Here is a 71,474-nt window from a genome sequence, read left to right as displayed (position 1 = left end):
ATCCTTATACTGTAGTCAACTGACTGTTTATAAGGACCATCAAAAGAAAGTGTAACCTCTTCTATTAACATTTGTGTCTGACCTTAATATGTTTTCTTTGTCTTATAATGGGTGGATATCAGCATTTGTAAGATTGGTGAATGGTGACAACTCTTGTTCTGGACGAGTGGAGGTTCTTCATGATGGAAGATGGGGAACAGTTTGTGATGATTTCTGGGATCTGTCAGATGCTGCAGTGGTGTGTAGAGAACTGGACTGTGGAGATGTTAAAGAGGTGAAGAGTTATGCTTATTTTGGACAAGGTTCAGGACAAATATGGATGGACAACATGAACTGCAATGGAACGGAGTCTACTCTAAAGAATTGTAGATCAAATGGATGGGGAGTACATGACTGTTCACATTATGAAGATGCTGGAGTCATCTGCCAATGTGAGTCAAAAAAACATTAAACACACATATTAATAAGTAAATATACAGTCAGGGCTTTTTCTGATGCGTTGAAATTTCTTTGTATTTTTGATTTTTTCTATCTATCTATCTATCTATCTATCTATCTATCTATCTATCTATCTATCTATCTATCTATCTATCTATCTATCTATCTATCTATATATATTTGGGTATAAATAGCTGTCAAGTTGGTGAATGGCGACAACTCTTGCTCTGGACGAGTGGAGGTTCTTCATGATGGAAGATGGGGAACAGTTTGTGATGATGGCTGGGATCTGTCAGATGGTGCAGTGGTGTGTAGAGAACTGGGCTGTGGTGATGTTTTAGAGGCGAAGAGTTATGCTTATTTTGGACAAGGTTCAGGACAAATATGGATGGACAATGTCAACTGTACTGGGAGTGAATCTACACTGAAAAACTGTTCAGCAAGTGAAAGGGGAGTACACGACTGTGGACATCATGAAGATGCAGGTGCCCTCTGCCAAAGTGAGTCAAAAAACATTCATAAAATTAAACATTTAAATGGTAATTTAAATTCATAAAAATTATTTTACATAATTTACATTTCATTATATACCTTCACAATTTTTATTATAAATTAGCTGTCAAGTTGGTGAATGGTGACAACTCTTGTTCTGGACGAGTGGAGGTTCTTCATGATGGAAGATGGGGAACAGTTTGTGATGATGGCTGGGATCTGTCAGATGCTGCAGTGGTGTGTAGAGAACTGGGCTGTGAAGATGGTTTAGAGGTCAAGAATTTTGCTTATTTTGGACAAGGTTTAGGAAAAATATGGATGGATAATGTTAACTGCACTGGAGCGGAGTCTACTCTAAAGAGCTGTAGATCAAATGGATGGGGAGTACATGATTGTGGACATCACAAAGATGCTGGAGTCATCTGCCAACGTGAGTCAAACACATTTAAAGTATTCAGAGATTTCCCTAATGTATTTTTCCCTGCTCAGGAATGCTAAAGTGTTTGAGGGCTACATAGAACACAGAAGATAAGGGATAATGTACAGCTGTTATTGTAACATATATACCGTGATCAGGACCCTGACACAAAAACATGTTAATCCGAAATATTTTATTATCTTAATTATCTCTCATTTAACCATTATAGTGGTTGTTTTGATGGATAATATACCTCAACATGTCACAACTGATTAATAAAAATCCAATCACTTATCACCTGGTCTGGGTTTATTATGCAATAACAGCTGGCTGGCTATACATTTTTATTAAGTGGCTACTTACCACATGAGTAAATATAACAGTCACATATCATATAAATAAACTAAATATACCATGTACAAAACTTTGACCTCATGTGTGAAATTTGTCATTCATATTTTACTGTTTTAAACTGTAAAGTTATTTAAATGCTTTCTGTATTTGAACAACAGTTTTCTGTCAAAAACTGCTGTCATTTTTGACTGTTGAATAACATTTAATTAATTTACAGTCATTTCAATATTTTATACTATATGATTTTAATTAAATCTGGTTACATTTTACACACAGGTTCTATTTATTAACATTAGTTAGTGCGGTAAAATAACATGAAATGTATGACAAATATTTTCATTAATAATGGACAGTATGTATAATCCATTATAAACAAAAATTAACAATGGACGAGAATGTATTTGTGTGTGTATTAATTGATGTATTCTGCATGTATGTCTGAACTTCATATATTTCAAATATTTCATTGTCTTATGATGGATGGATATCAGACTATCTAAGATTGGTAAATGGCAGTAACTCCTGCTCTGGACGAGTGGAGGTTCTTCATGATGGAAGATGGGGAACAGTTTGTGATGATGGCTGGGATCTGTCAGATGCTGCAGTGGTGTGTAGAGAACTGGGCTGTGGTGATGTTATAGAAGCAAAGGGTGATGCTTATTTTGGAAAAGGTTCAGGACAAATATGGATGGACAATGTAAACTGTACTGGGAGTGAATCTACACTGAAAAACTGTTCAGCAAATGGTTTGGGAGTACACAACTGTGGACATGATAAAGATGCAGGAGCCATCTGCCAATGTGAGTCAAAAACACTCAAATATTTCATAATAATTTAAAAGGCTTATTCATATAATTTTATATAGTTGGTTTTTCTTTACACAATTATATATTTTTGGGTCTATAGCTGTCAAGCTGGTGAATGGTGACAACTCTTGCTCTGGACGAGTGGAGGTTCTTCATGATGGAAGATGGGGAACAGTTTGTGATGATGGCTGGGATCTGTCAGATGCTGCAGTGGTGTGTAGAGAACTGGGCTGTGGAGATGTTATAGAGGCAAAGGGTGATGCTTATTTTGGAAAAGGTTCAGGACAAATATGGATGGACAATGTAAACTGTACTGGGAGTGAATCTACACTGAAAAACTGTTCAGCAAATGGTTTGGGAGTACACAACTGTGGACATGATAAAGATGCAGGAGCCATCTGCCAATGTGAGTCAAAAACACTCAAATATTTCATAATAATTTAAAAGGCTTATTCATATAATTTTATATAGTTGGTTTTTCTTTACACAATTATATATTTTTGGGTCTATAGCTGTCAAGCTGGTGAATGGTGACAACTCTTGCTCTGGACGAGTGGAGGTTCTTCATGATGGAAGATGGGGAACAGTTTGTGATGATGGCTGGGATCTGTCAGATGCTGCAGTGGTGTGTAGAGAACTGGGCTGTGGAAATGTTATAGAGGTGAAGAGTAATGCTTATTTTGGACAAGGTTCAGGACAAATATGGATGGACAATGTCAACTGCAATGGAACGGAGTCTACTCTAAAGAGATGTAGATCAAATGGATGGGGAGTACATGACTGTGGACATCATAGAGATACTGGAGTCATCTGCCAATGTGAGAAAAAAATCATATAAGATATAATTGACATTAATTTACAAATTTTCTATAAACCTTAGTTTATTTTTTATTATATATAAATTATATAATTTTGGATGTATAATAGCTGTCAGGTTGGTGAATGGCAGTAACTCCTGCTCTGGACGAGTGGAGGTTCTTCATAATGGAAGATGGGGAACAATTTGTGATGATTTCTGGGATCTATCAGATGCTGCAGTGGTGTGTAGAGAACTGGGCTGTGGAGATGATATAGAGGCGAAGAGCTTTGCTCATTTTGGACAAGGTTCAGGACAAATATGGATGGATAATGTAATCTGTGATGGAACAGAGTCTACTCTAAAGAGATGTAGGTCAAATGGATGGGGAGTACATGAATGTGGACATCATAAAGATGCTGGAGTCATCTGCCAATGTGAGTCAAAAACATTTAAAGAGTTAATGTTTTTATGATATATTTTGCTTGACGGCTATTAGATGGTCAGCAGATGATTATTTCTTAAGTAAACCCTGACAGGAACCTACTAGGATTGTGACAAAGCAAAAGCATAATAAAGCTGCAATTTGTAACCTCTCATTGGTTAAAAATAAACTAAAATAATTTTCTGAGTGAGTACATTAACAGTAAGACACTCGCAAATATTTTAAAATATATCAGAGGCATTGTTTTGTCTCAAGATGCACATCCGTAATGTTTAATTCTAAGGCACATTTATAAAAGTTACCTAAATGTCCTAAATTATACATGTCAAGTAATTTTATTACAGTATTAGTGTACTGTCTGCTCAATATCTGCCAGCACTTTATTTTGATGCTTCTTCAACAGCACATTGCAAGTACATGTCAACTTTCTACCAACCCTAACCTTAATTTACCAGTCTAATAATACTATATCAAAAGTTAGTTGATATGTAGGTGCAACGATCCTTATACTGTAGTCAACTGACTGTTTATAAGGACCATCAAAAGAAAGTGTAACCTCTTCTATTAACATTTGTGTCTGACCTTAATATGTTTTCTTTGTCTTATAATGGGTGGATATCAGCATTTGTAAGATTGGTGAATGGTGACAACTCTTGTTCTGGACGAGTGGAGGTTCTTCATGATGGAAGATGGGGAACAGTTTGTGATGATTTCTGGGATCTGTCAGATGCTGCAGTGGTGTGTAGAGAACTGGGCTGTGGAGATGTTAAAGAGGTGAAGAGTTATGCTTATTTTGGACAAGGTTCAGGACAAATATGGATGGACAACATGAACTGCAATGGAACGGAGTCTACTCTAAAGAATTGTAGATCAAATGGATGGGGAGTACATGACTGTTCACATTATGAAGATGCTGGAGTCATCTGCCAATGTGAGTCAAAAAAACATTAAACACACATATTAATAAGTAAATATACAGTCAGGGCTTTTTCTGATGCGTTGAAATTTCTTTGTATTTTTGATTTTTTCTATCTATCTATCTATCTATCTATCTATCTATCTATCTATCTATCTATCTATCTATCTATCTATCTATCTATCTATCTATCTATATATATTTGGGTATAAATAGCTGTCAAGTTGGTGAATGGCGACAACTCTTGCTCTGGACGAGTGGAGGTTCTTCATGATGGAAGATGGGGAACAGTTTGTGATGATGGCTGGGATCTGTCAGATGGTGCAGTGGTGTGTAGAGAACTGGGCTGTGGTGATGTTTTAGAGGCGAAGAGTTATGCTTATTTTGGACAAGGTTCAGGACAAATATGGATGGACAATGTCAACTGTACTGGGAGTGAATCTACACTGAAAAACTGTTCAGCAAGTGAAAGGGGAGTACACGACTGTGGACATCATGAAGATGCAGGTGCCCTCTGCCAAAGTGAGTCAAAAAACATTCATAAAATTAAACATTTAAATGGTAATTTAAATTCATAAAAATTATTTTACATAATTTACATTTCATTATATACCTTCACAATTTTTATTATAAATTAGCTGTCAAGTTGGTGAATGGTGACAACTCTTGTTCTGGACGAGTGGAGGTTCTTCATGATGGAAGATGGGGAACAGTTTGTGATGATGGCTGGGATCTGTCAGATGCTGCAGTGGTGTGTAGAGAACTGGGCTGTGGAGATGCAATAGAAGCAAAAGGTGGTGCTTATTTTGGACAAGGTTCAGGACAAATATGGATGGATAACGTAAACTGCAACTGGAGTGAATCTACACTGCTAAACTGTTCAGCAAATGGATGGGGAGTACATGACTGTGGTCATCACAAAGATGCTGGAGTCATCTGCCGACGTAAGTCAAAAATACACATAAAATTAAAGATATAATCTAAATTCTTATTCTAAGACATTAGTTTGTAATACATTTAATTTTAACTTTATATAATTATACCAATGTGGGTGTAACTTAGCTCTGAGGTTGGTGAACGGTGACAACTCTTGTTCTGGACGAGTGGAGGTTCTTCATAATGGCAGATGGGGAACAGTTTGTGATGATGGCTGGGATCTGTCAGATGCTGCAGTGGTGTGTAGACAACTGGGCTGTGGTGATGCTATAGAGGCGAAGAACCTTGCTTATTTTGGGCAAGGTTCAGGACAAATATGGATGGATAATGTTATCTGAAATGGAACTGAGTCTACTCTAAAGAGCTGTAGGTCAAATGGATGGGGAGTAAATGACTGTGGACATTATGAAGATGCTGGAGTCATCTGCCAATGTGAGTCATATACACAAAGTTGTGATGTATTTTTTCTCAGCTCTGGAAGGCTAAAGTGTTCAAGTTCAGATATCTCATGTAGTACACTCTTAAAAAAAGGTGCTTCTTAAAGGTTCTTTGATGCCGTAACAGAACCTTTTGGTTCAATAAAGAACCTTTAACATCTGAAGAACCTTTCAGTTAAAAAAAAAAAGGTTCTTTGTGAGGAAAAAAGGTTCTTCAGTTTATAAAAGTAAGAAAGAGGTGGCTCTTCAAAGAAACTTGGACTGAATGGTTCTTTGTGGAACCAAAAATGGTTCTTCTATGGCATCGCTGTGAAGAACCTTTTGAGCACCTTTATTTTTAAGAGTGTAAATCAAACATAGTGTTTGTGTCTCTGACTCATTTCTCCTTGTCTTATAATGGGTGGATATCAGCATATGTAAGATTGATGAATGGTGAGAACTCTTGTTCTGGACGACTGGAGGTTCTTCATAATGGAAGATGGGGAACAGTTTGTGATGATTTCTGGGATCTATCAGATGCTGCAGTGGTGTGTAGAGAACTGGGCTGTGGAAAGGTGATAGAGGCAAAGAGTTATGCTTATTTTGGACAAGGTTCAGGACAAATATGGATGGATAATGTTATCTGCGATGGAACCGAGTCTACTTTAAAGAGATGTAGATCAAATGGATGGGGTGTACATAACTGTGGACATTATGAAGATGCTGGAGTCATCTGCCAATGTGAGTCAAAAATAAAAATATTTAAAATAATTTTTAAAATAAAAAACAAAATAAAAAATATAATTTCAAGACTTATTCTAATAATGTACATCAACATTTTTCTGTTTATTTATTTAATTTTGGGTATAAATAGCTGTCAAGTTGGTGAATGGCAATAACTCTTGTTCTGGTCGAGTGGAGGTTCTTCATGATGGAAGATGGGGAACAGTTTGTGATGATGGCTGGGATCTATCAGATGCTGCAGTGGTGTGTAGAGAACTGGGCTGTGAAGATGGTATAGAGGTCAAGAATTTTGCTTATTTTGGACAAGGTTTAGGAAAAATATGGATGGATAATGTTAACTGCACTGGAGCGGAGTCTACTCTAAAGAGCTGTAGATCAAATGGATGGGGAGTACATGATTGTGGACATCACAAAGATGCTGGAGTCATCTGCCAACGTGAGTCAAACACATTTAAAGTATTCAGAGATTTCCCTAATGTATTTTTCCCTGCTCAGGAATGCTAAAGTGTTTGAGGGCTACATAGAACACAGAAGATAAGGGATAATGTACAGCTGTTATTGTAACATATATACCGTGATCAGGACCCTGACACAAAAACATGTTAATCCGAAATATTTTATTATCTTAATTATCTCTCATTTAACCATTATAGTGGTTGTTTTGATGGATAATATACCTCAACATGTCACAACTGATTAATAAAAATCCAATCACTTATCACCTGGTCTGGGTTTATTATGCAATAACAGCTGGCTGGCTATACATTTTTATTAAGTGGCTACTTACCACAGAGTAAATACAACAGTCACGATAGTCATATAATAAACTAAATATAAATTCCTGTACAAAACTTGACCTCATGTGTGATTCATTATTGCTGTTTTAAGTACTGAAGTATTTAGATGATTTATGTAACTTTTGATACAGTATTTCTAGTCTGAGTAACTGTTCTTTATCCATTTACATTAGCACCTGGCATTGGAATATAACATTTAATTAATTTACAGTCATTTCAATATTTTATACTATATGATTTTAATTAAATCTGGTTACATTTTACACACAGGTTCTATTTATTAACATTAGTTAGTGCGGTAAAATAACATGAAATGTATGACAAATATTTTCATTAATAATGGACAGTATGTATAATCCATTATAAACAAAAATTAACAATGGACGAGAATGTATTTGTGTGTGTATTAATTGATGTATTCTGCATGTATGTCTGAACTTCATATATTTCAAATATTTCATTGTCTTATGATGGATGGATATCAGACTATCTAAGATTGGTAAATGGCAGTAACTCCTGCTCTGGACGAGTGGAGGTTCTTCATGATGGAAGATGGGGAACAGTTTGTGATGATGGCTGGGATCTGTCAGATGCTGCAGTGGTGTGTAGAGAACTGGGCTGTGGTGATGTTATAGAAGCAAAGGGTGATGCTTATTTTGGAAAAGGTTCAGGACAAATATGGATGGACAATGTAAACTGTACTGGGAGTGAATCTACACTGAAAAACTGTTCAGCAAATGGTTTGGGAGTACACAACTGTGGACATGATAAAGATGCAGGAGCCATCTGCCAATGTGAGTCAAAAACACTCAAATATTTCATAATAATTTAAAAGGCTTATTCATATAATTTTATATAGTTGGTTTTTCTTTACACAATTATATATTTTTGGGTCTATAGCTGTCAAGCTGGTGAATGGTGACAACTCTTGCTCTGGACGAGTGGAGGTTCTTCATATGGAAGATGGGGAACAGTTTGTGATGATGGCTGGGATCTGTCAGATGCTGCAGTGGTGTGTAGAGAACTGGGCTGTGGAGATGCTATAGAGGCGAAGAGTTATGCTTATTTTGGACAAGGTTCAGGTTCAATATGGATGGATAACGTGATCTGTGATGGAAGCGAGTCTACTCTAAAGAGCTGTAGATCAAATGGATGGGGAGTACATGACTGTGTTCATTATGAAGATGCTGGAGTCATCTGCCAATGTGAGTCAAAAAACATTTAAAACAATTTAAGATATAATTTAAAGGCTTATTCTGACATAAGTTATTCATTTTAGTTAATTTAGTTATATTTTCTGTATATAATTATTTTTGGGTGTACTGTGTAGCTGTCAGGTTGGTGAATGGCATTAACTCTTGTTCTGGACGAGTGGAGGTTCTTCATGGTGGAAGATGGGGAACAGTTTGTGATGATGGCTGGGATCTGTCAGATGCTGCAGTGGTGTGTAGAGAACTGGGCTGTGGAGATGCTATAGAGGTGAAGAGTTATGCTTATTTTGGACAAGGTTCAGGACAAATATGGATGGACAATGTAAACTGCAATGGAACCGAGTCTACTCTAAAGAGATGTAGATCAAATGGATGGGGAGTACATGACTGTGGACATCACAAAGATGCTGGAGTCATCTGCCAATGTGAGTCAAAATATTACTGTAATGTATTTTTCTCTGCTCAGGAATACTAAAGTGTTTGATTGCTAAACAGAACGCAGTAGGTAAGAGATAATAGACTGTCATTTATTTTCTTATTAACTCCACTTTACACATTACTTAACAAATTATAAATAAGGACATAGACTATTGACTTGAACATCATTTGTTTCATTATTTTGATACTATTTTTATCGACTTGTAAATCAATGGGTAAAACTTTACAGTGACTTTCTATTTGTTAACATTAGTTAATGCAGTGAAGTAACATGAAAGTACAATTAACAATATTTTCATTGATCTTGGTTAATATGAATTTCTGCTTATTCTAACACACATAACATTTCATCCATTTGTATAGTTTATAACAAACAACAAAAATGAAGAATGGATAATTGTATATTTATAAAAAGGCATTCATCTCGATTAAAACTGTCCTTCATTGTGGTTCGAGATAACTTGTGCATTAACCAACATTAACATTGCTTATTGTAAAGAATGATCACTTTGAGTACAGATATCTCCTGTAGTAAATCAAACATAGTTTGTGTGTCAGTTTGTGTCTGACTCAGATATTTTTCTTTGTCTCATAATGGGTGGATATCAGCATTTGTAAGATTGGTGAATGGTGACAACTCTTGTTCTGGACGAGTGGAGGTTCTTCATGATGGAAGATGGGGAACAGTTTGTGATGACGGCTGGGATCTATCAGATGCTGCAGTGGTGTGTAGAGAACTGGGCTGTGGAGATGCTATAGAGGCGAAGAGTGATGCTTATTTTGGACAAGGTTCAGGTTCAATATGGATGGACAATGTCAACTGCGATGGAACCCAGTCTACTCTAAAGAGATGTAGATCAAATGGATGGGGAGTACATGACTGTTCACATTATGAAGATGCTGGAGTCATCTGCCAATGTGAGTCAGTGCTTATTTTAATACATTAAACATTTTTTATATTAGTTGAGTTTTTCTTTACATAATTATGGTGTAAATTAGCTGTCAGGTTGGTGAATGGCATTAACTCTTGCTCTGGACGAGTGGAGGTTCTTCATGATGGAAGATGGGGAACGGTGTGTGATGATTTCTGGGATCTATCGGATGCTGCAGTGGTGTGTAGAGAACTGGGCTGTAAATATGTTTTAGAAGCAAAGGGTGGTGCTCACTTCGGACAGGGCTCAGGACAAATATGGATGGACAATGTAAATTGTACTGGAAGTGAATCTACACTGAAAAACTGTTCAGCAAATGGTTTGGGAGTACACGACTGTGGACATGATAAAGATGCAGGAGTCATTTGCCAATGTGAGTCAAAATATTACTGTAATGTATTTTTCTCTGCTCAGGAATACTAAAGTGTTTGATTGCTAAACAGAACGCAGTAGGTAAGAGATAATAGACTGTCATTTATTTTCTTATTAACTCCACTTTACACATTACTTAACAAATTATAAATAAGGACATAGACTATTGACTTGAACATCATTTGTTTCATTATTTTGATACTATTTTTATCGACTTGTAAATCAATGGGTAAAACTTTACAGTGACTTTCTATTTGTTAACATTAGTTAATGCAGTGAAGTAACATGAAAGTACAATTAACAATATTTTCATTGATCTTGGTTAATATGAATTTCTGCTTATTCTAACACACATAACATTTCATCCATTTGTATAGTTTATAACAAACAACAAAAATGAAGAATGGATAATTGTATATTTATAAAAAGGCATTCATCTCGATTAAAACTGTCCTTCATTGTGGTTCGAGATAACTTGTGCATTAACCAACATTAACATTGCTTATTGTAAAGAATGATCACTTTGAGTACAGATATCTCCTGTAGTAAATCAAACATAGTTTGTGTGTCAGTTTGTGTCTGACTCAGATATTTTTCTTTGTCTCATAATGGGTGGATATCAGCATTTGTAAGATTGGTGAATGGTGACAACTCTTGTTCTGGACGAGTGGAGGTTCTTCATGATGGAAGATGGGGAACAGTTTGTGATGACGGCTGGGATCTATCAGATGCTGCAGTGGTGTGTAGAGAACTGGGCTGTGGAGATGCTATAGAGGCGAAGAGTGATGCTTATTTTGGACAAGGTTCAGGTTCAATATGGATGGACAATGTCAACTGCGATGGAACCCAGTCTACTCTAAAGAGATGTAGATCAAATGGATGGGGAGTACATGACTGTTCACATTATGAAGATGCTGGAGTCATCTGCCAATGTGAGTCAGTGCTTATTTTAATACATTAAACATTTTTTATATTAGTTGAGTTTTTCTTTACATAATTATGGTGTAAATTAGCTGTCAGGTTGGTGAATGGCATTAACTCTTGCTCTGGACGAGTGGAGGTTCTTCATGATGGAAGATGGGGAACGGTGTGTGATGATTTCTGGGATCTATCGGATGCTGCAGTGGTGTGTAGAGAACTGGGCTGTAAACATGTTTTAGAAGCAAAGGGTGGTGCTCACTTCGGACAGGGCTCAGGACAAATATGGATGAACAATGTAAATTGTACTGGAAGTGAATCTACACTGAAAAACTGTTCAGCAAATGGTTTGGGAGTACACGACTGTGGACATGATAAAGATGCAGGAGTCATTTGCCAATGTAAGTAATTCTGTGTATGATTTCATAAAAAATGGAGAAATGAACGTTGCAAAGATATTATTATCAAAAAATGATATTTGAATATTCAATATTGGTAAATAACACTCATATGCATGTTTATCTTCGTGTAATCTTGACAGATAACTTCATCTACATCAACGAATCAAAAAGCTGGATTGATGCACTGCATTACTGCAGAAGTCACCATCAGACTCTGGTTCACGTTTTGAATGACACAGCACAGATGTACATCACACGCATGCTTCGGGGTAAACAGGTCACCAATGGCGTGTGGATAGGACTTGAAAGAAATATGCTATTCCATTCATCCCCTTGGTTGTGGACCGGTGGGCCTTATGTGGACTATGCCATGTGGCACCCCAATTTTCCAGTCGATCCAATGAGCAACTATTGTGGAAAAATCCTTACACGAAATAACACATTTGGATGGATGGATGCTTGCTGCTTTGAGCGCCTCCCTTTCATCTGTCAGGTCAGTATTTACTTTTGCTTCCTGTTTAATATTCTGCATATGCTGTTTTTGATTGTAAACACTAGTGTATAGAGTGTTCACTTTTTACCAGGTATTTTAATTGGATGCTTAACACAGTTTACATTCATTAAAGCCTTCAGAATCTGTGTTTTAGAGCTTGGCTTTGTAATGCTGTCTTTTGTCATGTTTTAACAGGGATGAAACACTTGGTGGAGCTACTTCCCACTTTGGAGTCTGTGACTAATGCTGACAATAATTCAAACAAGGCTGACACTGCAAAACTTTTTTCTTTTTTTGTCCAAATAAGTTACACTAACTAAGTTACAGCAATATGCTTTGGGTGGTGGAATATAACTAACAGCATTGTGAAATACATAATAATTATTAAGGGTTGTGAAATTCTTTGTTTTAAAATCTTTGTATTATGAAGATCTGTGTAAGTTTATATTTAGAACTATATCACCAATAAATCGTTAAAAAATGTTGTGCAGTTTGATTCATTTAATGGTAAAAAAAATTATATTCTTTTATTCTATTTAGTTTTTTTAATGGTGTAATGATATAATTTTGCCAGTATTTTTTCTCATAATATTATTCATATTTTAATGCTTAGTATAATAATGGGCCTATATAATTATAATAATTCTATTTTATAACATTGATTTCATTGCCCGTCACATCCATCATTTATAACAATATATAATAATAATTTAATAATAATTATTATTATAATAATTGTATATATATATATATATATATATATAACATTATATAATATACAATAAAATATTTTTGTTGGTTTCAATAACATAAATTGATTTCACTGCCTGCCCCCATCCCCCATGACTCTCACACGCACACGAATCACAGACAGTTCCTCCCATTTCTGGCAAATAGGAGAAGAGGGACCAAAGCCGACTGCCTCTACACACAGGACTTTCCCTTCGGCGTATGCGTTAAAAATTGTGATTTTTTTCTATTAAAGAACGTCTTTCAAGGGAAAATATGTCTACAAGACCGGGATTCTACCGGCAAGAGCTGAACAAGACAGTCTGGGAGGTGCCCGAACGATACCAGAACCTCACACCGGTTGGATCGGGAGCTTACGGCTCAGTATGGTGAGTCCAGCAGGCGAAATTACAAATCCTACTATGGCGAAGGCGTGACTCGTGCATATTAATTACGTAACGAGACGTATGGTCCGTACACAGAAGGACGACGCTGAAGTGAGTGGCAGCTGCTAGCGAATCATGCACGGTTGTGGGCGTGGCTTATGAATATTTCTTAGATAACGCTGCCTGAGGTTTCAGGAAGGTAACTAGGCAACGTGTGTATGACCAAATTAATATTCAATAGCTTACTCTTCGTCGTAGTAGGATTTGTAATTTAAAGTCAAAGAGTAGAAGAGGGTGAGGCGAGAATATTCCATAAAAAACAACATCCGGATATTTTGGATAAAAATAAACAAATAAACAGCCATCTTCACCAACATTGCTAATAAACATCTGTCAAGAAATGTATTATTAAACAAAATTACAACAACACTATAAAATTGCATGTATAATAGTCTTTAATATATTAAGAATAATATTGTTAGTATCTGTTATAGTTTGTGTGGTCTTTATTGTACTGAAGACCACTTCTTTTTTGTTTATTGACAATGATGAGATGTGTCAATCATTGCTGTAATAATGATAATGTCTATATAAAGTCATGTTGCCTGACTGTAGTGTAGATGAGGATAAAATCACTCTTTGCTGTGCTCAAGTTGGTATTTTTTTATGTTGCTGACAGTCCATCTAAAAGGCAAAGGAAGTCTTTCACAACATTAAAAACTGCATATTGTACATGTTGAAATCAGATGTCGTCCTTTCTATACACAAAGGCCTCAGATTGCGCAAGAGTCTTTGTTATGCTGTATAAACATAATGGATCAACATACCCATCCGGTAGGATAATATTCCTGTATCGGCCATCATGCTAGACCTATTCAGTTCTGATCTTAAAGTAAGACTGTTTCCACGTTTAGTTGTGCCACAGCCTCATCAGCAATCTGATCTGATCCATCTGTATGGGAATCAGTCCAGCTTTATCTTCCTGCCACGGTTTTACATGTCATGCTGAAACAAAGATTTGCATGGCACTGCACACTATAGCATCTCGGCATTAGAGCCTCCCTCACGCTGTGACTGAAATGGTTGCCATAGTAACACAGTTTCTCTCTTGGCCTGAGCATCTTCAAGTTCTAAATATGTCAATATATTACTTTTTTCTATTTCTTAATATTCAGGTTAGTCGTGACATCATCGTTTGACACAAAATAATCAGCTACTGACAGTAGTTTGCTCAATCATCCGGGTCATTTAATCATTTTAATATGTTTCTCTTCCCCTTCCTCAAACGTTTACGAAGTTTCGCAATTGCTGTGTAAGCAATAACAGATTCATCAAGCTAGTTGCTCAAACATCTGCCTCATGTGATCCCTCTGAAGAAATTACCTGTCAGGAAATTGCAGCATCAGCATGTCCTGTAGTGTATAGTAAATAAAATATGAATAATATAACGATATGAATAATATAATAAAACATTACCAGTTTTTTGTTGACTTTTGCTTAGTTTGGCAGATTGCCATCTCTGACAAATGATGCGATGCAGCTCATTTCACTGTCAGGGACACAGAAGCCCCACATCGCACCGAGACCACCTGAGACCTAATTACTTCATTAGCCACATGAAAAGATACACAACATTAACGACAGAATTTCACAAAGGATTTAATTGTTGCTGATCTGATCCCACGTTGAGTTGAGTGGGTTCGTTTAATTTTGACAACCAAGTGATGTGTTTATAGAGACATTTCAGTGAATATCATCCTACTAGAGACATGATATTAAGCTTTTGTTATGTGCTTGAATAGATGCCGTCTAAACGATCTACCGCTTTTAAAATTAAATGTCAAAGTTATTCACTGAAATCCACTCAAATTTGCTGTCGCTTTTGTAAAACCTTAAATGCAACAAGGTTTTACTTCCATAAAGCGAAACTTCAATTTTATGTCATATGAGGCTTAATTAAAATGAACATATTTGAGACCCTAATCTTCATTTCAATTAAGATCGAGAATTCAGAAACGAACTAAATTCTTATTCAAATACCTTTAATGTCATTTTATTCTTAGTCACCCCCACCCGAGAATCTCACACACACCCACACGCACTTTATTACTCAAATGAGCTGTGAATTTGCATTGTTCATGTTAAGCCCCTTTCTATTGTGTGATCGTTTGACTTCTTTACGGCAGAGCTGGTTTGGGGGCTGGGAAGACCCAGGGTGTGGAGGGCCGAATCGGGGAACGAGAAGGTCCCAAATGGGGGATGGTAGCTGTGCTCGGAGACCTTTTTAGTATAGCCCTACTAAAATTTGAAATAATATTTGTATATAATATAATATATATATGTGGTACGTAGGATATGGCAGAGCTTGTGAGGCCACATAAAATGCAAGGTTAAGGCTTCAGATAAACTAAACATAGCAATCTTTATTACGACCACATGATCCAATATAACGCTTTTCTTTCTTTAGCTCGGCGTATGAAGTGCGCCTCCGCCAGAAAGTGGCTGTTAAGAAGCTCTCTCGACCGTTCCAGTCCCTCATCCACAGCAGAAGGACGTACAGAGAACTGAGACTTCTCAAACACATGAAGCACGAGAACGTGAGTCCCAAAAATGCACGTACACAAGAACACTCACCAGCACCGATGCCTGCGCCACAAGATCATACAACTGCTAGTTCGCCTCGTATTCAAAATCTATTATGTTATTTTCATCTAGGTGATTGGACTCCTAGACGTTTTCACCCCAGCAGCTTCTCTTGAAGACTTTCATGAGGTGTGAGTGTCTCACCTGTATCAACATATCTACATTTGAGAGTCAACTAAAGACCCTTTTAACATTGCAATTTTGGACCAATCTGATGGCTTTTGCAAGTTTGATAGACAGACGTAAACCCTTGTGTACTTTCCTAAAACAAAACCGCCTCTTTGTCCTCAGCTACCTTGTCACCAATCTGATGGGAGCGGATCTCAACAACATAGTCAAGTTTCAAAGACTTTCAGACGAACATGTACAATTCCTCATCTATCAGCTTCTCCGGGGCCTTAAGGCGAGTACATGACATGTTGCTTTTGTTATTTCATACAAGGATAAAATCAGATCTCAGTTGTGCTACCCAAGTCTCTTTATTTCCGCCTCGCTTTACGGTCTCATCTAACAGCTCGGTTTCTTCTCTCACAAACAGTACATTCATTCAGCTGGACTGATCCACAGAGTAAGTGCTAGACCTCTCCTTTTTCCTTTTTATCCGTATTTACATCAGAATAAACAGTTATGTTGGCTAAAGTGCTATCATCCTTTCTGATTTTGTCTAATTGCACACGATCATTTGAATTATTAAAGGAAATTTATGTTTCAGGATTTAAAGCCGAGCAATGTAGCAGTGAACGAAGATTGTGAACTCAGGGTAGGAAAAAGGAGCGTTTTAATGACTTTGCCTGTTTGCACTACTCACTGGAGATCCAATAAAAACTATAGTCTATAATCGCAAACTCTCTGGATATTTTTAACAGAAATTATTTTGATCTGTTGTCAGATCCTGGATTTTGGTTTAGCCAGGCAGACGGATGATGAGATGACCGGTTATGTGGCCACTCGCTGGTACAGAGCACCTGAAATAATGCTTAACTGGATGCACTACAACCAGACAGGTAAACTTAAAATAAAAAAATAAAACTTAAAACTATATATATATATATATATATTGTATGAGATGTATAAATAAATATCCTCAAGCATATATTCACTTTGCAATTGAATCATTTTACAGTGGACATCTGGTCGGTCGGATGCATCATGGGTGAACTTCTGAAGGGCAAAGTTTTGTTTCCGGGCAACGACTGTATCCTTGATACAAAGGCACTCAAACCTCCTCTTAGTGCTGTTTTTGAGTGACTCTTACTTCCTGTGAGGCATGTGAAGAAAGCACATCGTAAGTGGTCCAAAATGTAATTATGGAGGATGACTGCAAACAGAGGCCTGGTATCTCGCAGTCAGACCGAAACTTTAGCTGGATAAGGTTCAATCAATCTACACACGTTCCTAAAAATACATTTGTTTTTGGTTACGCTGTATCTTTAACACAATGAATGCAGATATAGATCAGCTGAAGAGAATTATGGAGGTGGTAGGCACTCCCACCGCTGAAGTCCTGAAGAAAATATCCTCTGAACATGTGAGATGACGTCAGCCAAATGGTCTAATAATAGTTTCAGTTATAAATCTTAACAAACGGATTCATGTTTGGAATGGACGGAGAGATTAGTTAAAGTTATAGATACTAACAACCTAGTGCATAAAATCATATTTGAGACAGCTGTTTTAATTATATGGCCTAAAATTAATTGATTTTCTATGTCCAGGCTCAGAAGTACATCCAGTCCCTTCCGTACATGCCCCAGCAGGACCTTGAACATATATTCAGGGGGGCAAATCCATTAGGTGAAAATCACACAGTATTTTAAGATGGACTCACTTTAAATTGCATTACAATTCTACACTATTTCTTTCACTCCAGCGGTTGACTTATTGAAGAAAATGTTAGTATTGGATTGTGATGGGAGAATCTCTGCCAGTGAAGCTCTGTGCCATTCGTACTTTTCTCAATACCATGATCCCGACGATGAACCGGAAGCCCCTCCGTATGACCAGACCCCTGAGAGCAAGGACCGAACGCTGGAGGAATGGAAGGGTGAGAGACGCTCATGCTATAAGCCGCCATAACACTACATGTTGTCTCACAATCTGATGAACCAACGCCACACTAAAGCTTTTTGTTCATTCAAAAAAATCAATGCAAACATGATCTCTAGTTATATCATATATTGAAGCATCAACCCCCACTACCTTCCAAAAAAGCATGCCATTACAGATTCTGCTCATAAACTACTTTATAAAGAATATACTGACAGTGATGTGTTATCTTAAGATATGCAATAAAAAGATCTCTCTTTCTACAGAGCTGGTGTATGAGGAAGTAAACAATTTCAAAGCCCTGGCCAATAAACCAGAAACACTTCAAGTTGAACAGTAATATGCAAGCGTGAATACAATCCAGGAAGACCGTCACCGGCCCTTTACTATCTGTCAATCACTCTGACACAGGACTTGGACTGGTGGACACATACGAACAGACTGCTGCCATCCAAAGACAATGCAAAAGTATTTCCAAGGCATGATGCCCTTCCTGTAGGCCGGGGTGTCCAGTGTCGGTCCTGGAGGGCCACTGTCCTGCAGAGTTTAGCTCCAACTTGGCTCAACACACAAGTTTATAGTCTGCTTTGTGAGACCTTGATTAGAGTTGAAGCTAAACTTTGCAGGACACCGGCCCTCCAGAACTGACTTTGGACACCCCTGCTGTAGGCTATATGCGTGTGTGGGTTTGTACACACATTTAATTATGAGCAAATGACGAGTGGTATTGTTGTAACAATGACACAATGTATTAATATTTTTAAGGTGCATGTTGTGTGCGTGCGTGTATGCGTGTAAATCGTGTGTTTTGCATCTTTTTTATATCGGATGAGAGGTAGGTGTCAGGCAAAGCAGGGTATTGTGTCCTTCAAAACAAGACCAAAACAAGCAAGGCATGCAGAAGAGAAGACGGCCATGAGAGAGAAAATATGTTTACATTGTTGAAAGGAGTGCTTAATGTCTCTACAGAATGTGTCATTGTCTACATTTTACATCTGAAAGGCTAAGGTTGAATTTTGCATACCTCAAATATGTTTTTGATTGTATTACTTTAAGATTGTATTACATTAAGATGTTCTTCCGCTGATCATAGGAACGGATGTTTTAAAAATGTTCCTGAGCACACAGCAAAATCCAGTGCTAACCCCTCCCTCACCCTAAAACCATCTTATAATGGAATACTTCAACTTTGACTGCTTGTGTAAAGTGTTTATGCTGCATTACATCAGGGAGACATACTTTAAAATCCTATACAGCATAAACCATGTTAAACAGCAACATGAACAAAACAACATTCAGATGCATTATTGCGTTGAAAATGTGCTTAGTAATTATAAAACTAATGACTCGATGCAAAAAAAGTCCTCCAATAGAATGTCCTGATGTCAGTCTTCTGAATGCTTAGGTAATGTAATGTGTTTTAAACAATACTTGAAAAGGATTTGGGGAATAACAGTATAGATGTTTACAGAATTAACGTGTTTTAGTGAGGAAACTGCGATTCAGGAGGTGAAGTTAGATTTCTTTCACAATACGTGTCTAAATAATGGTAAGTGTTGAAACATCCTAAATGACTAATGCAACTTTGAAGTCATATAGGTGTGGTTTCTACCGTTTACACTTTATGTAAATGACAGAAACTGACTGGCCTGCCTTCATTAATACATTCCTATAGTATACAATCCAGAAAAAATTACACCAGTGAAAAAAGATTTAAGTTGTTAATGTTGTATTTAACCAAACAAACAAACATTTTTAAATGTCATACAAATGTGGTGAAGTTCTGCCTATGTGGCCTTAGCACTTTGCCCTCCGTGTTACTGTGTATCTCTACCCTGCATGCCTTTTTACAAAAACCAACTTCAACAGGACTGGACGGATCTTTCTCCCCTTGTTTGTGACTCATTTGTCTCAACAGCATGAAGCCACATCCCCTCATCCTCTACTTTCTTAATAAAATGTAAACACCTTTCCTCCAACCCGTGTCTGTGTTATTTTAAACTAGAGTGAATGTCCAATGTTTACAAGAAAGGACTGCATGCTGTGTGCGTAATAATGTGAATTTGCGCAACTATTTGAATGTGGGTTTCATGACACTTTATTAAGAGTTATTCAATTTTAGGTACTAAATGAAACTGGATTGAACTACACACTTTAGGAATTTTAGGCACATGTTGTGCGTCTTGTTAAACATGTGAACTGCTGCGCGTCTCCCGTGCGTACTGTGGAAACTGTGAAACTCCCCCAAACTCGCCAGCCGCTCTCCAACTTGGGCTCGCCTTGCGCTCCCTCTCGGAGTTCTTTTTACCAAAATACCATCAAATCATGAGCACGTAAAAAATTGAAGCGCTTTAAAACGTGAAATACATTCTTTGAAACTTTAAAAATGTCGCTCCGAATCAGGGCTGGATTTTGTCGCCAGGAGATAAACAGGACCGTTTGGGACGTACCGGAGAGACACAGAGATCTCATCCAAATAGGAACCGGAGCATACGGGACGGTTTGGTAAATACATTCTCAATATTTAAAAGTTTACATTTCTATTTGAAGAAAACGTTTTTATTTAGGTCCAAATGGCTAAAACGTTGTCGTTATGTTTGGGCTATTTGGTTAAGCAGAACGCAATGCTTTATTGAGAAAAGAAAATATTTCTAATGGATGTTGCGCAAAACAAACGCAAAATTGCATTATTTTTTAGTCCTTCAGCCATGTTTTCAACACTTTCTTCTTAAATTAAATCCCCGTGGCATATCCATTTCAACAACGGCGAATTCTCTTGCAAACGTTTCTCCCATTGCAAGACAAGGGCTCACATAACAAAGCCTCCCGCTGGAGTCATTGTCTGTGCTTAACAAGCAGAAGTTGACGAAATAAAGACATTCAACTGGTCTTCAGTCTGTGTTTTAAAAGACTTCTCCAATGTCCACTAAGTTTTTTAAGTTACAACTGTTTCGCTTGGTGCGCATTACGCACTATCGAAATATCTCGTTCGGACCATATGTTGGTGTCCTTAGATTCATACATCAAACATGGAGATGTTTCATGCGATTCTTACAAATGACCTTGTAATGTTTTTTTTGTGGACAGTGTCCATACTATTTACTACCGGGGAGTGGTTTTGTATAGGAAAGTGTGAGAGGTGTTTTAGGAAAATGTGTGAAGTATTGACATCTTACTCTTCTCAATATGTTCAAAGTTCAGCCATTGATCGCAAGACGGGAGTGCGTGTGGCCATCAAGAAGCTCCACCGACCGTTTCAGTCCAGACTGTTTGCCAAACGTGCTTACAGAGAACTGCGACTCCTCAAACATATGAAACATGAGAATGTATGTAAACAACACCTACCTTTTACTAATGGTTTTCCTAAGATGCCACTTTTGCTAAATTAACACACTTTCTAACATTTAACTTCAATTTTCAAACTTTCTGTTGCACAGGTTATTGGGCTACTGGATGTTTTTACATCAGAAATCTTGTTGGACAGATTTCAGGACTTGTGAGTAAATTTTTCCTCAATGTTAAGGCAAATTTCAATTTCAGAAAATGTTTTTTTCCAAGCAATGAAACAGCAGTTGATGTTGTTTAATCTTTCTCAGTTACCTTGTGATGCCGTATATGGGCACGGATCTGGGGAAACTGATGAAGATGGAGAGACTGTCAGAGGACAGGATCCAGTTTTTGGTCTATCAAATATTGAGGGGACTGAAGGTTCGACACAGACACACAGATTTGTGAAGCCCAGTGCACTTGTTTATAGCTTTATGGTGTCTATAAATCTCTCTTTTGCTCTCTCTATCTGCCTTTCCACAGTACATTCATTCAGCCGGGATCATTCACAGGGTATGTGACCTCTAGAGTTTAATAAGATGCACAGAGGGGGTTGGGTGACCACTTCATTCAAGCCCGACATTCAATCATCCTCTGTCCATCTCTTCTTTTTTCTGTTCTTTCAACATGTCTGAGAATTGATGGAGGCATGTTTCTCTTAGAACCTTTCCAAAGTCTTTGAGTTTATAAAATAAAAAGATCAACTGTTTGCTTCTTATCACTCTATAAATGTTTGTGTTTATGGTCATTTTCCATTTTGGGTTGTCCTTCCTCAGGATCTAAAACCAGGAAATTTGGCAGTGAACCAGGATTGTGAGCTAAAGGTATTTTATACTGTAATGTTTATAAAGAGTGTCTCCTTGTTGCGTTACATCCTGAAGTTTCACATATTTCATACATGTATATATAATATACAATTCTATGTTTTTGATGCAGATCCTTGACTTTGGACTTGCACGACAGGCAGATTCAGAAATGACGGGTTATGTTGTGACTCGCTGGTACAGAGCACCTGAGGTTATCCTGAACTGGATGCACTACTCACAAACAGGTGAGAGACACTTTTGTGTAAAAAGTCAAGACACATTCCTACACAGATACAAATGTTGTTATTTAGAGGCTTAACCACTAGATGTCACTGGTGATACATCACAATTACATTTTTATTAATTTATAGATATATAATGAATAGATTTTTTTTCCATTTTTAGTTGACATCTGGTCAGTCGGCTGCATCATGGCAGAGATGTTACATGGGAGGCCACTTTTCAAAGGAAATGATCGTATCTTTTTCAGCAACATTGTTTCTGCTATAGGGCCAATATTCTTCTGATGTTCAATTTAAATAAGTCTTATGAAAAAGCACAAGTTTACATATATCATGGTACCATACTATTTCCTTGTTTGCTGGTGAATACCTGAACGTCTTTTATGCATTCGCCAGATGCTTTTATCCATACATGTAGTGCATTCAAACTATACCTTTTATCAATACGTAGGCCTAAATTCCCGCTAGGAAATTAACCCCTAACTTTGGCATCGTAAGCACTATGCTCACTTTCTTTCGAAAGTTTTAACTGCACAACAGGCTCTGTACTGTATCCACTTTTCCACTAAATCCTTGACCAAGACTTAAGATCTGGACCAGCTGAGAGAAATCATGAAAATCACAGGCACGCCAGCACAGGATTTCGTTATGAAACTACAAAGCCAAGACGTGAGTGTATAACTGACCCCGAGAGAGCCCAGAAAGACCAATCCATCACATACATGTGCACACAACTGCATACATGTACAATTAATGCACATGCTTTTTCTTCTTCCGTTAACCCAGGCCAAAAACTACATTAGAGGTTTACCTAAAGTACCAAAGAAAGACTTAAACACAATTTTCTTTAAGGCTAGCTCAGAAGGTAAGCCGTTTCTCTCCTTTGCTATATTATAACAGAAAAACGACAATCTCAGAATACTCTTGCATACTCGGAAATGTTTTGTGTCTTGTCAGCGGTGGGTGCTCTAGAACGAATGCTGGTTCTAGATCCAGAAAAACGCGTCAGTGCCGCAGAAGCTCTTGAGCTCCCCCTGTTCACCGAGTTCAGAGAACCCGAGGAAGAGACGGAGGCGTTACCGTACGACCACTCCATGGATAACATGGAACTGCCCTTGGACCAATGGAAACGTACGAAAGGGGTCATGGGAGGGGTTTTAACCACTCAATTTTCTAGCTATTAATGCTTTCCAACAATACGTAGCCGGTTTCCACAAGGGGGCGCTTAAAAGGCAAATCTATATCCCCCAATTAGTCAGTTGATGTTTCATTCTGGCAGCTTTAATATACTGTGATCTCTGTTTCTCCTGTGCAGGTCACACGTTTACAGAGATCCTGTCATTTCAACCACCCATCACAGAGATCAGAGACTCCAGAGAAACATGTCTTTGAGTGGACACACATACAAGACTGAGAGATTAATAATCCAGCACTATCTGTGCGTGTGTGAGAGAGAGAAAGAGAACAGAAATGGAAGGAATATGAGCTTTAAGACGTTTTGATACAATGTTGCTCAGTAACAATATTGTTACAAAGTCAAATAACTCTTAAGAGATTTAAAAAGGCAAATGTGTGCCGGTATTATTCTTTTATTTACTGCACAGTTCATTAATGCAACACAGCAAAATCGCCAGTGTTAAAAAAATGTCAAATTAACATTTACAGTGTATACACTGTGAGAGTGGATGTGACCTATTTTGCTGTGAATAGATTGTAAATAATGTCTAGCACATTTTTTATTAATAAAAATAATCTTGTGTTTGTTTTTTGTTTAATTGACTTTTTTCCTATTTAGCTACTATGGCCAATTTGTATTTAAGCAAAAGTTCTTTACAAACATCACCAGCAGTGCCAACATATGGCCAAGTACAAATAGACATAGATGTTGACAGCTATACAAAACAAAATTCCCTTTACTATCAGGTGAAAAATTAACAAAGAATCATGGCCACCCGCCAGGCATGTCACCGGCTAAACTCTGCCCAATGTTAACAATGACAAAATGCTTTAAAACCATAAGGAACGTAGTAATGTAAAGGTAACACTTTACAATAAACTTAATCAAAGTAATATTGAATGAGCAGCATTTATAGTTAAAACAATACCTAAAACCTACAAATTTTAAAATCAATTTTCAAAATGAACTGATGCGAGTAATCAATGAACAGTAGGATTTGTGTTTAGTAAGATTAGCAAAGATTAATAAATGTTGTGAAATCAATTGTTTATTGTTAGTTCACTGCATTAACACATAATACTAAATAAACTAACCAGTGCATCACCTTGAAATAATCAGCCCCACCTGTTCAAACAAAACCAGAACCCACAACCTGTTACATATGACCTTGAGTTTCAGGGGTCTTTATATAAGCTGCACATTTTTCTTCTCAAATGTTTTATGAGCTCCTGAAACACCGAAAACGCCATGAGAACAGCTGCTCTATTTCTGCTGTTTGCTGGAGTCTTGGTCAACGGACAAGGTGAGCACAATAATAACTGGCAGCAAATTGATTGAGGTGATATTTACAGCTTGATTCACTGTAAACGTTCTATTTTCTACATTTAAACTACACAGAGCCACATTGGGAAAATGGCTATGATGAGAATCTAAGTTTTGCCTGCCCCCCAGGACAGTCAATATCCTACATAAAAAGGTGAATAAAGGGTCAATCAGCAAATGAAACTGTAAGGCTTGTTTGACTATATAAACATTATGATAATGTGGTCAAAGCTGAGCAAAAAACATCTTTATAATTGTCTGTTTCAATGTTCCTATGAAACCAAAGCCAACATCACAACGATTATGAGGACAGAATGTGGGAGTTTGGCTGTAAGCACACTTTTGATGCCGGCACAGAATGTTTCTGGACGCCTTACGTGAACGACTTTGACGAGAAATTCACCTACGAGTGCCCATCAAACCACGTCGTTTCAGGAATGAGCAGCTACCATAGCAACAAACACGAGGACAGGCGGTAAGCTTATATATCTGCTCTAAAATCAAACTTCAATTCACTCGAGCTGATCCCAATACCATGTTTTCACACAGGTGGCAGTTTTACTGCTGTAGAAGCAGCGGTTACTGTAATACAGACTGTCAGTGGACGACATATGTGAACTGGTTTGAAGAGGCTTTCCATTGGACCGTACCTAACCATAACTACCTGGTGGGCGCTGAAAGCTACCATGAAAATAAACATGAGTGAGTATCGCAATATCTGCACATAAACATCATCTAATTCTTTATGAATGACGATTATCAGAAATTTTATGACACCAGATTTCCCTGCTTTTTCTTGTCTTTAACAAGACTGTAAATGAGATGTTTTGCTTTTCACAGGCAGTGAAAACATCATAAAAAATGCAAAAATAATTCAAATTTCAACATTTACTCTTGTGATGCCTATTCTGTTTACAGAGATCGGCGCTGGATGTACAAGTTCTGTTCCCAAATGCAATGCTGAGATCCTCACACATTACTACTCACATTTAAAAGGAACAATAAAGATGAAAAAATGGGATGCGATTAATGTTTTTATTAAATCCGATCTGAGACATTATAGATGTACCTGTAATAAGTGTAGATGTCAACAGATGTGCCTACATGAAAATGGATTTTTAAAAATATTGTCCAAATCACAAATCATTTAAACCCCACAAAACTGAAATCTGAACAGTTTTATTGATATTGTCGTCGTAGAGCAAAAAACTAGAACATCGCCTGTAATGTTTAATGTTTAATATGCACCTATACTATTTTCTCGATATCTGAGTGTACAAATCAAAACATTTCTTATTACTAAGACCAATAGCAAAAAGGCTACAGTGCCGGATACAAAAAGTTTACATTTACATACAGTATATCACTGCTGTCCTGCTGAAACATCATATCTCCATGTTTCGTGATTTTATTTTTTGCCATAAATCATTATTAGTCACTGGGTTTTTCGAATATCTAACCCATAAAAACTGCTAAACCAACTGAGCTATAGAAACAGGAAACATTCCTATAGATCAATAAGTGACATCAACATCCACCTATTCTGTACACTGCTTATCCCTACTGGGCTTTGGGAAGGACGGGACCCTATCTCAGCTATCTCGGGCCAAGGTTTTTGATTCCACAGTAAATAAATATGATAAGAAATTATTGATCTGTTCATGTATTATGGCTACCTAATTATTAATTAATGTGGGTCAATCTTCGTCAAACACTTCACCAGCAGTTCTCAGCATAACACCCAATACAAATAGATTATGTTGACAGCTACAAGAGAAAATTCTGTTACTATCAGAGTTAAAAATTAACAATGAAAAGTGTTTTTTTTAGCAAGGATGAGCAATACCCTTGAAATCAGCTCCACATTGTGACCCTGAGGACTTTATAAAAGTTGCACACTTGTCTTCTTAGGCAGCATATTTTGTGAGCTCTTGAAACCACTTCACACCACGAGAAGAGCTGCTCTCTTTCTGATTTTGGCTGAACTGTTGGTCAATGGACAAGGTAACTTCTATGCTTGCACTGTGAAATAAAGTGTTTGGCAGCACTGTGAGAATGTCTGCTAAAGAAAAGTATTCAAGTATTTTCTACAATAAATTCCACAGAGCTACGCTGGGAAAATGGCTATGATCAGGATTAAAATTTTGCCTGCCCTCCAGGAGGGTCCATTTCATACATCAAAAGGTAAATCATGAGATTACATTTTATGTCTTGTTGTTTGATCATTAAAACATTATGGATTATGAGAGTTGTAGAACCAACTGATTTGTTTTTTTTAAATATATTTTTCATCAAGCCAACATAATAACCATCACGAGGACAGAATGTGGGAGTTTGGCTGTAAGCGCACATTTATGCCACCGCAGAATGTTTCTGGACCACTTACGTGAACAATTTTGATCAGAAACTCAACTATGAGTGCCCATCAGACCACGTCGTTTCAGGAATGAGCAGCTACCATAGCAACAAACACGAGGACAGGCGGTGAGCTTATATATCTGCTCTAAAATCAAACTTCAATTCACTCGAGCTGATCCCAATACCATGTTTTCACACAGGTGGCAGTTTTACTGCTGTAGAAGCAGCGGTTACTGTAATACAGACTGTCAGTGGACGACATATGTGAACTGGTTCGACAAGGCTTTCCATTGGACCGTACCTAACCATAACTACCTGGTGGGCGCTGAAAGCTACCATGAAAATAAACATGAGTGAGTATCGCAATATTTCAACATTTCATAATCTAATTCTGAATGGATGGTGATTATCACATTTTCATGAATTCCTCTGGTTTGTCTTGAACAAGATAACTGTAAATGAGAGGTTTCGATACACAGTGAAAACATTACACAAAAATAATCAATTCACATTTCAATATTTACCCATGTGATGCCTGTTTTCTTGTTTTCAGAGACCAACGCTGGAAGTATAAATTCTGTTCCCAAGTGCAGTACTGAGATTTTCACATATTAGTATTTGCATTCAAAAGTGAAATAAACATAGAAACATGTAACGTGATTAATGCTAAATCTGAGACTGCATATGTACCTGTAAGTTTTCCCGGTGGGCCGCTATAGCTTGGGGCTGGAACGGACACTTTGGCCGCTCAGACGGATGTATTATAAATGCGAATGCACGCAACGCTAATGCAAAAAGACACGTATGCATGCCGCCACTCAGTTTCACTCAGTACAACATTCAGCTTCACTTCACCCAACAACACTCAGTCAATATCTTGCATAAAGAGGTAAGCAGAAAGTCCAGTGAAAAGAAATCTCCTCTTCTAAAAGAAATCATCAGGTAGTTTCAGGCAGAAAATAAGGTTTCACTTCTGATGAAAGCAAAAAGCAAACATCATAATCATTATGAAGACAGACTGTGGGACATTGGCTGTGAAGAGACCTTCTTCGCTAGCTCAGAATGCTTCTGGTCCCCTTACGTAAACTGTTTTGATGAACAATTCACCTTTACGTGCCCGACAAACATTATTCTTATGGGAATGGGGAGTTCCATAGCAACAAACAGGAAGACAGACTTATAAAATTCACCTGAGCTCGTTATGAGTAAGTACAGCTGTCCACAGTTTGAGAAAGTTACCTTATATATTTTTTATATATAAAATATATTCTTTAATTCAGATTCCTCTAGAAAGTGAAATAACAATAGTTTACTTTGATACTCACTAATATTATGCCTGTTACCTAGAGATCGATGTTGGAAATACATGTACTGCGCAAAATAAATTTGTTGACACATGGGTTCTCTCATAACTGACATTTGAAAAAAATTGTATTAACAGTGATTGTTGTTGTAGATGACAATCACATGCCCCCTTATAGCTCGTCTTCATACAAAATAGTTTTGTTTTATGTATACAGTATCTTAGTAAAAAAAATGTTCTGACACTTTGTGTAAACCCATCTGCACAATAAAAGCTGTTTTGTGTTCAAGTGCCCAACATTTTTCATTCTGTCCATGCATTAATTTTAAATTGCAAATTTGATGAGTTCTTCCTTCTTTTTTAATTTACTATAGCCTACCTTATGAGATCAGTCTTCTCCGGTTCCTCCAGATATCACTTATGACAGAGCAGAGATGGGGTGATTGGAGACGGCATAAACTGCTGAAACAGACAAAACAAAAATTAAAAGAATACCGTGAAATATTTTTAATGCCTTGAAGCTGCTATAGCCTACAGTGCATGCCAGGGCACATCTGACACTACAGCTATACTTTCGAGGTAGCCTACACGTTTCCTCAGGAAATACATTTTTATTTAAATGATTTTGAATTGTAGTTCAATGATTAATGATTAAAACTCGTGGTTGACCAATTGAAAATAAGAACTACAACTACCACAAGGCTTTGCGTCCTTACATAGTTGTAGTTGACACGATAGTTAACTTGGGTTTAATGTTATTTATGATATACAGCACGGTGTTTAAATGTCTTCGAGTGATTTAACAGTTACGGCAGACATTGTTTTACTTAAATAACTTTAGACAAAGCGATCTTTTAGAGGAAATTCCCCTGGCGCAATCTAAGTTATCCGCAAAGTGACATCATCACATAACGGCTCTGCTGTTTAACGTTACATTTTTCCGTTTAGGATTGACATAATTGCAAATGCTCATTTAATTTATAACCCGCTCTGTGCATTTTAAATGTGTATTAAATGTGACATTAACGTTACACACATAGGCCTACAGTATATGTTGGCTAACCTACCCAGCACGGCTTTAGAAACACCTGCGCGTGTTTGGGGAGTGACGGCTGATCGGTGAGCAAAAGTCATGTGGTCATGAAATGTATAATTTTTTTAGCTTAATTAAACGTCAGGTGTGTTCAGGTGTATCCGACTTCGTGTAGCCGTGTGCAAACCGATCGTCGTATGGTAACAAAGTATCGCGAGAGAGCAGCTCTTGACAGTACAGCTCTCGCGATACTGATGTCATACGTCGATCAGTCTGCGCAGCGCTGCATGAACTTCGTTTAGAAAGGGAACCCACTATCCCTGTGCCAGACTATGTAGCCTAAAGTAGCCTACATAAAAAAATATATATATTAATGTAGTAGAATAAACATGTTTATTGTTTGTCTTTTAAGGCATCTGATATTTTCTAAATAACCAACAAAAAAAAACGCCATTCGGTCAGCAGGTGAATAAGTTTATTCCCCTGGGGTAAAATCGCCCAATGATACTTCACAATATGTTTTATTTGTTTATTTATTTGTTTATTACGAATAAAATACACAATCAATTAAAAACGATTACATTATTAATTACATTAAAGAATGAAATAAGTTTACTTCCCTGGGGTTATGATCAACTGATTATAGTAGGCTACTCTACAATAAATACTCATGCAAATTTGCCTAATAATACATTTCACAATAATTTTATTTTATTTATTACAAATAAACTAATATCAACTAAAAAATGATTGAAAGTATGCAACGTGTCTAAATTTGAAGAGCTCATTTCAAACACTGACCACAAGGGGGCAGTACAGATTTAGTTTGGATTGGTAATGCACAGTCACGTTTAAAACCAGTGCATATAAACTACTACAGCAGCCCCTTGAATCATTAACTCTTTTCAGCGGCATTGTTTTATTTCAGAAAGCCCTCTTTGCCCCGTCCCTGGCTTTACAATCGCATTCATCGACGCTTTCTTTTTATCTCTATCTCTATTTTCTGTTTTCCCTCCCTCTGCTCGGAGTCTTTTAAACTGACCTTGAATAGAACTTAATATTTAGCAAGACACATGTGCTGAGAAACAAACTAGCAAAGAGACAGATTGTGTTTTTGTGCATTTTGAAGGAAGCAGGTTGCAGAATGCTGCAGATGGTCGTGCTGGTGTATGTCTAGCAGGTGGAACGTGGAACAGAGGAGTCTGGTTCACGGCCAGTGTGTATCCGGCTGAACGAGAGCTGATATCCACACACTGCTCACTAAGACAACACGTCTGTCAGTGTGACTGGGCCCATTATAAACAGGAACATCAGCAGACAGCGACACACATGAAAAAGCAGCCCAATAATATAACGGATAACTGTCCTATATCACAGTTCTCTTTCAGAAATCTTTTAACAGAAGTCATTGTGTCTCTATATACAGCACGTTCTTGTAAAAGTCATTTTTGGGCCTATAAAGTAGATTTCTTTGCAAGTACGTCTGCATCTGCGCTTGGAAGCTGGTTCCCATGCCTCTCAGTGCCTTTTCACAAGTCTCGGATATCGCGCTTAAAGTGAAACATCTCTCATTGTCAAGGTCTCATGGGAGTTTAGGGGGGTGCGACACTGAATGAGGCGAGAAACTGAAAAAATAATGGGGAGAATAAAGGAACTGATGCCAGGGAGTGAAGGGGAGGAAGGAGAGAGAGCGAGAGAGTGAATGAGAAAGAGCGAGAGTGTGTCCCTGCCAGGACTCACGTAGACCCACAGCTGCAGAGCCTGTCTGATCTCAGTACCTCCCTCTACCCCTCCATCACACTCCCCATTCTGAAAATGTGTGTGTGCGCTTGAGAAAGAGAAAGCGCCCTTCTATTTGTAGGCCTATTTGTAGGCCACGCTGTTTAAATAACCTGATTGTCTGGGTGGCACCACACAAACTTTGCAGCCAACAAATGCAAGCGTGCGTGTGTGTGTGTGTGTGTGGTCGACCTATGTGCGTCTCACACTACAGTATATACGTATACACATCAGCTGAGATATGGCATCCGGTACACACACACACATACAGAGTATGACATCATCAGCCTTTGTCTCCAGGAGGGCTTCTGCATGCTGAGTTGATTATTTTATTATCACCTCATTCTGATTGGTTGCTTTAAAGACACATTGAAGTGCATTGAAGTGTGCAGCTTTGTTTAGAGTGTTGAGGTAATTTCCATTAAACGGCGTTAGCTAACAAACTAAATTAAAACATATAAAACATGAACCAACACATTCCCAACTGTGAAAATTTATCCCATTTGTTACCAAACTTAAATGTTGGCGGTTTTCACAGAAAAAAGCTGCACCACGTGGCATCTTGGAAAACTCGTTGATTTTTTTTACTGTGATTGATGATAGCAACTTAAATGTTGACTGTTCCAAGATGGCGATGTGTCTGGAGCGGTCGAGCGTGGAATCTAGTATTCATATTTATGCAGAATGATGTCATAAAAAGCATATAAAAAATCAGTATTGACGACAGTGAGAGAAAAAAACTTTTACAAATTTTGTAAGGAGTGACTTGCTCTGATAGCTTTAATGCTGTCAAACGATGAATTGTGATAAATCGCATCCAGAATAAATGTTTACATAATGTGTGTCTCTGTACTGTGCATATTAATTTTGTATTTTTAAAAACATACACATACATGCATATATTTAAGAAAAATATAAAAATGAATAAACATTTATTTAAATAATATGAATTATTGGTAAACAAATAAATACATATCATTTTTCCTAAATATATATATATATATATATATACATGTGCATGTTTTTAAACACAAAATGAATATGCACAGTACACAGACAAATATTATGTAACATAAACTTTTATTCTGGATGCTATTGCGATTAATCATTTGACAGCCCTCCCACTTTAAATAGATCATTTAATCATTTATATATAGTAAAAATAATGAAAAGTAGGCCTAATTTAAATAGATTGAGATAAGTTTGGTGTCATTACAATGAAACTTATTTTAAACATGAAAAGGAGTTGCACATCCTCTGCCATTCTAATACAATTCAACTGTATTATCATTTTTATTTGTGATTTACGAACACACCTGTCTCAAACATTTTCCTGTGCGTATTCGCGATTTATAGCTTATCAGACTCCACAACTAAATTATCGAGCACATTATTTGTTTGCATTAAACAACCCCGCTCTCCATCTTGGGTGAACATGTCCGGTGTGATAGCTTTGAGATGAAGCAGAACCCGTCTGCTAATGATTCTGGATCATTACCAGGTGGCTGAGTAAGTTCAGACTCTCGTGTGCACGAACGCATTATAAGACAGTCACTAGCAGTTTTTTCGTGCTTTGGATGAAGGAGTGTGTTAAGTCTATAAGTGAAGATGTAAACAAAAGACACTTCGGCTTTGGTTTCAACTTATGATATTTGAAAGCATGTACTGACTCAGAGGGGAGACCATTTTTAGCCCGGGTCATAATTTCAAGGTTTCCCAAGGGGAACTCAAGTTGGCAGACTGTGAAGTGAGTTGGCTTCTGCCGGTGATTCTGACACGAGTACACTCTTGCAACAGAGGTGCATCTGATTACACATGTCTTGAAAGTAAAGAAATAAAATATGAGAATTCTCACACCTTATTGATTCAGATTCAATTGTGATCTGACTGTAACTAAAATTCTTTTTTGTTGTTGTTCTTTAGTTGACATAAAACACCTAAATGTTCTCTAAGAACACAGCTTGTGTGTGCTAAGATGTTTTCAACATCTCAAAATAATTCTTTGTAGCCTCTAATTTACAGGCAGAACTTGAGTTTTGGATCACAAGTAAAAGGAAACTCTTTTTTAAATGATACAAAAGAATCGAAAAACAAATAATGTCTTGCTTTTTAATATTCAAGACAAATGTATGTGCCACTTACCCATGTGTGTATCGGTTGTTTCTCCTAAATTTGTTTAGAAGAAAGAAAAACAGAAACAAATGAGACAATTGTTTGTATACACAAGCAGTATGGAGGTGTTAAATGAATGTAGATAATATTGAGTAATTTTGATGAGAACTGTTTGAGTTCATATTGAGATCTTCAATAATATTGAATTGCAGACTTGTCAAATCTAAGCTCACTTTGAGACATTGTTAAAATCTTACATTTCTGAGATTTCATTAAGAAGGCCTTGAGACGCATGCAGGGGATTAAATCAAAAGTTTCCATTTGCTCTCCATTTAATCTCTCTAAGAAGTAATACACACGTTAAAGAGACCTCGTCTGTGTTTTTCTTTCTTATGGGTTACCTTCAAAGTTAATAATTCATCATTAATATTTGTTTGAAATGTAACATTTAATGCTTCTCAGAATCTCAGAAGTTTCATCGTACTGCTGTACAGTGAGTATTATGAGAAACTGGAGGAGGGGAAAAATCGAGGCTCTGTTTACAGTAAACCTCACAGCGTCTATACTGTATTTGGACATTTTTCATAGAAGGTTCCTGAATGAATTTGCGTGAGGCCACGTTGACCCAGCTTCGCTGTGTTTCTCTGCAGCTGGTTCCCGTGGCGACAGGAGGACATGGCAAACTGCACGTTGCCACGGCGCTCGGCTAAATCTGCCGGCGAGGCGGAGTGCCAGACAGTCAGATGACTGGAGAGAGAGAGAGGCCTATGAAAGAACAGTTCTAAAGTCTAAAGGGGCATAGTGTGAATAAAGAGTGAAGGCAGGACTTTGTAAGGACGTGTTGTGTAGTTTGAGGCCAAAAAGCAGAAATGGGGTTGAATTAAAAGAAAGAAAGAAAGAAAGAAAGAAAGAAAGAAAGAAAGAAAGAAAGAAAGAAAGAAAGAAAGAAAGAAAGAAAGAAAGAAAGAAAGAAAGAGAGAGGGTGTGGAAAAGGAGTTTCACATAGTCCCATAATGGCAGGATTTCTTTCCAACATTTACCAAACGCAGTGTGAACAAATCATAGCTCAATCTTTATGATAATCTACAGTATATGGCTTCTGGATTATATTTTTTAAAACAGTCTCAACTCTGCAGACATCCCAAAAGGTGAAAATCTAAAACCCTTCTAAGATACACAAAAGCATCGTGCAGAGAAACACGCACGTGTACGTACAGTAAACAGTATCGTATCTGCGTATGACTCAAGCAGTTGTCTTTTGATTTACGGCCAGATTATTCCAAAGCGCTGTATTAGGGCGAACAATGTACATCTACCGCTCCTCTCTTTATGTATGTTTAGAGGTTTATAAGTTTAAGAAATCGGAAACACAAACGTCTTTGTCTTTTCCAAACACTCATATGTCAACACCCACGCTGGGCTGACACTTTGTCTTGTTTGCTGTATAATACAAATGTTTATGTTGGAATATTAAGGGAATCTGCTCGGCAACTCCGAGCGCCAGAAGGGAGTGGCGGAGGCATTTATCTTATAAATGTTGACGCTGAACACATTCAGGCCCCGTCTTGCAAAAACGACATACTGTAAATATTAATTATTTGCCCTATTGTTGGCCATCATCGCTAAGAGAGAAGCATTTGTTTTGATGCTAAGCCAGAACGGTCTGGGAGATGATCCGAGGATCCGAGTTTTTAATGCCATGGCAGTCTGCGCTCATTCTTATCCCGTACAATATGTGTGTGGTAAAGGTGAACGGATGCTTCATAAAGGCCTGCTGACTGAACCGCCCGCTCTTTAAATAGTGCGGACACAATTATGTCTCCTCTCTCACTGTCCCTGTGACCTCACCAGATGACACGCACCTGTCAAACTCCATCAGCGGAGGCTTTATCTGAGAGATCCTGTGCTCGAATCGCTCGGGGACACGCGGGTCAAGGTTATCGCTGGTGCCGTGAGGCCGAGCAGGTGAAATGCAACCAGAACAAAATGAGGTGCTGCACAATTTATGAATCTGTGCTACAATCTATACAATTTCTGAAAGTTTTCACATTAAGGGAGGAAAGCTGAAGATGCTCTTTTCCATGCAATAAGAGTCGATTTAAAATTGTCGAATTTCAACAAGAACAAAACCTATAGAAGGTATAATCAGTGTTGGGTGTAAATAAGTAATTAGTTACTGTAATTTAATTACATTTCCCTTGAAAAATTAAGTAAGGGATAACTTATTTTTTCTGTAATTTAATTACAGTTACTTTTGATGTAATTAAACTAAATACTTTGTGTATTATATGTGTGTGCAATAGTGGAATTGACATCAAAATTCAAAGTCTAACTTTAAAATCTGTGCTTTAACGTATAATGCTCACATTTGTAATACTTTGGTCAGTTAATAAGAGTACTTTATGTAGTTTAATATTATTTATTTGAATGAATTAAAAGAGCCCTTTCATGTCTATCCTTCAATCGCTTAACTAATCAAGGTGGATATAGGATATAGAAAGTAATTAGTAATAAGTAACTACATACTTTTTGGAGAGAGTAATTTGTACAGTAATCTAATTACACTATCGAATATGTAATTAGTAACTAGTAATTAATTACTTTTGAGAGTAAATTACCCAACACTGGTTATAATGCACCACATTCAAGATGACAACAAACTAAAATTATAAAAAAAGTTTGCCCTCTAGTGCAGCTCTCCAATCTCATTCCTATAAAATATCAGACGCAAATATGCTCCATCTAGACATGTTGCGCCATGTTTGACATCAATAACACCAAACAGCATTTTGCTAAAGCACAGTTGACAGAATTGACATCCCTACAATGTAATTAATCTCAAAAATCTCTTTCCAGTTTGCCAGCGCTTCTCCTTGACCCACTTTTCAGCACGCTGCTCGAATAAGGACGATGACTTTGAGCCAAACTGAGATGGCGGGAGATCAAAGAGCATCAACCTTCAGCCTCTGAGGGACAACAACAGTGGCATAACACACTAAATATTAACCAGAAGCAGAAAGAGTCGTTACATAAGAGATTACATGCACCGTGAGGTAAATGCAATACCTGCTTTTCCGCACATCCCACCTCACCTCTGTTCAACACACTCCCCGTCTGGTTTTTGTCTCTGTTGGTGAGAGAGACATGGTTAGACATCTCATTTAACTTAAAAATGTGCAGAGAGTTAGTGTGATAAAGTCACACAGATGTATTTTTGGAACGTTAAATCATTTGCAGGTGGTGGTAGATGCATGTCCTCAACAGATTAGGGCAAAGCATAATTCTGCTGACGGTTTGGGTCCCCTGAGTCCAGCATCCTTCCTGATTTGTAGAGGACATCTGCAGAGGGGACGGGTTTTCTGACTGGCTTGGTTGGTGCACCTGGGACCAGACAGCCCGAGGAATGCAAAATTAGCAATGCACAAAGCAGTTTTTGAGAAGTTGAGTTTCAGTGGAAAATATTGCACTTTCACTGATGTGTGGACCAATTCTTATAAAAAGATGTGTATTGAAGTATACTTCTTTTAAATTTAAATATTTAAAAACGTATACTTTCAGTCTACTTTGTCATTTACAGGATATTTAAAATAAAATGTTCAAATGCTAAAAAGTGGGCCAATTTATCGTTTAAAATAATTACAACTATTTAAAATTTTCTCTTGAAATCAAATAAAATGTCATTTTCATCACAATATGACATATTATTATAATATATAAATAAATATGATTTAAATATTATATATATTATAAATATTATTTAAAAACATAAACTAAACAAAAATTATCGCCTATGCAATAAACTGAAGTACGTAGTAGTAAGCTGGGTCACTAATATTATTAACTGAAAACTAAATAAAAACTAAACTAAAACTGTAATAAAAGATCAATTAAACTTTGTCTTCTAGCAAAATAGAAAACAAACAAATATATAATGAAATGACAAAGGCACATAACAAAATTGCTAGAAGTTATACTAAAAGGAACATGAAAACTTAAATATAAAAGCTTAAAACTATAACTCTGGTGCTTAGTAGGAATGAAATAGTACACTTTCAAGAATACTGGTACATACTACATAAAGTACACTTAAAAATGTACTTGATCAATTTAAAGTATACATTATAAATTCGAAGAATAATTTTTTTAAAGGTAAGGGTAAATCCAATATCATTTGGCATTTCCATTTATCTTAACAGAAGTTTATTGGCTGCTGCAGCCCCATCTTATGCTTTAAACATCAGGCATAATAATATAATAAAATATTTTCAATTAAAATATTGCTTTCAAAAATGGTATTTCATCACACATCTACTTCTGCAGTCAACAGAATATTTGTTGTGCCATCACAAGCTAAAAGGTGCGTGTTAACAGTCAAACCCTGAACATTGATGTGCAAAAGTGCCAAGTTGAGTTTTTTCAAGTAGAAAAGGAGGGTTTTTGGCATGTTGCCACTGGAGGGCGATCTTACTTTATCACTGGCACGTCCCAGTGCGTTCTGAAATCCCTGATGTGCATTTCTTAGTTATTGTGTCAGGGGATTGGCATGAGATCAACCATGTGCAAGCACATGAGTCAGCTTTACAGATTATAACTGAACAAGCCACAGCGGTTTCAACGGTTTAACTGCCCCTAACCCATCACAGCTCTGTGGGGAAGTCGGGCTGCAGAGCCAAGTTGCATTGATATTTCAGTTGAATTTTCAGCCGGTGATGCTTTAGAGCACGATCACATTAAAGTATTGATTTTAAGACAGTAACAGACGTTTCCTAGAAGCTTCAGACGAGCTTCTGTCCTTGCTGTGTTTAGGTCATCATGCGTGGGGGTAAGGTTTGTTTATATGGGATATTTGTATACGTGAAAATCTATTTGAGAGTGCATTGTTATAAATAAATGAACTGAAGAATTCATTTAAACTCTGCAGATGACAAAATAAGATATTTTGAAGAATGGTGGTAACCAAACAACATCAGCCTCCATTGACTTCCATTGCACGGACACAAAACCACAGAGACATTTCTCAAAATATCTTCTTTTGTGTTCCACAGAAGAAAGTCGGATACATGTTTTGAACCACGGGAATGTGAATCAATTATGATAGAATTTATTTGGGGGGTGAACTATATCTCTTTAATAAAGCAATGTAATTTCATCAATGATCCCAAAGGCTTTCATTGAAAAATGACCTACACGTGGACGTTGGCTCTAAAAACATTGTGTGCCAAACATTTGTTTGCCAAAACATTATTAATAAACAAAAAAACAAACAAAAGGTGTCGTTTTGTTTTGTTTTGTTTTGTTTTGTTTTGTTTTGTTTTGTTTTGTTTTGTTTTGTTTTGTTTTGTTTTGTTTTGTTTTGTTTTGTTTTGTTTTGAGGATCGGGAAATGACCTTGAATTCGCCACCACCTCCTTCTCCATAGATGTGCCAACTCCAAGCTCTGCCTCCTGTTTATTTACTTGTCATTTCATTCAACACCTTTGACACTGATGTGATGTACAGGACCACATATAAAGCGTATAACAGCAGTGGGGGATTCGAGTTTCTGCACTGTGGAATATGTTAGCGTAAAAAAACAAATACCAGATAAGAGTTCAGCTTTGGGTTGTGTAGCCTAATGTTTGTTCAGTTGTGCAATAATGGTCATTTAAACTCAACGCCGGGTCCATTATCAAATATCACTGTAAGCACTCGTGTCGAGGTGATGTTAATCGCTCAAGGTTTAGATGTGACCTTTAGATTTAGGAGGTAAGTGTTTGGCTTTTCTTCGGGGCTTTCTGGAGTGTTTGACTTGGAGTAACTACAGGCAAACAGGTGCGCGTGATGCGCTGCTCTCGAGTTATCGTGACGTATGGAAAAAGCGAGTGCCATAAAACCAATCACATGATTTCCTCCGTCCATGGCCAAATATTTGCCGTGCTCTAATGGCCTTGTGCTGTTCTAACAGACGGGGGGAAATGCTGTGTTTGAGATCCATTATCAAAGCGGCATGCTCGGATCACACAGATGCGGCGTGTGCTCGTCCATCTGTATCTTTACATGACCACACATCCTCTGGTTGACCAGGGGACGTCCTGACACATATTCGGTTTCTTCTTAGTTTCCTAAGACCATAAACTGGAAGTCTATAATAAACAATCGTCTCTGATTCTGCTTAATCAATATTTGAATCACGATAAAAATTGGCTCAGAAAACAAACTCATTTATCTTTTCTGTTCTGGAAGCCTTCTCGCTCACCTGACACAGTTCTTTATCATGATTTTTATACGTAGCCCAAGAAAAACAAAACATGATTTCAAACACCTTGCATCCAACATCTTACAACATCTTTTAAAGCTAAATGGCTCAGTGGGGGTCACGCTCTCATCTATCAAAACTTTTAAACATATCAGCATTTGTGCAATTAGTTAATAGTTAGAAGAACAGTTACGAAAAACCAAAACTAAAAAAAATTATATGGTGTGTGGCATGTATTATTGTAAGTCACATGACCTCTCCAAGAACCTCAGGGTCAGTAAAAAAACTTGGGTGAAAACCAAATATGATGGGTCACGGCAGTATTACTGATGTAGAGTACCTCATCCATCTTCTGTTGTAAAGCATGCATGTGAAACGCTGAAACACTTGAGATTGAGAAATTCTCTCTTTTCTGGGAGAGGAGACTTTTTTTGATAGTTCCAAGCACTTATACTTTCATGTAAGTACAGCAGAGAATATTGGGTGCACAGAGAAGCTTTTCCACAGGAAGAAAACACACACACGCACACGCACCCCTCTCAAATCCATACCAGACAGGACAGATTCAAACCACACTGACTCAGTGATTTTTTCTTTCATTTGGTCTTTTCCATTCTGTCCTGTCAGTGTGCAAAGTGCTGATGTTGGTCAACATGAACCCCCCACACACACACGCACTCGCACACGCACACATGTATATGCACACGTGGCATAATGATGCCAAATACCAAAGCCATAGATGGTGTAAGACCACAGAGGAACATTTTTCAGAGGGAAGTTCACAGATTCAAAGTCTTCTGCAACTCAGTAACTGAAATTTCATCTTGAGTTGAACATTGTAAGTCTGCGAACAAATGTGCGAACATCGTAAGTCTAAGAGAAGTGATCGTTTAGCTCGTCTCAACACGCCATGTAATTTGAGGTATTAGGACAAGTTACTTATCAAAGCACTGAACATATGATCAGGATGATTCAAATCCCTAAGAGAGAGAGAGAGAGAATGTGCTTTGGCCTGTGGTTGGGGAAAAATATCAGAGCCATTTTTGCCCGAGTGTAACGTGGGCACACCAGTCTGGCACTACGTGGAGATGCCACAGCTATAAATGGAAAATCAAATGTGTAAAGCAGAGGAACCATGAGACAGAAAGAGAGGATAAGAGAGAGGGAGGAGAGAGAAAATGAGTGATGGAGACTATGCAGAAGTAACAGACACCTTAAACAAACTTCAGAATTCTGCAGTTCTGCAGAACAGGTAAAGTTTTGCAAGATTTTATTTATTTATTTATTTAGCACACTGAAATTTGTATTCAGCACTAGTCCTTGATTTTTTCTATCCTGAAAGACATTGACTCTAATACTGTATCTATAATTGACAGCAATGCATAACCTACGAAGCATGCGGCTCATGTCATATGTCAGTGATGCAGCTATTTCAACAGCATTACATTGATGCGGCACATTTCGACCAAACATGCCCTGAAAACTTACTTGTGACTCCTGAAATTTAAGGTATTGTAGTTACTAGAATGCAGTGTTCATTCACATTATTGTGACTGTATATATATTTTATGAGCCAAATTGGAGTGAAACTGAATTCTGCTTATGTGTGAACGCGATCACACTCTCTCTCCCTTACTCTATTTCTGTCCCTCTCTGTAACTCTTTCACCCTCTTCCTTTTGCTCTCTTGACATATGAGATCAGACCACTTTTACTCAACGCGCACACACACGCGCATGCACACACACTTTGATGGTCTTCCAGAGGTTATAACTCACCTCTATTTGTTGGACCCCACATCTCCCCAGCTTGTGGTTCCTAAGGACTTCCAAATCTCCGGCAGTGGTGGTCGGGTCACTCGGGCCATGGCGGGGGGGGGCTGGTGGGCGGGACGGGTGGACAAGACCCACACTAAGGCCTCTCATAGCAGGCATGGTTGGAGAGTCTGCAAGGTCACGTTACAGCCCGTACTGTCCACTGCATAGCGCTGTCATCTTTCCATTTCTGAGGCCCACGGTGATGACATCGTCCCTAAGTGCAGCACAAAAAAAGGGTCACAGGTCTGTAGGTGAGAGGGAAGGACAGTAATTAAGGGTTATGGGGGATAAAAGGGAAAGTAAGAAGTGTGCGCGTCTTTTGTTTGTGTGTCAGAGCAACAGCAGGTTAAAGAAACAAACGCAAGCACACACACGCACACAAACATACTAAGTCACAGTGTCCACGGCTTTGTGTATTATAAAGGAAGAGATTCAGTTGTGTTGTGTTGCTTGCCATGTGTACATGCACAAACCCAGCAAGCACTAAACATTTTCACAATGTTGCATTTTTGTTGCAGTTGGGTTACCAAGTGTTGCGACGTTTTTAAATGAAATGACATGCGCTTGATAAAATATCTGAGCAAACTTTGAAATAAGTTTTGTTTTAGTCGCAAATGCATCTTCATTTTTAGACAACCAGAGTAAAAATATATCTGCCCAGGATGTTTTCACAAAGTCTCAAAATACTGATGCGCAAAAGCATTTTTGTTTGACGAAAACAAAATCCTTGCAATGTTTGTATAATATTTTGTATACTAACTAGGTTTGTAGAAACCTTTTGAAGGTCAATATGAGACGCAAAAGGTTCTTATGCACATCCAGGTGTTTACGTCACATCCAATTTTTGTTCAATCCAGTACTCAATTTTAAAAAAATGTATATCTTATTACCACTTTTACGTACATTAAAAACAAACTAAAAACTCCAAAACATGGTCAGTGGTAAAACTACCAAGTTGCTTGCAAAATTGCAAAAAATCTTTTGCATTCTTGATGGTGTAGTTTTGACATTGACCAGCAGGGGCAACGATGTCATGACAACCAGACAAACCCCGTTCCCGTTGGCAACGCCCGGAAAATAACATGTGTTCATAAAACATTGCAACAGCGTTGTCTGCAACGTTACGGAAGTACAGATGCTGTGTCCTGTGTCAATCTCATCTGTCATGTGAAGGAGGGTACTTATCTTTTATAACATAAAGAAAAAATGTTTTTACAACATGATTGTGCTGGCTGGGAAATGTGTGATATAGAGAAACAGAGATTAAAGTGTGTTGTGAGGTGGTGAGATCATAGGCTACAGGTATAAGGGTCACATATTTGCTTATTTATGTCATTGCTGTATCTCCGCTTTATCTGCATATTGAACACCTTGTGTGTCTGTTTGTCTTTTATATTAGACTACTATGACTAACAATAAAGTGTCAAAAATGACAATCTTTCATTCTAATGCCATGGTATTTTGAACATCTACCATGTTGTTGTTCATACATTTGAGTGTGTTTTTATTGCAAAGCAACAAAGCAAAAGCTAATGAGATCTGTGTTCAGTCTGTGACTCCACTTGGAAGAAATCAGATACTTTTCACCCTCAGCACAGCTGATCTCATACCAGCCGGTATCAAAGCGTTTGGATTCAACCTGAACCCTGGCCGCCACTCAACCCCCATAAAATGCCTTATAACCTTTATAAACACACATGGACTCACACACGCATCAATTAAAGCCTGTCATTCAAGAGCAAAGTCATCAAGGTCACAAACGCTACATCAGATGTTTAACTCCAAAACCACAGACAGCGCTGTTTCATTTGATAGTTAAAGCTGCCACAAACCAGAAGTTTATAAATATTTTGGAGAAAGACCATTCATGTTGCTCCGAACACAAATGTACAATAAAAGTAGAAGGTGACTGTGGCAGTCGAGCTTCGTGAAGGAGAAAAAGCCCTGTAAAAGCAATAAAAAGAGAGAGTAAGAGAACCTGCGCTCAAACTTTATTGCTTCTCATGCGTATCAGGTTTCCACCGACATAAGGTGAAGTAATAGACAACAGAAGTTTCATTTTTGGGTGAAGGAATTAAAGTTTTCCTTTGTGCACTAAAATCATCTATCCTGAAATCATTAGTCCATTAAAATATAGCAGCATAAGCATTATGGTTATGAAACAAATACAAAACAGTACTTTTGGTACACACTCTTCAAAAAAGGTGCTTCAAAAGGTTCTTCGATGCCATAGAAGAAACTTTTGGTTCCATAAAGAACCTTTAACTGAAGAATCTGAAGAACTTTTCTGTTTCTTTGTGGCGAAAGAGGTTCTTCAGATTATAAAACAGTAAGAAAGAGATGGTTCTTCAAAGAACCTTTGGCTGAATGGTTCTTTGTGGAACAAAAAATGGTTCTTCTACGGCATTTTTCAGTTATTTGTGTTCTTAATATGCTAAGAAAATACAGGCTGCTAAAGCCATCAAATCAGTGTGTGTGTTATATTGAATTTTGTGTCCATGAGAGGTCAGAGTGAACAACCTTAGATGAAACACACGCACACACACACACACACACACACACACACGCACACACACACACACACACACACACACACACACTCTGAAGCTGTGTGATTTCAGTATGCACATCAACATTCAACACACGTTTCAGCCGGTCGTCACTAAACACATCAATATTTTCCTCTGCGTGTGGTTGAACAACGTATAAATCAAAACAATGTAAAAATCCAATATCATTTTTCCGGCCTCATGTAACTTAAAACGTGGAACACAAAAGAAGATATTTCGAGAAATGTGTGTTTGTGTTTATACACTGGAAGTCAATGGGGTCCAATGTTGTTTGGTTACCAATGTTCTTCAAAATATCTTCTTTTGTGTTCTGCAACAGGAAGAAAGTCTTACAGGTTTGGAATGACACGACGATGCGTAAATGATGAAAGAATGTCCATTTTCCATTCGGTCCCTTTAACAGAGCGTTAAACCTGTAAAAGGTCACTAAAACAACTCACCTAACTGAACACAGCTGAACGTGATGAAGTAGTTCCATGTGACTTCTGGTAAAATAGTTGGCTGGGTAGATAAAACTGTTTCGTCTTGGATCCATTTGATGAGAATTAAAGAGTTTCCCAACAGCAAAATGTCATGCAAACTCATGCATGCATAAATGCTGGAATGTCACTCACGAAAAATCAATTTAAATCCAAAGCCACTTACAATGCATTCAATCTACATACATACAATACCTGCATCACATCACTTTTAGTCACTTTAACCACACAAATCCTCTCTGAGAAGAGACACTAATCACACGTCAATGATCTGAACGGCCTGGAATGAAGCTGAATATGTGAGGAATGCCTTAAACTGGTCTCCTAGCAACCGTACCGATTAATGACTCACACGAGAGCAAATACAAACCAGACAACATGTGCGAGTGTCATCAAACACACAATATTACACACTGTGTCATTTAATAAGCTCATCTCCAAAATATGCTATTGCATAGGAGCCTCAAAAGGCATAACGCAGGGGTTCTCACTTGGGGGTCCGGGCTCTTTATAGGGCCTCAGTAAACTTTGCTAAACGTCTTAAACTAATTCAAAATAAACTGTCATGTTAAAAGAATGAAAGTATATGCACATTAGGAAAACAGCTGTTTATTTTGTTTGTCAAGTATAAACTCGCAGTGTAATTATTTTGATGTTCGTTTACCGACAGTACTGCTTTAATTTGAATGCAAGCAGATTTGTTTTCTTTAGAGAAGAAGAGGAAAAATCACAGCCTGTGCATATTGATTTTGACAACAGGGGCCAGTGCGTAACGCACATGAAACCCCTCACTGCTGATCCTTTGTGCCTGGCTCTTAACCTTTGTAATGTCAAAGGTTAAGAGTCAGGCACAAAGGATCAGCAGTGAGGGGTTTCATGTGCGTTACGCACTGGCCTGTACCCTTGTTTCATTCACCTTTTCCTTCATCAACCATCTTACTGTATTTCTCTCCTGATGTTTTTCCCTGGTGATATTTAGACAACAATTTAACACGATGAGTCACACGAGCCTAGAGAATAAAGAGGGACTCGAATGACCCATAAAAAAGCACAATGTTTATTTCAATTGGAATGATTTGTCTTTGACAATTTGTCAACGCGTGTTTGTGTGTGCGAAAAACTGTGTATTTAGTCTCGCACGAGTGTGCGAAGGTTGTTTACGAAGTTTCGAAACGTGTGATTGCGTGTTTATCTTTGGTGCAAGAAAGATGGAGAAGGAGAAAGATGTTCGGAGAAAGTGGCGCACTAACACGCACACGGCCTTCTCTCCACAGAAAGAACAATTTAAAGATATATTCCACCAACACGTTACTTCTGCTTCATGCATAATAATAATAATCCTCTTAAACAAAACAGAAAGCTAAGACAGAAAACTACAATATTATGGCACTGAAAGAAAATCATACTAATGACCTGTAATGACAGAGCTGGCAATGTTACCCTTAACAAATAAGTATAAAGTCCTAAGTGTATTTAGGATGGTGGAAATTCACTGGGAGGAAATTTCTAAGAAGTGTCTAAAAAGTGGATTGAAAGTACACTACTTTCGATTTAAAGACGTATACTACTAGCATACACTTCTTTCTTGTACGAGTACTTGTAAATGTAACGTAGTGTTGTGTTACTCATTATGAAAATCATTTGCCTTAAACACACACTCCTTTGTTTATTTTAAAACTATAGTTTTGGGTTGACACTTGATTATGACAAAACTTAAACCTACAAAACTTAACATGTAACTTTTATAAAAATAAAAAGAACCCTGAAATTATACAGTATATATGAATTTCTATCTAATATCTCCCTCTCTCAAGACGTTGGTTTCTTTCTCTGATGCCACGGAAGAGCTGGTAAATATAGATTTGGGTGCCAGTGCCGCTGGCGTGTGGAAATGCACGATGTGAAAGTGAGCACGCACCTAATCTCACACTCACATGTACACACACAGGTGTAAAACCAGATGATTGTGGCGTTCCTGTCACACAGCACGTCTCTACTGCAGGGTGTGGACTGACTTTGATTTTTAAAGACGAAGACCTTGGTCACGGCACTCTGTTGGAAATGAGGGTAAATTCCAGTTTATTTTCAGCAACATGACAATTTATTACCGCTCACCAAACAATAAAATCATAATGAAGGCATGCACTGTGCATCTCTGATACATGTAACCAAATCAACCAAAACTGAAACCTGTTTCTATGCTCAGTACACACACTATGCCTGTCAAAATGTTTTTTTTTTTATTTCAAGTTATGATAATTATGAACTTTCAATATTTAACTTGGCCAGCAATACTATATTAATTGAATGCTTTGGCCTTGAGAATTGTTCTTTATATAAAATCTACTATAATGTAATAGTGAAGAATGAGGACACGCAAATGGTCTGATATTCTTATAAAAAACACACATTGTAATATATTGTAGGCAAATATACTTCAATATGGTTAAATCAGTAGCATGTCACGGGTACAATAATGGCACCATTTCTTCCATCTTGCACAGCTGTCAAGGTCTAAATGGGCTTTAACCCTGCAACCTTCCGGTTCATGGCTTGTAACTCTTTAGTTAAACTGATGGGGTAAAGTCCACAGGATTCAACACTATGATGGTTTAATCGGGAGACGGGGAGCTGCCTTTCCAAAATTCCTCCGCTAATCGCAGCTTCAGTGCACTTACAACATTCTTGGGGTATTTAAGCAGCCGAGGGCCCTGTGCTTGTGGAGAGAGGCTGGCAACAGGCTTATCCTACATTTCATAGGTAGTTAAAATTGCTGCTAAGCGTTTCACATGGTCATATTGTGTTAAATATAGCGGTTAATCTAAAGCAAGTGGCGTGTCGCTCAGAGTAAAATCAGCCGTTTCAAAACAATCACTGCACTCTTAAACAACTCTTAAGCCTCATTAACTACGATCGACTGACGGCTTCCGGATCACATGGACCTGTCAGATGGGGTTTAGAGGTGGGAAACCTCTGGAATGGTTATAGCTGGTTGAACATTTGCACGCTTTAAACCAAAACATTCAAATAATGTTGTCCAAGGCTGAAGTTGAGGACACAGTAAGAATATTTTGAAATGGAATCTGTATTGGTGCAACCAATCAAACTGTAGGCAACATTGCACATCCAAAACAACAAATACAAACCGCAACACATTTCTGTTAGTCTCGGCACTCATTTGATTTGGCATTTATGCTATGGACACATACAGTCTTATCAAATTGTCTCGTCTTGTTCCTGTCACTATGGAATGAATTTTAATAGACGTCAGGGATTTCTCAGGCTATAGCACTCATTAAAATACAGTGGTGATTTTCCATTGAATATAGCTTGAAGGCTGAAACTTAAGCTGACAATAAAAGCAAACAGTCGAAGTCCCAGGACGGGGACTTGCGGAACCCCTGCAGCTCAGTATGAACTCTGATTCAGTGACTTTGAACAGTGCCATTGAAACGTCCTGACGTTCAGCCCAGAAACATTCATCAGAATGCTGGCAAACTGGACGAAGCCCATACAATGCTGTACAATAAATGCTGATACAACCACGTTACTCAAAGATTATTGTCCAATTTATCATATAATACAAAATCCATTATAAATAGCTTACTGATAACGTTAACGTTTCCACACAGCAATCTAAACATTATGTTGTGAATAATAAATACCTCTGCCATTGGCACCTACAAAAATATACTCATAGCTTTTTGCAAAAGTTGTCGTCACCTAATCGTATCGACACATCAAAAGTATAATTCAAACAAGGTTTTATAGAAAAAGGGCAATATAATTTGAAAATAAATATGTTTTACTACATTACATAGACACAAAAAAATGTTGTTAATAATAAACATATTTACAGGGAGTAAATAAATAATGTTTAAAATGTAAATCTGCACATCAGACTGCTGGGCATACTGTTAGATCTTATTGTAGTAAAAGATGGCATGGGATCGGTCTGTATGTGCATTTGGCTGTTATATTAATATATGATGCGTATGACACACTTGCCCACGCACAAACGTCAACCTCTTAAGCACACACGATCACATTTACACAAATGTCTAGGATGGATGGCACACGCACACACACACACACTTTTGCAGCACGTTGGCAAATTCAAGGCAGTTGGCAGAGGAACTTGCTCATCAGTTTCTAGGAATGTTTTTCTGTTCTACTAATATTGAAACAGCACGAAAAGATTTGCAGACGGAAAACGGGCGAGAAGATCCATTTCAACACTGAACATAAATAGGTCAAATTAAATACAAAGAAAGAATACTGAGAAAAACAAATCATAAATTACTGAACTGTTTGAGGGAACAAAAAAACACTCATCCTCTCAGATCCCTAGTAGTGTGATTGCATGAATCTGCACGAAGTGGTTTCCCAACATATGAAGAATGAATATCCCTTTAAAGTGTGAATGTGACCAAAATCTTCTTGGGTTCGTCTGTTCAAGGTCAGAGCTTCGTGCAAACATTTACCACAGTCGCAGGTTTCCATGGCATCACCGTCTGACATTCCAATGCCGGAGTCAAATCAGTCTCTCTTACGGTCTTTGCGTCCATCTCGAAAAACGTGAATATTGCGCTCGCTGTTCTCAAACAAACAGGAATGATTCCACATCGACACTCGCTCATGTGTTGCAATCTTCCACACAATTATTCATTCGTTTTCGTGTAAGTTCACGCACAGTTACCCCAAATCCAGTGATGCGTTCCGTCAAATGCTTTTGTTTACGGGTTGGTGCAAGCCAGCCGCGATCAGAAACGTTTTTGCAGGTCATTTCTAGACACCCTTTAGCAGCAAATCAAATCCTGCGCTTTGAGTCTCTAATGGTAAAAATATACAGACACAACATTTTGTCGACCCCCCTTCCCCTGCAATTCATTCTCACTGCGATGGCTCAAAAAAAGGGGATGCTGAAAATTGAAAGTGCCGTGAGTTATTGGTGAAATATTCCATCGTGCCAAAGTCTGACCTCCGCACGGTTCACCTCCTCGGTTTGTCACATCTGAGGAGAAAGAGAGAAAATATTTGTGAGAAGGCGCCTGTACACGAAATCTGACTTGGAGACAAGTGAGAATCTTTTGGATTTCTCGACTGTTTGTCCAAGATTATCAATATGAAACATTCGCTCACGTTACATTCCTTAAAAATGTCTCTATACGAGTTTTAGACATCTCGTAAGAGGCAGTAAATATCAGTGTATCAAAAACACTGAACAAAAATGACATTTGGAGGTACAGTAGTCAGAATCACTCATGTGACCATAGCGTACAGTCGGCTGGAGGTTATCGCAAAATAAACACCCTGTTTGGGTTTATTTTATGATAACATACAAATGTTAGGGTAATAAAATCAACCATTATAAAAAAAACATTGAAGGCATACAAATCCACAAACACACACTTGCAAGTTCTTTCGTTGAGTTCCAGATTTCGAGACCTGCAGTCAGCTTCTGAGTTTTTACAGGAGCACAGACACGTCTCTGGGTCTTGAACGAAAAACCTTCTCCTCCTTTCCGAGCATGTGCTACAGCAGGGCTCACACTGAGTGCTGAGGAGAGAGAGAGCGAGAGAATGGGAGGCGATGGGGGAGATTACTGCTAAAACATAACCATTACGATGACATTAAACACGAAGCATTTTCACCCACGCACACACACTTCCACGATGCCAACACAGGCACTTGGCAAGCGGCACGTTTATCCACCCGGGTGCGGTCCCGTGATCGCCCCGTTCTGAGGGTCCGTTTGTAGAAAGGCTGAAGTTAAGCGGGATGCGGCCATGCAGCTGCAAGCTCAAATGATGCAAGAAAACACGAGCAAACATTCATGTAGCCTATCACATTCTCTCAAACTCATGAGAAGCAAACTGGAATAAAAGTCAGAGAGAGCAGGAGAATACGTGTGTCTGTTTATTGCCTCTTGCAGGGTTGGGTCATCAGTACATACGGACAGTACAAAAAATCATGAAAGTTCACAGAGGTTTGTGTCAACAGAAGTGATTTCAACCCATATAATATCTCAGGTCTGTTCACACCTAAACCTTTGACACAAAAAAAAAATGTACGTACAGTACTGTGCAATAGTCTTAAGGCCTGTCCACACCGGGACGATAATCGCACGCGCTTATCGCCAGCGTTTTTCGGTGTCATACCCAAACGGTTTTCACTGGCGATGAGCCGAGTGAACGTGCAAATTCACTCCCTGACATAGAAGCCGCTAAATGAAAAAAAGAAATACCCCGGTACACAAGGTGGTGCTGCGCAACTTATGCTTCTTACACTCGCTTGTCACACAAAAGAAGAATTCATCTTGCTTCCTCTTCGTCAATGTGTGCTTGAGCGCCACCAAGTCGTGTTTTACTGTAACTTCAGCAGCTCCAGGCACGTGAACAAAAGCGCCAATCTCATTGGTCGGCCAGTTTCTAACGCGGCGCGTCAAACCAAAAAAACGAGCCCGAGGCGTTTAAAAAAATTGACGCTTTTACGCCTGGTGTTTTGTGCGTCGTGCACACTCACATTGGCGCCCTTTGTTTAGTCTCGAGGCGTTAAACGCGCGCGATTATCTTCCCGGTGTGGACAAGCCATTAGGCCACCATTGGATTTCAGCAATGATGTTTAAGCAACGCTATAATTTCTCAATCTTGATATAAGAATACAACCAAACAATACTGAAAATATGTATGAAGTAGAAAGAAAAACAGCTTTTATAATATTGCTGTCCTTCTGAAACCTTTGATGTCCAAATTCACAGTTTTTCAGGAAATGGGAAAAAAAACAATTTAAATATTTAAATACAGTTTTTCAAAGTTGACTTATACTTTTTATTTGTTAGATATTTGCAAAGAACCAGGGACAAGCTTAAAGGGTGACTAATAATAATGATTTATGGAAAAAAAATAATGTTGCCTGAAGAAGCCGATTTTTTTGCTTTGTGTACATATTTTCCTGTATTTTCTCTTTGGATCTTAACAAAGACACTGAAAAATAAACAACAAAGCCCATGATGGCCTAAGACTTTTGCACAGTACTGTAAACTATTAAGAGTTTTAACATCATACTGCAAAATCTTGTATCTGGCAGCTACATTGTGTTTTGTGAAGGAAAGCCAACAGTGTATTTCGATATCTCTTCCTTAAATCACATAAATAGTTTCAATGCAAAAAAAAAGACATTTAAGAAATAGTTCACCAAAAACTAAAAATTCATTCACAGCCTCATGTCATTACAAACCTTTCTTTTCTGTAACGCAAAAAAAGACGATAAAAGAGAAGGAAAAGTCAAGCTCCAAAAATAATGACAATGGGGTGAATTGTACCGTAAAACAAACATCTCCGAATGAAATCACAAACTGTAAACTCATTCCATTGCGCTTTCATTCTCATTGAAATATTTCTCAAGCTGAAACTTCACAGAACACATGGAATTGTCTTTATTATGTAGAACGTGTCACATGTGAAGCTGGCTTACTCTGAACATATTTAGTAGCTTGAAAAACTATAAATGTGACAACGGTTATAAATAAGTGTCGGCAATTGCATCCGTTTAAAAAGGAAAAAAGAAACATTTCTCAATGCTCGGGAGAATCACCAAAGCAAACAGCTTGACAGGAGGAATTTTTATTTCAGGGTGAACCATCCCTTTCAATCACATTTTCGCTTGAGCATCCAAACCCGGGTGAAACGAAAAAATGACATACTCGGTCAATTGCTCTTGCATTCTCTTTCAAACATTTCTCAATTCTTGGGAGATTCACCAAAGCAAACAGGCTGTTTGACTTGCGTAACACTGTGAGGCCGAGCTCACGGAGCGGGTCATGAACAAACTCACAGCCACAAGAAAACATCTCGCACAATCCTTCTCATGTGACAGAAAGGACAGTGCGAGGATGTCGGTAAGTCCTATCACACAAGAAAAACAAAACCATTCAAGAAAAACACTTACAAAACAGGAAACTCTGCAGTGATTCCAACACAAATATTGTGATAGATTAGTAACCATTGACTGAAAGCCATGCTGGTGGGTGGGGTGAGCGTGCACATCGGATACCTCTCATCCAATCAGAGAGCTTGATTTATCGAGGCACAACCGATGGAGCGCAACAGTAGGGTTCTTCATAAAGAAATGTACAAAAAATGCCAAATGATGTTTCTGGTTGTATGTCAGTAGCTTTGAAACATGAAATAAAAGAAAACTCGGTGGATGAAAAAGGGAGACCGTTGCGCTCTATGGGGTATGAAAAATCGTCTTTAATAATTTGGTCATGTTAATGGTTTTAGCATGTTCTTTAGGCGTTAGTGACTCCGAAAATGTGGTTTCGTGGGAAGATCAGTTTGAATGAAATGTGGGAGGAGCTCATGGATGAATGGCAATTAAGAACGTGGGACATGATTAAAGGAGGCGCAAAATCTCCTCCCAAATTAATTTCACGACCAAGAGTGCCACATTCAGGTGCAGGTGAGAGGAGGCGAACGCAGAGGTGACGTACAAATCCTGCTTTTTTTCGCGGTTTTTCTTTCCCTTTCGCTTTTGGCCTTTGCCCTTCCGGGGTTTTCTGGAAAGGGAACATGACAAACAAAGAAGAACATCGACAAACAAGAGCTGAATCCCAGTTGTTGCAACAGATCAAGCACACAGTCAGATTGCACTAAAATGATCCAGATGGAAATGCCAAATACACATGTCCCACTAAAACACATCTGTCTCTTCTTATTGTTGTATAAGCGCCTGACACAACAGCCAAACCCAGAGGACGCGAAACAAGGACGGGAAACAAAAAGACGACGGCCACGCTCGGGGAAAAACTCGCCAGTTTTCCGCAATTTCTCTCGCGGGGAGTTATGGATAAATAAACAAGACATTAAATCTTCAAAAGCTTAACAAATACGAGAAGAATTCTTGGCTTTGTACATTACAAAATAAAACAAATAAAGAAATAAAACTGCTCCGAGTATATTAGCGGCGACTAATGTTCACAACACATACAGTATCTATAAAAGCTCTTTAAAATAAGAGTTATAAAACACCCTGGCATGTCAGGCAATGGAATGTGAACTTTCCCTTTAATCATGCAATCTCACTGATAAAGCACGTGCCCGACTTCTCGTGTGCGTTAATGTTTGAGTTTTTCACTGACGATACGACAAAATTGAAATGAAATTGAACAGAGCTCCTAACAACTGTCATGAAGTCCAAGTTCTTTTAGCAGAACATCAGGACCATAAAGTTGTTATCTCCGATGGCATTCGCTCATTTCAGAGGTCAGATTGCATTGTGTTATAATCTCGGGTTTGTTAACCGCCTGAACAAGCTTCTGTGTCAATGGGACACTTCAGAACGCATATATGCACTTTTAAAGCCCCTGGAGATAACCTTTGACACTACGTCAGACAAAAGATTCAGCTTCAGTTGACAATGAAACATCCGCTCCAGGGTGAAGATGGGGTTGACTGACCGCTGCAGTATCTCTGAGGAGTGGAAACGAGTTCATAAACAAAGGAAGAAAACGGCGTTATCGCCGGACAGACGCCTCCCTCACCTCAATGAACCTCAGATCATAAAAGGAGGATGAATGCGGGACGAGGGCATTGAACTAGCGGGCGAGAGTCGCACACCTGTTCTCGCCGGGCTTTTTAAGTGCCTGAGGGGGCGACTGAATTTACGCCTCGGAAAGCAACGCCACGACGAGATCAGACAGCCGATCGAATAACGCTTTAGGGGTCGGAGATAACCTCGGCTCATCGGCTAGACACCTGTGGACAACTGGGATTATAAGAGCAACCTTTACGACTGGGCTGGAACAGATTTCTCACAAATGTTGAACATTTAGTATGTTTTGAAAAGACATTAAATGATTCACAGACTGTGAGCCGTTAAATTCACGGTTGCCAGCAAATTCATCTTTAACATCGACAGCTGCGTCACTAAACCCTACAGCAACATCTGATGTTTGCGTTTGATCCAGCGGTGAGGAGCACTACTGTTCTTTCACTATCAGATGTTCTGCCTTTTTGTAACATGAAAAGCAGATGAAGGGAACAGAGAAACAGGAAGGAATACACCCGGAGATACGAGAGACTGAGATAAAGACAGAAAGATTAGGAGACAAGGAATGAATGAATGAGAAGAATGGGAGAAAACAAAGCGAGAGCGAAGGCAACCATGCACACACACAAACAAACACACACACACGCACCGACTAAAGTAATGGCACTCACTTTTCTCTTTTCTCCAGAACATCTTTTCTCGGCCTGTAAAAAAAAAAACACAAACAGAGCGGGACATTACCTCACTAAACTTCTTTGTTTGGATGTAAACAACACACACAAACACACCAGTGGCCTGTATCACGAAGCGAGGTGAACAAACACTGAGTTGCAGAGTAAGATACGAGTTGACAAAACCAGACTAACCCAAACTGGTTTAGATCAGGTTCAGCTGTAGCACAACGCTTGGTCTAAACGTTCTCTGTCAACTCGGGTTTGATCCAGAGATTGTGAGGCGCGCGCACCTAAAAGTGTGACACGTGCAGCGAAACCTGCCAATCACATGGAAAGCGTCATCAGTTTGATTAGGCTATCATTATGAAAGAAATGTCATGAATTAAAAAACATTTACAAGGCCGGAATAAACACTACTGACTATATCGATGCAGAATCAATTGATTTCAATATTTTATATAGGTTTACAAAAAAACTAAAGGTAATATGTTCGCTTCATCATATATATTTAAGTTTGTTTTAATACGAATATAGTTATATTAATTTAAATGCTATGTTTAACATTAATTATCAACTGATATAATAATTATATGAATCTCTTATCAACTTTTTTTCATTTGGAGCGAGAGATACATGGGGAGTGGCTTCACTGCGTCAGATATGGGTCACTTTTCTCAGAGCTGACTGGTCCAGTTTTGGTTTGCGATCTCTAACCCAGAACAAAACCTGCTCCGGAGCAGGTTAGCCGTGTAGCCTAAGTCACCATGGCGACGAAACCCGCTCCAAACCAACCCACCTTCTTGAGCCGGAAAACTCAAGAGCATGCTCAAACTAAACGTGAACTTCACTTGGTAAAAAAACGAAATCGGTTTCGTGATACAGGCCACAGGTAAACATGTGCATGCGTGTTTATTACAGCGAGGATTCGTACCGACACTGGCATTCACTATGTTCTGCAAAACTCATTAAATAGTCGCCCTGATGGTGGAGTGGCCTGACCCTTTTGATCTGCAGAGAAATGCACAAAATTGAAACAGCAATACCTAGAAATTGAAAGGTGAGTTAACAGATTGGCATGTATATTGTGACAGAAAGGAAGTTTAGAGTTGGAGGGCTCTCTGACCTCGAGGGTAGTGTTGTAGGTGACGGTGGGGGTGCACTCCATCATCTCATCATTGCAGCACCCAGCGCAGCGGGTCAGGACCACGCAGGACGGGATAAAGATATGCTCGATGTCATCGGGATATTCCTGCTGAATTTCCACCAGCACTTCTCGAGGACGGCAGAGCGACCTGTTGTACACCTCCATAAATGGCACCACTGCAAATAAGACAACTGGTAAGTTTTTCAAATTAAAGTGCCATCATTTGTTTAGGATTATGTTTCCTTTGTTAATATTGGAGCCATTCCAGTGAATGATATTATGAGCTCAGAACAGATCGAACAACGTAGGCAGTTAACACTCAGATGTACGTGTTTAAAACTAACACATAATACATAATCTAATGTAGGCTACATCGAAACTACAGTGTCCGAGAAAAACATTCCGCGACCGTCCGCCAGATGGCGCTGTGTTCCGGAACTGCAGGCTCCATGTGTCAAACCTCTGGATAACCCAAACTCACCGTCATACGTCCTTCTGCCTCCCTCCTTGGGTATGTAGGCACTCTGTGGAAAAAGACACGACATATTAATCAGGATTCATATATTAAAACGCTATTTGTCATACATTCGGTTCAAACAAATGAGCCCTAACGGGTTTGACTAGTTATGAACCACGCAGCCAGGTTCAAGATGATGCAACAAATTACCTAATTTCATTTCAAATCCAAGGTTCAGCATAGAAGTGAATGCAGACAAGGTTAACCATCGCAATGAATCATTCCGTGTTTGTGGTTAAACATTGCTTCTTGCGTAATGTTTTCACTTCGGCGTTATGTCTGAACCCTCACAGTCCACATGGTCTCGTATACGTACAGGGGGCAGGGGCAAAACTTTGGGTATTTGGGGCCAAAAACAACACGCATCTCAGATGCTTCGTCACGGTTTAAAGCACGCGAATAGGCTCCGTGGAGAGCCTTTAGCTATTTACTAAAGATTTTTTAGTAACTCCATTAATGTCATTGTCATGAACTTGATTAGGCACGACATACGCCGCAAAGCTGCATAAGAAACCTTGTAACTTTTCCACTGATAGCCTACTTTTAAAACTTCCAGTCTGCTATGAGGTTGGGAGGACAGCGCCATGCTACTTTAAATCTTACAATAGGCCTATATGATCATTTCTGTGAAATAAATGTCTGATTTACAGCGATCTGATACGCTGGTGCCCGTGTGCGCAAACTGCAGCTGCGCCTTTAAAGCGCCATAATATCACCAAGGTGGCTATGATGGGGCCTTCACCAAAATCAACAACAAACTTACAAAAGCTTGGATGGACTTAAGCTGTTTGTGTGTTTCTCCACAGCTGTGCCTGTCTGTAGCTTTAAATTTGTCCAATGTGCTGTGGTCACATTTGCTTGTTCGGGTCGTTTTGGATAGCTTGGCCAAAACATGGTCAATGACCTCACAAGGAGAAAGCAAGGACGTCCAATATAGTTGCGCAGAGACATGCCAAATAACCTTATTTAAAAATCTCCCAACAAGGCTCCTTCTATCTCTCTCTTTCTCTAAATATAGAGATATAAAACTTACCTTGACAGCTGAAAAATACAGAAGCGTCACAATAAATAACTGGAGCACGCGGACAGCAAAGTTCATGATTGAATTTATAAGGCGAATAAATCTTTTTAAAATCCTATCGGACGATAGGCGCACTTTAGCAAACGCATTGGTAAAGGTCTCTGAAAGCAAGTTAGACATGAGTGGAACCTTCTTCAAGCGGTGTTCTGGTTATAGGGGCAACAAGAATCCCATGTTGGTCCCACAACACACATGCGGGCGAGACACCCGAGAGAGCAAACCCAAGCAAAAGCGTCTCTCAACTGTTGCCGATTATTTTCAGGATATCCAGAAAAATGAGAATCCAGGACGCAGGACCTCTCACATTGTTGAGAAGGAAGGCAATTTTCTCCCCCAAGGTTGTTACAATCCACATCACAAAAGTAATCCCATGCTTGGTTTGCGACCCGTCTCCAAGTTCGTTGGGTTCATTGGGAAAGAGCAGAAAGATCACTGCAAGATGGTGCAACTTTGAGCCTTGCCACTATACTGTATTGCTGGAACGTACAGTGATACCGATCGCAACACAAAGAAACAGGGGAGAAAGCGCGAGAGAGAATGCGTTATCCAAGCGCACGTCTAGTCCGGTGAATAAAGTGCGCTTTAATTCCGCTTCCTGTTGGATTTGACGACTCGGTTCTCAAGATCTTGCCTTTTAACGCACCGCTGTTATGAATGGTGGAGACGCCGTCGTTCCACGGTTTTAAGCGCGGCTTCGGCTGTGGGTCAGAGCTGCGAGTGAAGTCCGTGCGATTGGACGTGTAACCGCGGTGGGCGGGGCCATAGTGGTGTCAGCGTGGGCTATCGGACGGACGGATCGGACTTCGAGTGTTTCCGTTAAGTTCAATAGGCAAACCTTGATTATTGATCGCGCAAATTTTTAAAACGCGAGACGCGGGTCTCTCCTGTATTGCTTTCCGTGTGCAAACATAAACAGAGAAACAACTCATTTAGAAAAACAATAAAAACTCAATTTTATTATTTGGTATTTGTATGCATATTTTTATATATACAGGTCCAAAAGTAAGACACTACCAGTGCTTATTTATTTAAACAATGTAACTTTAAATAATTAACATTTCTAATCAGTCCGCCTAAAAACCACGGTTATACACTTCTACTATAATAAAACTAAGGGTGAAACCTTATGATCCACTATGCTAAAATTAAACAGAAACAATTAAATGTGTTCTATAAATTTTATTTACATATGTATAAATAATCGAATACATTTCATTTAGAATCATTAATAGTCATTGTTTGTTGATATTTATTTAATAATCTTTATGATCTGGTTTCTAATAAATAATGATGCGTTGTACGTGCAGAAACGTCGCGGTCTACAGTAGGCTATGTGCGTAAATCATACGCGTCACATGACAGCAGCGGGGCTATAACGCCTTTTTTGGGGCTTCTCGGTCATCCGCAAGGTTGCCTGGAAAGCAGAGAGAGTAGGTAACAGGCGTGAACACACGCGGGAGTGCGTGTGTGTCAATCGCCACGTACAGGTGTTCGTGTGTGTGTGCGCGCGCGCCAGCGTAGGAGAAGACCGGCTCACAGCGCGCGCTGCTCATGTGCGCCCGATCCGGCCAGCTGGCGCGAGATATTAATTTTCATAACATATACACTACCGTTTACAGTTTAGATTTACACGCCGACATTACTGTTTCCATAGTCACGTATTCAGGAGGGGATGTGAATATATTTTTCAAAAAGGAGTTTAAGGGGTAGATGACATGTTTATATTAGATTCATTATTATTACATTGTATAAGATATGAATCTATATTTGACATATATCATTTTAATATGTGTATTTTCATGCGCTGGCAAATAGCGGATAGGTGCAAAGTGGTAGTTCAACACGTACAGTGAATAAAGAAAAGTCTGGGGAGCTCATTACACTCATTCCTTAGACTTAATGACATGCTGTTAACAACACTAATATGCCATATTTATATAAATAATCCTAAATTGAATTTTGTGGAAGTTCTTCTCTGGTAGTTTTACTGTAAGTTGTATTGGCGCCATCTGCCTTTCACTACGTGTCTAACAGGTTTAGAGGATCTGGCTCTCCTGCAGTTTCAGAATCACACAGAGCTTTATTGCCAAGCATGTTTGCACACACAAGGAATTTTCTTTGGTAATTAAAGCTTCCAGTACACTCGCAAGCAAGACACATAATAAAAAAAACGAAAGAGAAAAATATAAAAACGAGATCAGAAATAAATGAATTCTTCACCAATAAGCACACGTCTTGACAAAACACGGCACAAGGGCGCCAGTGCTCTCGTCTCAACACACACTCAGATGAACACACACCTCAGTGAAGACTGTTTAGTCTGAGTGATGGAGGAACCCATTGGCGTAAGGTAAAGAGGGAGAAGATTTACTTCAATAAGACAGAAAGAAGAGAGATTTTGATATAGTTGAATAGAACGAGTTAAAATGAGAGGTGCTGATGTAAGATATAATGAGAAGAGACGTTTGTTGTTTGTTAGTGTTGTGCGTCAGAGTTTAATTGAAAAACAACAACAGACAGTTATGAACCGCGCTGCTGCCTCGCTAATACAGCAAACTCAGCAGAAATAAAGACAGGGCAAACCTAATGAAGTTTACACTCCTACTGCTGTTCCAGAAAGCTCCAGTACACAAATACAGACCCACACAGTGATGAAAAAACACCATACCATTTTCAATCTGTACAATGCAATAGTCACCACCTAGCTTTGCAGAAGCCTTGGGTTTAGATGTACGTTTTTTTCTTCATGAGATTTTAAAGTCCCCCTGTGATCAATAATTTTATCCCTTAAACTTTGACCATTAAAATGACATATTTAAACGTGTTTTCCCTGTGAAAATAATTTTTCCTGCATTAAAATAACTTGAAATGTAACTCTACACCTCAGCTTCATTAAGTATACGCAGATACATGAATATGCAAACTAGCTCCGCCTCCACTCATTCGCACTTGGCAGTTCCAGACACTGACAAAACTGAAAGTGAAACTGAGAGCTGACACAGCAGTGCAGTGATCGATTCAGACCGAATCTAAGCGCCATCTTTACATATTTAGGCCTCAAACTGAGTTGATGTGATTGGTTACAGGTTTATGACGTCATTAACTGGGCAGTTTCAAACCACATTAAACTGTCTTTGGTAAACTGCAATTTTATGGAGAAAATACTCAGCAATAATTTAAAATGATAAATTTGCACATGCATGGTTTGCCTTTAAGCACATTAAAATCACTACATAAACATATAAACAACATTTAAAAAAACCTGATTTTCACCACAGGGGGTCTTTAAAAAGTCTTAGATGTGTATGAAGCAAAACAGCTTTGAAATGATATCAATTACGAATTGACAAAAATCAAGAATACAAAAATGACAAGATATTGTACCGTATTACCTATCCCTTGTTCAATTAAGAATATTATTATCATCAAAATCAAATAAAAAAATGTAAAAAATCAAATCAAATAAAATGATGGTAAATATAAACTGACTATTGATCAATGTTTTTATTTCATTGCTTCATTGTTTATAATGGAGTATAAAAAGTGCATTTTAAGTTTATTGCTAAATATTCGGACTAATGTCTGCAAAACGTGACTATAGGTGTGGATTGTGGATGTCTAGATTTCGGTTTCCATGGTAACAGCAACTTCTAATCGGTAGCTGTCTTAAGGACTATGGGTAGTGTAGTTTTTCATGAGGATCTAATTTTTTTTTAAATCACATTACACAGACATGACTTATACTGGAAAGAGGCCTATGTTATTGCTAAGAGGTCATTGTAGATCTGTTTCAAAAGGTTTAAACGTTATTGTTAAAAATCTATATGACCATGGAGAAATAAATAGTATTTTTGTTCCCAAAGCCCTAATCTTGTGCTCCATGAAACTGTTTACTCCAAGTCACCAGTCCCAGTGCCTTAAACTCTTGACATCACAAGAAGAGTCTATTAGATTTCACTATCTCACACACAGGTATGGGGTTGAGTCGTGTGTGTATATTGCCGCTCACACGGGTCTGTTTTAAGAGGGGAATGAAGTGGCTCATGGCCAAGCCCAGATTAGACTCCATCTAAACGCCAGCACTAAGCTTCCAGTAAGAGCACAACTAAAATATCCAGAGAGGAAAGAAGGGAAAACTGCCATTTCTGTGAAATTATACCATTACAGCACCTTCAAGGAAGTCGAAAGAGGAAATGTTGGAAATACAGTATAAAATGGAGCCAACATTGTCAACCATGTAACCAAATGACAGATTCACTGAATGATGATAATACGTGTCTGTTGTATGCTATGCCCGCATACGTTTTCCACAAACCAAAGATCGTTTTCTGTGATAGATGACACCATGCCATAGATGTAGTCAAAAGAGCTTAACTTGTATTTAACTTGGTATATTTTCCTGATAAATCAAACACCTGAAAATAAACAGAAAGCGAGCGTTCATCACGAAACCCGCTCATGTGTTGCATCATTCTAGAGGGCGTTATATTAACCACATCTTTAGTACATTATACACTGTGATTAGTCAGTGACGCTGCATGTGTTAATCTTATTTCAATGATCTGAACGTGTCCAGGCAGTGAGAGGCCGTCCGAACAATAGGTTGCGTAAAGACATACTGTAATGATCATGACACACACAAACAGTAACAGGTATCCTGATAGTGTGGAGGAGATGGCGCTGTCTATGTGTTGATATTGATATATTCTGTCTGCAGGGGTGTTTAATAGCGGTATAGAGGTTATGTGTCATATTGAGTGCAAATATTTGCTTGAATAATCTTTAGATCATTATTTTCATTTGTAAAAGAAAGATTAAGGGTAGAGTTCATCTTACCGGTTTTCCAATATAGGGAGAGCTGGTCAAAATGACTGAAAATTGGATTTTGATTTAAACATAAAAGTTTCCTTGCTGTACATTGCGAATCCACATTTGTCATTTTTGTATCAGCTCTTTTATTTCGGTTGCTTTTCCACTCTTCTCTTTCCAAAAACTGCATGGACTGAAAATAGAAGGACTGATTTGACAGAATACTGGACAGACCTAAAGAAAGAAAAGACAGAGAAAAAGTAAAAAGACCACCAGACATTTATATACAGTGTTTGACAAAAACTAATGATATCAGAAATGGTTTCTTTAAGTGAAAGTATGCTACTATTTTTTAAAGGTCCAATGTGTAGTTTTTGTAGGATCTATTGACAGAATTGCAAAATCATATACATAACTATGTCTTCAGAGGTGTATAAAGATCTTACATAATGAAGCGTTATGTTTTTATTACCTTAGAATGAACTATTTCTATCTACATACAGAGCGGGTCCCCTTACATGGAATTCGCCATGTTGTTTCTACAGTAGCCCTCAAAGGACAAACTACTCTACAGAGCGTGTTTCATAAATACGTTGATGATATTTTAGTTCTGTGTCAGCCACCGTAGTGCTTCGAAAGGGAGGGGTGGAGTGAGCCGTTGGTTGCAATTTGCAACCTCACCACTAGATGCCGCTACATTTCATACAATGGACCTTTAAGTGGTCACACATTCAGTTTTGATTTTTGCTAAGAATAAATCACGCTGAAAAAAGTCCCATAGACGCACATTGATAAATGAAGAGTTAGGTCCGTAGTCCGAGAATGAAAATCTGTGATTTAAATTTTAAATCAAAACTATTTAAAAAAAAGTTTTAATTAAAAGTGAATTAAAAAAATGTAAAACAACAAAATGTTATGCATTCCACTGTACATGCACAGATGTGTTCATGCATACCAACTGTTTGCTATTGACAGATGCTGTCACCACCGTCTGATCTCGCTTTAGGTTACTGGATCTGCAGGAGTATTTCAGACGGGCGATGAGGAAACATGTCACTTCATCTGTCTTTTGAACTTCTGTGTGTTTGTCTGCACTGACCAGCACGTCCAGAGAAGGCCTGACAGATTTTTGGACGGGATACAAAGCAGATGAATGCAGTCATTAAACTTAAACGACCAATAAATCACTGCCAGTCCGCTGGCAGGGCGGTTGACCTCCGACCCCTCCAGCTGTGACAAGTGCGCTGCGGCCGTGTACCGCACGTCTACGTGACCTCGTTCAGCCTTTAGAAGCCTCACACTGCATGTACGTCAATGCTTTTTAGAAATCTGGCAAATAGTCACAACTCTCCCCTCAAGCTAAATATGTATTACTGTAAGACGAATGAGCATTCTTCTCATTTCACCACCTCGCTAACAGTAAAACATCTTTAAAAACACTGTCTACAAAAATGACAGATCAGCCCCTAAGTGTCTTTCTGCAGTTCCTGCGGCGTGGAACACCTGAATCACAGAAGACGACGTGCGAAATCGCATGTAAACTGTCTCCGCGTGTATTCTCAATCATGTGTAAATACATGACACATATCTTGGCTCTGCGTACGGTCATCAGACCATATGGTACATGAAAGGATCTTTATGGATATAGATGTTTGGAGAAAACTGGCAGGGGGTGAGCCTTCGAGCTCGCATCATCTTCTACAGTACAGATGGCACGGGTTTTCAATATGTAACTTTATTTAAACACCTTCAAAGGAAATGATCTCCATTCGGTGTCGTCCAACAGATGTCAGAATCCGGATCTTGAAAAAAATTTGCTCCAAATCTAAGGGTGTGGGAGGTTTGTAAGAATGGCTACGTGTCCACTGGCAGGTCGTAGTTGACACCCTCATGCGTTTAACGGGAACCTCTGTACACGTCTGGAGAAATGATGTAAGTTTCTTACATCAGATTTCCAGAGAACCCTTATGTGAGCACCACGAGTCACCAAAGCTACGCAAAGTTTCCCAGAATGCCAGATCAGTTTTAAGTTGGACAGTCTGGTGTACGGTAAAGAATCTGGCAGAGAACTTTGGGTGTAAATGACATGCTCTTATCTTACAGCGTGTGCTTTTAACAGAAACAGAAATTTACCGGGTAGGTTGAAGGCAAAAGTGAAAAGAAGCATATAATTTACTCAGACTGGGAACCACACACAAACACCAAAAAATGAGTAGACCCCCTGAATTCAGTAAAACTTAAAAAGAAAAAGTCTAAAATGTTTCGTTGAAAGTGCGTCCTTTCAATTACCGTACGCCAATAAGGGTTGTTTATGGTTAAGCTCACAAAAAATATTTTTTTTTAATCAGTCTCATCTTCATGTCATTACAAATCTGTATGACTTTCTTTTTCAGAACCAAAAAATGATATTTGGAAGAATGTTGATAACCACATTGGTCCCATTGACTTCCAATGCATGTGCACTAAACCACATTTCTCAAAATATCATCTTTTCTGTTTCACAGAAAATGTTATGAAATACATATGGGTGAATATAAATAATGACACTATTTTTATCTATGTCTGTTCATGAGCTTAAAAAAATCCTCTGCAATTTAATTGCAAAAAAATAACAATGAAGCCCAAAGAGACTTGCTGTAAAAACAGAATCACTCACCTGTGTCTGGTATCATTTTGCAACAAGTTTTGTTATTAAAATGTAAAATAATTAAAGTTTGAAACCATAGAGAGAAGAAATAGTGAGTCTTACTAGTTCTGATCAAGATTAGCACAATGTGGTCAAGTTATGATGTTATTTTCTTCCGCGTATATAGCTGGTCTGGTTCACGGCTGTCTGAGAGTGCTGGGCCTCATCATCTGAAAAAAGGACAGGATTCAAGGCTGGGATGACATGTCAAATGCCTGACTGACCAGACGCTTCCCAAAATGCTCACTCCTCTCTGCTCGACTGGAGATGCTCCTGACCTTTCACTTCCGACAAAGTGCTCAAGGTACCTTGAAGCAATAGAACCATAGATAAACATTAACGCGGTGGGTTGTTTTCTAATATGAGATGTTAAATGGAGGAGAGTCAAATCTCCTTGTTGACATGGATTTGAATTGAAAACCAAAGAACTTACACATTAATTCAGGAAGCCTATTTAAAAAAATAAAAATGATCATCCTGACCACAATGACATCAATTGCCAGTGGAAAAATATACGTCTGGTTCTTCCATCATGTGTATCATGTGTTAAATCGTGATCACACTAATATTACCACATTTATTCCAGTGTTGTGGGTCTCATCTAGCAGTCCTGGCAGACGGGTAATGACATGAGCTTACCTAAAAATAAAAATTCTATAATTATTTTCATTCACATTGTAAATCCATGAGCTGCATGCATTCTTACAAAAGAAGTTGATAATATTTTTTTCATACAGAGAAAGCATACAGTGACCAGTGAATAAAATAAAATAAATAATAAAATTCATGTTTTTGTTATATTAGTGGTTAAAATAATAAACTCCCAACACATCATTTTTTGTTCATACATACGAGATCATTCTTCTGATTTTAATGCGAGCAAATCTCTTTTTCTATTTAACAAACAAAGCAGTTTTCTCATAAACAAGTTTCTCACTTTTCTTTTTGTCCTGGCACTACAGTAAAGGCATTTTCAAAATGTTAAGACTTGGCGAGAAACAGATCATTATGATTCTCGTAAAAAGCCTTTACTTTTATAAAACGCTTACAATAACATGGTCAAACTGTAGCAGAAAACATCTGCGAATGCCAAAGTCTTTATAAAATATGCTTGTTTAAAGGTGGTGACTGTGCGATTAGTTTAGCTCCTTAAGGGCATCTTTCACTGTAGAATCAGTGTTGTTATAATTTAAGAGATTTTGTTTTCAGCCTGCAGCCATACAGATCAAGAAAACATCATATGTTTGATGGGAAGGTGGGGCTTTGAAGCAATTCTCCGTTTTAAAGTTTTTGATTTTGTTTCATTGCATGGGTGTGCGAGAGAAAGATCACGGCCTCTACCTCACAGCAAATATCTGGTTTCACGGGCCAATTTGACCCGTGTGTGTGCGTACAGCGCTTCTGTCCCCACCGCACCAGAGCGGCAGTGAAAGCAAAGACCCCCAGAGGCAAATCCTTCGCTATAATGACAGATCTCTTTACGAGGTGAAACTTCATGCTAGGTGGCCCGTCATCACGCTGATGGCTTTCTCGTCTTTCTCAGCCGAGCGCTCGCAGCAGGACCGCACGCTCATCTCGTGTTGACTCAAACCAAAGCATTGTCGTTGTGATCTAACCTTTTGTGAAAGACAACCAAGATATTTAATGATATTTAATGATAGTCTTGAGGAAACAAATAAAAAGCTGTGAAGTCCGACTTTCCAGACAAACACTTTTAGAGAAGCAGACCACAGACAAAGAGGGTTTGGAAAGGAAAGGCTATATCTTGGATGAGGGTTTGGCTTTTCTCTAGCCAAATATTATCGAGGCAGAAATTACGAAATCAAGCAGAGGATCAGGGCTAAACTCTGCGTGTGTTAGTGTTCGCTGGGATGAAGGCCAAAGAAAGCACCGTTACTTTCTCACCGATCATCTTAACACCGGGCGAATTACAGCAGTTTTAGAAACACTGTTATGAGTTCCAGAATCTACTTGGCTTCGGTACTGAATGAGGTTCTTATGAGCCGATTAATGATGGAGTGAAAATCTCCATGCCCTCTCCTGCTCCTTTGGGAGATGTAGTTTTAATAGTCGTGTTTGTAGTTTAATTGAAACGTGTCTTCGATGAGAGTCTTCACAATCATCTCTTCAGTACTTTCGATCTCTGTCTTTATCACTTCTTCTTCAAAGTCTTCTTGCTTTCAGAACTCGTTTATTGTAAATGTGTGTAACAGCTTGTTCACTCATTTAATCCAACAGAGTTTCACATTACTTTTACACAACTTTATTGAAAAACACAATTGTTTTTTATGAAAATGCCACCAAAACATCACCAGTCACAGTGCTTACCACATCTGGAGGGTGTTGAGGTTAAGCCCTGTTGGGGAACATGTTAGATTTACCATAGAAGCTGTTTGGTAATAGTTTGAGTACTCAATTTAAGGATTGCCCAACATTACTCATACTGGCTTTTAATGATCTACTACTATCCAAAAATACTTGCAGAGTCAAGTTACAGAGCTACAACATCTACAGTACCCACATGAGGTCATCGGTCCATGAGTCAAAGAGAAATCAAGACCCTAATTCATTATGAATCTCTAACCTGTTGTAAATAGATGTCTGTCGGACAGCTGATCGTCTCAGTCATAGTACGGGACCAACGGAAGAAGCCAAAGAGGTTCAGTAGTGGGATGGGCACGAACAGCGAAGAGCTCATCCCGCTTTTCACACTGAAATTAGAGAATACTCTAGAGCCGCTGATCGAGAATCAGATTTCTACGACCCACATCTGTCAGACAAGCAAAGCTTAAACTGATCACAGGAAGGAATTTTGACTTTATGGGAAACAGAATAGAGGCACAAAGACTTGATGTGCCCACAACAAGACAATCAAACATGTCAAACAATGCAAACACACACAGACTGTGATGGAGAAGTCTCTTAATGTCCGTCCTTGTGGGACGCTCTGTGTGTAAGGAGGAGGACAGATGAGCTCACATAGACGGAGTCCAGGAGAGAGAGAGGATTGGAGAGAGTCCAGGATTTGGAGTCAGATATACTGTACCACAGTTCTGCCTGAATGCAGCATCAATGCTCTCATTTAACTCACTGACTCTCTTCACTTTCTCATTTTACTGATGTTTTTTTCTTTGTCTCTATCATTGCTCTGTCTCCAGGCTTGCAGACTTGCCTTTTCATTTTCCACTTTCTTCAAGCCAAATGAAAAAATAATTCTTGTTAGGAGATAGGAGACAAGGGTAAGAAGCAGGAGATTCCCTCATGTTGTTCAAAACCCGTATGACTTTTTTTGTGGAACACAAATGTCTCAGAAAATGTCTTCTTGCAATGGATGTCAATAGGAGCCCATGTTGTTTGGTAACCAATGTTATTCAAAATATCTTGCTTTGTGTTCTGCAGAAGAAAGTAAGTCATATAAATGAATGAGTAAATGATACAATTTTTCTTTTTTGAGTAATAAATTCCTTTTGAAACAGGCTTGGTCTTGTAGCGAGGGGGATTTTAATGACCCATACAACATACGGATGTTTTAGATCAGATGGTTTCAACCACCACAAAGATCACTGTTGTTAGACGGTTAGTAAGTGAGGTGAGCCGTGACCACAAATATGCCACCACACACACACAAATACACAAAAACAGACTTCCGTCTAACATCATCACTGCATGTGTGAAATAGCAGAGCATTGAGAAATACCCCAAGCTTTCCTTTTAGACAAATCCTTCATATCAGAATCAAGTAGAAATCTAATTGATACATTCACCAGACTCTGGAAATTAAAAAAAAAACAGCCGGCTTGAAACAGCAGTACAATCTTGTGGCTATGCTTGCGAAAAAAGTATTTATTTTAATGTTTACTGCATTTTGCATTGTGAAATGCAATAAAAAAGGAAATGCAGTAACCACATTTTCCTGTTGGAAAAGTCAGTTTCCTATAATAATACATATTGTTGTGCATACAACTGTGGTCATTGTGACCGAAGTGTACAGACTTGTGTAAGAGGCTGTGTCTGTAAGAGTTTTAAAAAAGAACTGTTGGCCATATCCCCGCAGTGGTAAAGACAATTCCCCCACGGTCACGCTTATGTTTGTTTAGAAAGCAAAAGTGCCTACACTTGTTTAGGAGGGGAAAAAATGCATCCTCCTACAACCATAACTGGAAGTGGTTGTGGACACCATACTCAAACGCCATGCCAGCTGACGCGCCACAGACAGACTGGCACAACTGCACCAAATCTGTGCCGCCAGAGTTTCATGCGCTTGACACGTTTAAAAGGCCGTTGTCTTGCAATGCTGAAAGCATCTCACACACGTTGACAATACTGGTTTTCCTACACTGGGCCAAACAAAACAATTCAATGTGAAAAATAGCAGACTCAATGGGAGTGAAATAGTGGAGATCATGTGATCTTTTGGCTATTGAGTCACTGTTAATGGGAATGCACATTTACGGGATGTGTGTGTGTGTGTGTGCGTGTGTGCGTGTGTGTGTGTGTGTGTGTGTGTGTGTGAGAGAGAGAGAGAGAGAGAGAGAGAGAGAGAGAGAGAGAGAGAGAGACAGCATGAGTCTTGAGACGGGTGAGCATCAGGGCGGCTCTCACTGTTGCACTCCCTCTTGCTCTCCACTTGTTGTGTTTTTCCTTCCAGAAACATCTTCTACACATAATGTCCTGATGAACATGTGGTTTCTTTACACATGAAGTGACTCCTCTCACTGTGTTGTTGAGTTCACAGCATTGAATCTGAGGGTTGTGTGGAATGCAGAAAGACTTTCAGTTTATGATAAGAGCATATGAGCACTTTACACTGTCCAGACAACTTCATGAATTACAAATTTCCAAAACAGTTAAACACAAATAAACCCCGTAATATATCAAACATAGCTCCTCTTATAGGAAATATCACTTTATTTTCTGTATACGGAACACACAGACGCAGGAAGTGTGAAACAGGCCTTCCCCATTTGACACTCCTGCACTGTAGAAATGAAAGGAAGACACAAGGGCTCTTGTGAATGGGCACATTCTCGCACACAGAGACACTTCTCAAGTTATGAATGGCACGGAGCGGACGGACCGACAATTAATAGGCACAATGCCAGAGTTTGGGAAAACCTGGAAAGAGATAAGGCGTGGGGGAGAGGAAGTCGATCGCTACTGAAGCCGACATTCTCACTCTCTCATCCAAACACAGCTGACTGCACTAATCCAGAGGAGAATATAAAAGTGTTCACGGAGTTTAGAGAAAATGAAGAGGACAGACACGAGAAGGAGAGCATTAGGGATAAAAACGGCTTTGAATTAGGATTATTGCGAAGGAGTAAAAACTAAGTTGAATGACAGCAATTACATAACATCAGCCGATATATGATAACAAAGTAAAGTTTTGTGCTAGTTCTGAAAAAAAATCATTGTCTTATTAAACTATTCGTTACCGTATTTTTGATCATTTACTCACCCTCCTGTCCGAACCTGACTTTCTTTCTTCTGCAGAACACAAAAGAGGATATTACTCAAAATCGTTGTGCTGTTTACCACATGACTGTAGGGTCTGACAACTGTCTGGTTGCCCGGGGCAACAGGCGGACCCTGGTTCTGGGTCAGGAGCACATTTGCAAATGAAAGCTGCTGTGACACACACCGCTGCACTGATTTGTGTGTTTACATTATAGACAAAACATTCATTTAAGCAAACGCTTCAAAGCTGCAAGGGTGGTGACGGCAAAGAGTAAACTTGTTGATATAATATTTCATTTTTTATATAAATATTGATATGAAATCCGACTTTGTTAACAAGAATAATTCTACTGCGCGTGCAGTTAAAAATATAAATCAATCTTTTATCAAAACTTAACACTCTTATTCTGAAACAACTTCTGGCTGGACGGACATCACTAAGCCCTTTTTTTTACCCCATGCCTTAAATCACCTGCCATACTGAGACCACGTTTCAGAATGCAATAAATGTATTTTCCCCATATTATATTTTTTTATCATAAACATTGTAGATGTATAATCTATATATATGACTTTAAACAGAGCGTTTTATAAGAATTTATGACATAACAAGATCCGCATTTTTTTCACGGACTGAGGAAATTTTGTGATTAAAAAATGCTCAACAAAGCTGAAAGTACACTGTTATTGCCAGCTGAAAGTAATATCATTCTACCCAAAATTAAAAATAATCAAGAATGAGAGTAAAACTCGAACAAATCTGAAGGAAATATGCACCATCGTCTGCACGATATGTGGTTTCGTGCAGACGTAACAGTAGACAACTGCATGAAAAACAACACGGCTGGCTGAACAAGAAGGGAAAAGA

General features: G+C 38.4%; 5 protein-coding genes, 1 long non-coding RNA gene and 1 pseudogene across 8 annotated transcripts in view; 5 read left to right on the top strand and 2 right to left on the bottom strand.

Moving 5' to 3' along the window:
* The window catches only part of LOC130547480 (uncharacterized), a 21,621-nt gene extending 9,097 nt beyond the window's left edge, over positions 1–12,524 (top strand). Inside the window, 23 exon segments of the mRNA XM_057323444.1 lie at positions 123–431; positions 633–938; positions 1,055–1,360; positions 2,194–2,502; positions 2,609–2,914; positions 3,021–3,326; positions 3,436–3,741; positions 4,372–4,680; positions 4,882–5,187; positions 5,304–5,609; positions 5,728–6,033; positions 6,450–6,758; positions 6,892–7,197; positions 8,044–8,352; positions 8,459–8,512; positions 8,515–8,763; positions 8,889–9,194; positions 9,817–10,125; positions 10,207–10,512; positions 11,135–11,443; positions 11,525–11,830; positions 11,971–12,107; positions 12,519–12,524. Of these exon segments, the coding sequence (XP_057179427.1) occupies positions 123–431; positions 633–938; positions 1,055–1,360; positions 2,194–2,502; positions 2,609–2,914; positions 3,021–3,326; positions 3,436–3,741; positions 4,372–4,680; positions 4,882–5,187; positions 5,304–5,609; positions 5,728–6,033; positions 6,450–6,758; positions 6,892–7,197; positions 8,044–8,352; positions 8,459–8,512; positions 8,515–8,763; positions 8,889–9,194; positions 9,817–10,125; positions 10,207–10,512; positions 11,135–11,443; positions 11,525–11,830; positions 11,971–12,107; positions 12,519–12,524 (6,281 nt within the window).
* Positions 12,525–13,202: 678 nt separating this feature from the next.
* On the top strand, positions 13,203–18,897 carry mapk11 (mitogen-activated protein kinase 11). Its single transcript, XM_057324109.1, has 12 exons — positions 13,203–13,441; positions 15,906–16,035; positions 16,154–16,212; positions 16,373–16,484; positions 16,620–16,649; positions 16,794–16,841; positions 16,971–17,085; positions 17,205–17,276; positions 17,530–17,609; positions 17,797–17,875; positions 17,952–18,125; positions 18,394–18,897. Exons 1-12 carry the CDS (start codon positions 13,329–13,331, stop codon positions 18,465–18,467), a joined length of 1,086 nt encoding a protein of 361 aa, XP_057180092.1. The 5' UTR covers positions 13,203–13,328; the 3' UTR covers positions 18,468–18,897.
* A 1,264-nt stretch (positions 18,898–20,161) lies between these two features.
* mapk12b (mitogen-activated protein kinase 12b) lies at positions 20,162–24,264 on the top strand. 2 transcript variants are annotated; one of them, XM_057324108.1, is made up of 12 exons: positions 20,162–20,172; positions 21,329–21,453; positions 21,565–21,623; positions 21,724–21,835; positions 21,938–21,967; positions 22,231–22,278; positions 22,391–22,505; positions 22,666–22,737; positions 23,092–23,171; positions 23,289–23,367; positions 23,460–23,633; positions 23,818–24,264. In XM_057324108.1, exons 1-12 carry the CDS (start codon positions 20,166–20,168, stop codon positions 23,892–23,894), a joined length of 978 nt encoding a protein of 325 aa, XP_057180091.1. In that variant the 5' UTR covers positions 20,162–20,165; the 3' UTR covers positions 23,895–24,264. The 2 variants fall into 2 exon arrangements, with proteins under 2 accessions (XP_057180091.1, XP_057180089.1); XM_057324106.1 differs by lacking the exon at positions 20,162–20,172 and adding an exon at positions 20,185–20,632 and having other exon boundaries at positions 21,324–21,453.
* A 719-nt stretch (positions 24,265–24,983) lies between these two features.
* Positions 24,984–26,535, top strand: LOC130547972 (hemagglutinin/amebocyte aggregation factor-like). The gene is made up of 4 exons (XM_057324371.1): positions 24,984–25,156; positions 25,289–25,477; positions 25,552–25,704; positions 25,921–26,535. The coding sequence occupies exons 2-4, from the start codon at positions 25,317–25,319 to the stop codon at positions 25,964–25,966; spliced, it is 360 nt and encodes a 119-aa protein (XP_057180354.1). The 5' UTR covers positions 24,984–25,156; positions 25,289–25,316; the 3' UTR covers positions 25,967–26,535.
* A 277-nt stretch (positions 26,536–26,812) lies between these two features.
* Positions 26,813–28,934, top strand: LOC130547479 (hemagglutinin/amebocyte aggregation factor-like; annotated as a pseudogene).
* A 6,821-nt stretch (positions 28,935–35,755) lies between these two features.
* Positions 35,756–41,653, bottom strand: LOC130547523 (uncharacterized). The gene is made up of 3 exons (XR_008961889.1): positions 41,599–41,653; positions 36,654–36,714; positions 35,756–36,553 (listed from the first exon to the last, which is right to left on the bottom strand). It is a non-coding gene; the product is annotated as an uncharacterized LOC130547523 (long non-coding RNA).
* Positions 41,654–46,719: 5,066 nt separating this feature from the next.
* On the bottom strand, positions 46,720–58,488 carry vegfab (vascular endothelial growth factor Ab). 2 transcript variants are annotated; one of them, XM_057324313.1, is made up of 8 exons: positions 57,607–58,488; positions 56,538–56,580; positions 56,036–56,232; positions 55,844–55,920; positions 54,910–54,942; positions 53,181–53,246; positions 50,099–50,245; positions 46,720–49,700 (listed from the first exon to the last, which is right to left on the bottom strand). In XM_057324313.1, the coding sequence occupies exons 1-8, from the start codon at positions 57,772–57,774 to the stop codon at positions 49,679–49,681; spliced, it is 753 nt and encodes a 250-aa protein (XP_057180296.1). In that variant the 5' UTR covers positions 57,775–58,488; the 3' UTR covers positions 46,720–49,678. The 2 variants fall into 2 exon arrangements, with proteins under 2 accessions (XP_057180296.1, XP_057180297.1); XM_057324314.1 differs by lacking the exon at positions 53,181–53,246 and having other exon boundaries at positions 57,607–58,473.
* Positions 58,489–71,474: the final 12,986 nt, after the last annotated feature.

The sequence above is a fragment of the Triplophysa rosa genome, linkage group LG24, assembly GCF_024868665.1.
Source record: "Triplophysa rosa linkage group LG24, Trosa_1v2, whole genome shotgun sequence".
NCBI lineage: Eukaryota > Metazoa > Chordata > Actinopteri > Cypriniformes > Nemacheilidae > Triplophysa > Triplophysa rosa.
Note: the sequence above shows the minus strand (reverse complement) of the source record. Positions and strands in the feature narration are given on the sequence as shown.

Coding starts and splice junctions, on each gene's coding strand:
- mapk11 (XM_057324109.1), top strand. CDS start 13,329: ATGTCTACAAGACCGGGATTCTACCGGCAAGAGCTGAACAAGACAGTC. Junction 16,650..16,793: donor CAGCTGGACTGATCCACAGA/GTAAGTGCTAGA, acceptor TTTATGTTTCAG/GATTTAAAGCCGAGCAATGT. Junction 18,126..18,393: donor AACGCTGGAGGAATGGAAGG/GTGAGAGACGCT, acceptor CTCTTTCTACAG/AGCTGGTGTATGAGGAAGTA.
- mapk12b (XM_057324106.1), top strand. CDS start 20,514: ATGTCGCTCCGAATCAGGGCTGGATTTTGTCGCCAGGAGATAAACAGG. Junction 22,506..22,665: donor GATGCACTACTCACAAACAG/GTGAGAGACACT, acceptor TTCCATTTTTAG/TTGACATCTGGTCAGTCGGC. Junction 23,368..23,459: donor CTTTAAGGCTAGCTCAGAAG/GTAAGCCGTTTC, acceptor GTGTCTTGTCAG/CGGTGGGTGCTCTAGAACGA.
- vegfab (XM_057324313.1), bottom strand. CDS start 57,774: ATGTCTAACTTGCTTTCAGAGACCTTTACCAATGCGTTTGCTAAAGTG. Junction 56,581..57,606: donor TGTATTTTTCAGCTGTCAAG/GTAAGTTTTATA, acceptor CTTTTTCCACAG/AGTGCCTACATACCCAAGGA. Junction 54,943..55,843: donor CATAGTGAATGCCAGTGTCG/GTACGAATCCTC, acceptor TTTTTTTTACAG/GCCGAGAAAAGATGTTCTGG.
- LOC130547972 (XM_057324371.1), top strand. CDS start 25,317: ATGTGGGAGTTTGGCTGTAAGCACACTTTTGATGCCGGCACAGAATGT. Junction 25,478..25,551: donor AACAAACACGAGGACAGGCG/GTAAGCTTATAT, acceptor GTTTTCACACAG/GTGGCAGTTTTACTGCTGTA. Junction 25,705..25,920: donor TACCATGAAAATAAACATGA/GTGAGTATCGCA, acceptor TTCTGTTTACAG/AGATCGGCGCTGGATGTACA.